Below are 68,540 nucleotides of genomic sequence, written 5' to 3' on the forward strand. Positions count from 1 at the left end.
TCACAGGAGATTGCTGGGGAAATAGGCCTCCAGGGAGAAAATGCACATTTAAGAGCAGGGCTTGTCCTGAAGCAGGGATCCTGGCAGGCGGAAGCAGCACGCCGGAGCAGGGCTTTTCCTGCAGATTGCCTCCCACCACCAAAGGTTACACAAGCAGCTGGACACATATATTTAGCTGGAGGAAACCAGAGGGAAACCTTAAGAGCTGACCTAGAGAATAAGTATCAAGAGGTGCTGCAGTCTTTTATTTCGCTGCCACTGTTCTCTACCCCAGCAACTTAGTATACTATTTTTGTAACAGACGTCTGCTGCCAGTACCCATCCAAGCTGTGTGCAGCTGGTGCTGCTGCCCAAAGGGACCCGTAGGGAAGGGAAAGCCACTGGGACACGGTCCTCGGCCAGTTCCCAGGGCTCCCTGAGGAGGCAGGGTCCGAATCCAGAGACTGGATGTTCATCCAGAGATGAGCAACGCTTTTCTTTTAGCACTCTGGGCACCAACACAGAGAGGCAGTTGGGACTCGTCCTCCAAAACCGAATGAGGGATGCTGCTGCCTCTGTTTGGCACAGGTTATTTATCAGTTTCCCGAACACAATCCTTTTTACAGGATACAATATCTGCCCTTGGAGCTTACACAGACATAAAAGGGGAGGCTAAAAAAAGCACCCTGACACTGACAGGCTGATAGCACAGGTTAGAGGGGAAAGTTAAGCGAGCCTGATAAACTGGATCATCAAATCGGTCACAAAAACTGCGTAATATTGGATCCCATTAATTCTTAAACTTGTGTGTAGCAGGGTTATTGTCATTCCAAATTGAGCCACAGCCACACAGCACTTTCATCTGCCTCTCCTCATCCCAAGCATCCTTCCAGCGGCTGCCCAGCCCCTTTTGATGGAGCACCCTCACCGTTCCCATCCCGGCCTGCCCCTGGTCTCGGTGGATGCCGTCGAGCTTTCCCGCTGGTTGCAGAGCTGGCGGGTCTCGCCACAGCCGTGCGTTTCCCCCAGTCCTCCAGCCCTCGACGGGCAGCTGGGGTGGCAATGCAGACAAAGATGATGCTTAGGACAGGATCCTGGGAATGCTGCAGATGCTGCTGAAGCTTCATGCTATGGTATCAAATCAGAGATTTATTGTCTAGTTACATCTAGTCTGGCGATGCCCGAGCCCTGTTGAGGAGCAATGGCACACGTGAGAGGCAGATCTCTTGGCAAAACTGCCAAACTTCATACCTTGCACTCTGATCGTAACTTTTCCAGTATCACTCTGTCCCCTCTGCTTTACTGTAAAATGGCTTATTTTGCATTCCTGAAGGCAAACGTGCATTTCAAAAACTTTCCTGACCTTTGCTGGACCTCCCACAAGTGGTCACCTCTATAATTTCCAAGAAGGCGTCAAAGAGATTGGTCTGCAAGGGGAGTGGAGAGGGGTAGATGGGGGAGGCGCTTGTGGTCCCAGCCCCACGGCCCCACGGCCCCCCATCCTCCCACCCCTCCGCACCCGCCTCCCCTCACCCTGCCTTCAGGACTGCTCCGGCATCCTGCACTTCATTGACCTCCCCCTGGAGATTCACCACGTCTTCAGTGCTTTGAGAGTCAGGCCACGGTCTCGTTGATTTCTCCCAGTGCTTTTTGTCCTCCCACAATGTAAATTAGTGTGGGATATGCCCTGGCCTCTCTCCTGCTACCTTCCTTTGGGAGTATTAAGGAAAAGAGTTATTTTATTTTTTTTCCATTTACCATTGGCCAACTCACATCAATAAATTAACCTTACCATGTCTTGCAAGTAAATTTGTTGTCTCTTCCTGAGACCTTTTCCCTTGCATATCTAAAGAATTTCTTATTTACCTTAACCTCTTGCATAATATTTCTTTCATTCTTTATTTTCATTTTTGCGTGTTTGTCTCTGTGTGTGCACACGTGCGTGTTACTTCTTGCACTGCCTGCCCTGTACCCTGTAACACCTCCCTCCCTCCTCTGGGGTGACATTTTACACTTCACGTGTCTCTCTCTCTTATCCTTGATTATTTTCTGTGCTTCCATACTCATCCATGGTGCCCTGTTTTAACTCCTGCAGTATTTATTACTGTGTGGCGTATAAAACCGGTGGATGGGCCATGATTTACGTGTCAGTGCTTTTCATCTCCTACCAGCCCACTTCATGTCCTATCTCCCCTTTACCTTGCATCACTCAGACTCACCAATAGTTCTTGTTTTCTCCTAAGCAGTTGCACTAGGAGCAGACATCTCTATTCCTCCCTGTTTGGGAACTGCTTCCACCTTTAGGATTTAGTGAAACCATATGCTCTGCCTCTCTCCCGGTGAGCGCTCCAAACACCCCCAACGAGGACTGAAACCCCCCGTCCCTAACCCAACCTTCGTGTCACACAGCCGGGAGAGGTCAGACATTACATTTTGGACATTATTCAAATGACTTTTTGATTCAGGGCAAAGTAGCACCCGACAGCCTGCGCTGTAGATGCCTGGCTGTGGGCTGGCTCAACGCCGCACTGAAGCCGGTGGGATTGGGCGGGCGTAAAAATGAGCGTGGTGGACCAGACCCACCGCAGAGCTCTCCCTGACACCGCGGGAAACCTCACGGTTAAATTGCAAGGGGTGTCGGAGGGGGCTGTGAAAGCAGAGAAACCCAGGAAAGGCCGTGTTTATCTCAGCCATCCCAGCCAGGAGCTTGTTTAAGCCATCCTTTAATCTGTCGCAAGAGCCGGGGTCAGCCTCTGATTTGAATCGCTGTGAACCAGTCCCATATACCATTGTCCTAATGCCTCTTATCTCAGTTATTTCTAAACATTCCTCAGCAGCAATTACACCTTTCCTCTCCAATCTCCCCCAAAGTATCCTTTACTATTTACGCACATTGATTTTTTGCATCCCATTTTATTTATGCCTACTGTGCCCTGAATTATAAAGTGAACGGCAAATTTTCAGACTCTAGCATGCTCCTGATTCCCTCTGTGTGTCTATTCTCATTCCTACCTCTTCCATACACCCCAAATTCCTCTTTTGTTAGTGAAGCTACTTTACAAACTTCCAGAGGGAAGCCTTGAAGAGGAAGATCACATCTTTTTTTTTTTATGTCTGTCACCTTCCTTTTATTTTATCAGTGGGCATATGTGTCCTCTCATACCCTCTTGGGATATTTCTTCCCTCCTTCCTTGCTAAATAAAGAGAAAAATACCTCAGAACATTGAAACATGCTCCTTATCCTATATTTAAAAATCTTCAGGCCTGGCTGTATCTTTCTTGGACAACGCATTTAAATACTGAAATTAATCCCAGGGAAGAGACAACTTGTCTGTTTGAATGCTTATAAAGTCTTATGGGACAAATAGCTTAAAGGCAGGTAGATAGTATTATAACGCAAGCAGTTGTGATATTATTAGACTTCTCCTCAGAGACCGCATCCAGAACATACACTATATGTTGGAAGTGAAAAGAAGTTAATCTGAAATTCACTTTGTGGACAAACTTTACAGAGAAAACACCTGGTGAGGCAGGGTACAGAAATTACGGGTGAACCACAGGAGTCAGAGGTGTCCCAAGCCTCCCAAATAACTTCAGCCAGCAAGCCTGCCTTTCCTATAGCTTATAAAACACCTCACTTGCTTGTAGCTACAGGGAAGCCCTAAACTATGTTAGGTCTGGAGAAGCTTCATCCCAAAACTCATCAAGAGCAGCTGCATTCAGGTGTTGTATCCAGCACAAAAGGGAGCTGCTTTCTTTGGGAGCCGGGCAGGTTTGCGGTGCACGGGTAAATGCTCTCGCCGGCTGCAGCGAGCTGCTGGGGCAGGGAGCAGGTGGTGGTGGTGAGCGTGGGCTCACCGGGGGCTTCGCAGTCACAGGAGGTGCTGGGGTATCAGGTCCTTGTGTCAGCTTCCATGGGATGGCTTTCTGGGACAGCTCGTTAATTTAAGGGCAGGTGATGGGCTAAAAGCAGCCTGTAGACTGGTAACGGTAGATAACAGCTATTGCTGATTGCTTGGTGCATTCAGTAAAGCCTTAATAGATACAAATCTGCTTGTGCCCATCAAAGAACATCTCCTTCTAGACCACAGCTGTAAAGCAAAACATCAACCGGGTCTTTAGGATGGACTTCTTCTGACCAGATGTAAGGTATTGAGTTAGGGACAGCCTGACAGGAGAAATCAGACCTGCAGTGGGAAATGACAGGCTCAAATGACTAGAAAATATAAAAACACTTGAAGAAAAACCTCAGATGTCTATGCCTTTAGTTTGCTTGCTTAAACATGTAGCTTGAATTCTATTTTGTAAGGCCCACATTTCTTTTTCCTTCTTGACAATGATTCTGCCTCTCCTTTCTTTCCCTGGCTGCCATTGCCAAGCGTTGCTGCTAACTGGCACTAGAAAAGCAAGAGCAGAGAGGAACAAAGAAACTACTGTCAAACAAAAGCAGGCATAAATAAATGGAGTTTTCCTGTGGTACTTTTAAAAACTAGACAAAACCTTCTTTCTCTTCCAAAAGAAACCATTTCATAATGAATCATTCATTCCACAGGGCTTATTGTTCAGCTGATGAACATGCGTAATCCTCATTTACATTAGTGCAGGTGCTGTGAGAGGAGGGTATAGCACAGCATATAGAAAAACATGTCAGTTCCGGGATGTTGCACAGATTGAGGCATCTACCCTGCTATGAAATTACTTGCAACTATAGTTTCTATCTTCCCTCTTCAGCAACGGATCTTATTTATTGGTCGTTATGATGCAGGGGTTTACATATCAACGAGCATCTTTCCAATAACTTTCATAGCTCTGAATCAGCCCCCGAGTGTGCGCAGCATGGGTTAATAATAACAAGGGAGCTCTCTCTCTACCAGCTTGAAAATACTCCTGTTGAGGAGGGACAGCATGTTGCTGAACAGAGGTTTGCAAGTCTCCGACGGGATCAAGTCCTGCCTTCTTGGAAATCAGATGGGAGTTTGGCATTTAGGCTGTCAGGCTTTAGGGATGAGCCAGCTCTATCCTATGGGCTTTTCCAGCAGGAGTCCCACCGAAGCCCCGTGGAGGTGAAGGAGGGGCCGTACCTTCAAGGGCAGCTGCTGTGGGCACGGGTGCTGCCGGTTTGCCGGGCAGCATGCTGGCAACTGGCCCCTGTTGGACCTCAGAAGCAAGCCGAAACTGATCGCTAACTGCTAACGTGGGGCTTTCTCCTGCGGGAGGGACGCTGCAGGACAGCCAGCCATCCGAGGTGCCGCTGGCTTTAGCGGTGAGGTGGTAACTCCTTGTGTTGCTGAAGCAGCTCACTGGCCGCTCTGCAAGCTGAGAGCAAGAAGATGACGATGGGCGTGTAGGCTGGAGGGAGCACCCCATCTCCCCCAGCCCATCGCTCTGCACCAGGGCAGGAGCATCCAGGCCAAACTTCTCAGGCAACGGTGGTTTGTCAAGCCTCTCCCAAAGTCCCCCCAAGATGAAGCTTACCCAGCTTCCACCCACAGCCAGTTGTGACCTTCTTGCTGTAGTTTGTACCGTTTCTCACATCAACATCCATGCTGTGGGTTGCACCATGTTTCTTGCACGAACATCTGCTCCCAGCAGCTGGTTGATTGGTGTTATACGCTTTTGGCCCTGAGGAAGAGCCCGTGGTACCAGAACCTGCACAGGCACATTCATACGGTCGGATCCCGGTGATCCCTGGGTGGATGCAGGTATGGGACTACCAGTGGGGGTACCCCGACCCGGGAGTCAGCCCTGCTCTCGAGGAGGTAGAGTCACCGCCATGTGTCTCGCTGCTTGGTCTGTGCTGGCACAGAGGACTCCACCTTCCGCAGGCGTTTCCCTCCTGTGGTACGCCCGTGTCGGCGGTCTTCCAGCCTGATTTGTGGGCAGGCTGTAGGACTCTGGTTTGAGCTCAACCTCCACTCTCCTGCCTACTCAGAGGAAGACATTTTCCCCAGGCCATGAGTTGTTTTTGGAAGTGTATTCTATCCCCCTCCATTTTCTCTGCATCCTTTTAAGAATTGGACATCAGACCCGGACACAGCGTGCTGTATCACTGCCTTTGATTCCTGTACTGCAGGCACAAAATCCACCCCTTTGCTCCTCTCTGTTTATTGCTCTGCACCACACGGCATCCCATTAGCCATGTTCGCAACAGCGCTCTACTGAGAGTTCATCTCGAGCCATTTGCTTTACAATCATTGGATTTATAACAAGCTTGACCAAACCCCAATCTAATTTGAAACTGTGCTAAAGCAATTTTATATTTACTTTAGTAATGAAATAAAATTTCAGTTCTGTTTTTAGAGTGATTTATTTCAGCATCGCTACTGGTACAATATCTCATTTGTGTTTCATAAATTGCCATAGGCAGGAACAAAATACTAAAACTGTTTTCAGCAAATTACTTCTAAAGAGGATGTTTTCCCCTGCACAGTCACACACACAGAGACTTATCTTTTCAAAACTAACCAGTGATTTTGATGCTTAATCTGACATTTATAAAAAGTGCCTGATCTTTAGAAAAGGGTGAATCGCTATCTTCTGACTACTGACCTCTCTCTAGCACATCTTAGACAGGATACCTAAACATAGTGCTAAATTAAATCACTTTTGAAGCTGTGGACAAAAGTTATTTTAGAATAAGATATTCATGTGATCAGAATGTGTTAGTTCAGCTAGTTTGCAGCACAGTAGCAGTGTGAGATGTCCCTGCCAGTCCGTCTTTCTAGCCCTAAGCTGGCCAGCAGGATATGGTCTCCCACTGAGGACCAGGATACGTGAAGAGTTCAAGGCAAGGCATCTCCACGAAGGGGATGGAGAGGGGGCACCTCAATTTTGAAACTCATTTTCCCCTTTGGTCCATCAGCGCCCAGATTTATTAACCTTCCCAACAGGCTGTAAAGCCCATCTATTTCCCTGTTCCAAGCTAAGGCTATTGCTAAGGGTGTGAATTGAGGAGGAGTTATTTATGGATGGCCCTTTGTCTAAGTTTATGCTGTTATTTTTAATTTATGTGGTAGGCGCCCAGCGTACTGCTAAGAAAGATGCCTAGAGATGCATTTTAGAAATTTGAATACATAAATAAATAAAATACTCTGTACTCAACCAGACCTAAATTATGTAGTACGGAGAGAGAAGCGATTCAATAGACATTAGGGAAAGGACCAAAGGAGCACAACAGACCAATGCTATTTGCAGACCCAAGAATCCTTACCCTTGAGCAAGCAATACAGAGGAGCTGTGGCTGGCAGCCCTAATTTTAGGTGGTGTTTCAGTCCCTCATCCAGCCTTTCACTTGAGGGCTGAGTTTGCATCTACAGCAACCCTGAACTCATCAAAGAACAGAGCTCTTCCTAAATAAACTGAGTCGTGTAGATGCGTAACGCCAGCCGTCGACGGTGAAACCCTGGCCCCTGTGAAATGGCCGGGGGGCTTGGCCAGTGGCTCGTAGGGAAACCAGGGTTTCACCGACTGGGTGAATCACTTGTGCAAGCCAGGTCTAACTGCTGGATGAATCCATTGTAAGGCACCCACCACTTAAAAGACAGATGTTTAAAGAATCAAAAGATGTTAAGGAAATAAACATCAGCTGGCCTATCAACAGGATGACTCTGATGATTGATGATGCAAATACTATAGTGCGCAGTAAATATGGCATACATCTATAAATGTACGTAATTAGAGGTAGCATATCATTTGTGAATGTGACGCAACAAGGAGAATATCACAAATGTAGCAAAGAACCAAGCTGGTCTGTGATGTGGTATCTATAAACATATGTAATTATACATAATAGTGCTATAGTATGCTGATAATATAGCATACTTATTGGATATGTAATCCCAGATAGCATCTCCATGTTATGATATGCTTGGCTAAACTATATAAGCGATAAATAGGGAGTAATAAATATATCTATTTTATGTCCTTTCGTTTGTGTATGGTTTTAGCTCGAATTATAAGGACATGCAGGACCAAAGGCAGAACATGTCAGCACCTCTGCACACATCTTGCTGTGGCCCAGGACCACCTGTATCAGAGGCTGCAGCAAGCAGAGGGGGCTCAGGGCCTTTGCTAGACAACATGCAAATGCCACCTCATCGAAAGCTTCGCAACAGCGAAAGCGCTGATGGATAGGCTTCTGGCCTGGGTTTCCCTGAGGCAGGTTTGCACTGCAACCGCAACTAATAAACATTACTGAGCTATCACTTAAGCAAACCAGCTTGGGTAATTTTACCAGTTCAGTGAGCGTGGTGTGGGCTTCAGTGACCACAGGCTTTTGCTCAGGCCGCCGAGAGCCCCTGCAGCCGTCACTGCCGTAGATACTGCGCTCAGGGTCGGTAATTCAAGAGGCAGCAGCGCGGCTGACCTGCTTGGGCTGCGCTGGCATCTCAGGGCTGTGCCGGGGGCTTGGCCTCGGGAAGCAAAGGCAGCAGCTTCCCCTTTAAAACATTTTCTTTTGGGGTTTTCTGTATGCACTTTGCATTTCACCCGGCCCAGGATTCAGGCTGGCATGGGGCACACCTCCTTGAGCATGCTGCCTGTGAGCATCCGAGCGTTTCTGGGGCATCCTCCCCACAACATGCCAAGCTGCAACAGAGTAAACCCATGAGTGAAGGAGGCACCGCACAGGCATAAGCAAAGAAAAAGACTGTGAAATAGGAAAGGCTTTCGTTCCTCACCTACCGCTCCAGCTCACACGGGTCACGAAGAAGCACCTGGCTCCGGCAGCAGACCCCAGCTAGCAGCTCCCACCCCAGGGGTCAGGGACGAGGACATGGACGTGTCCCCCGGTGCGCTGCCCACCCCAGCACAGCCTACTGCTGTCACCACAGCTGGGACGGGTGGCACAGCCCACAGCACCCTGCCAAGCCCCATGCTCCTGCCAGGTTTTTTCCCCCCCTTCGTTCCATCAAGCCCCCACTGCCCAGCTGGAAACGAACACTCACTGTGGCAAGAGGCACTGCCCTCTACTTTCCACCCTCTGGTTCCCGGTGATGGACAACATCAGCTTGAGCAAGAAGGAGGATATATTTGCCATTAGGTGCATGGTCAGAAATACCTGAAAGGGGTGCATGGAAGCTGTAATTGATGGAGGCATTGATCTCATTTGCTGATGTGAAGCAATTGGCATCTTCTGTCTAAGAGAGGATGTCAGAATGCATTGCACAATTCAGAAGTTTTATTCCCTTTGTTTTGAAAGAAGTCATTAAGAACCAGATGGCTCAGGGATTTGGTAATAGAATATGAAACCTCTCATCTCTCCATCGACCATTCAGATATGACCTATTGTATTAGTCACAGAAAATCATCAGATTACTCGCCGGTGTCTTATGCAAAATGAGATAGCCATCCTCTTCTGCAGCCCAGCTCCAGCTGAACAGATTTTCCAGTTGAAATGGTAGGATTTTGTTCCAGCTATTTGGCTTTCAGCTTTTAAAAAATCCATCTTTCTGGACTGTGAGCTGCAATGAGCTCCTTGCTGGGACGGAGTTGAACAGGACTGCCGCTGATCATCCCTGGTGCTGATGCCTGCCAGTGACATGGGGAGGGACAACTCGGAAACATGTCTTCAGGTGTACATACTTGACGAGTGAAAGTACCTTATGCAAGATGCTTGGCCAATGTTCCTCAAGGAGAAGAGCATGTTGGGATGGGTCTGTGGCTTTATCATGACGACTTCTCAGGGAAAACACTACTGAAAGCAGTAGAAGTGGTGAAACTGCAGAAGAAAGATGTGCTTTGGCAGATTAATTTTGAGGAGATACCTCAAATGGATCAACTGTGTGAGCAGTGAGAGGTTTGGGATAGGTTTTTGCTACAGATGGTACTGCCTAGCAGAGAGGAGCAGCTTGCATTAGGTGGTCGGGAGGCAGTGAAGCAATCCTTCAGTGCACAGCACAGCAAGCGTGGGAGTCGCTGCTTCACCGGGACTGAGCAAGTCACCACATTTCAGCTGATCTGGGGTAAAAGCCGGCAAGGAAAGTTCTGTGTAAATGCAAGCGAATCAGAGGCAGACACCAACACCAAAGTATTTTTATCATCTTTTCCACTTAGTGGAGATGCTTTTCAATCTGTGTGCTGCCAGCTGGAATGCAAGGGAGGGGAGTGGTAAGAGAATATCCTTGACTGAGTCCATGGTTGGGTCCATGACCCACACAGTGGCTAAGCAAAATGCCAAACCAAACAAGTGCTCTGTTATGGTGAAAGAAATGGCAATAGCATAGAACAACAGAGGCTTATAAGGAAATAACTTTAAATATACTCTGAAACACAGGAAAAGAGGAATCATAGAATCACAGAATGGTTTGTGTTGAAAGAGACCTCAAAGCCCATCTAGTTCCAACCCCCCTGCCATAGACAGGGACACCCTCCACTAGACCAGGTTGCCCAATGAAACAGGACAGAAAAGCAGAAAGAAATGTGTCTTCAATCTGTTCAGCTTTTCCCACTCATGACAAACCTCTGCTATGTAAGCGCTGGCTCTCATCTTGGGCAGCTGAAGCAATTATGTCTTTAAGGAATATGTGCACTCTCCCCATGTGCCCTCCTGACCTCGAGGACAGGACCAGACTCCCGAGCAGTCATTCAATACTCAGTGGAAGACAGAGCATCTCTGACACTGGAGCATTGCATGCCTAATCTGCTCAGGCACAAATGTCAGCAAACTTGTAAAACTGCTTGCAATCCTTTCAAAAGCGATGAGCAGTCCCATCCATGGCTGCATTATGAGCTCAGGCATGACCCTCGCCCAGGTTCTTGCCAGCCATCACCCTTCTTTGAGGGCTTTGGGCAAGGCAGAGTCAGTCTGTATGCTGGAAGCTGTCCTGAAAGAGATGGAGCAGGCAAATAGCAGCTACTGGCAGCTCAGAGATGCGGTGAGAACAAGTAGCGAAGGCTTGCAAGGCAAAAAAAAATAGCTGAGGATTGCGGCACGTTAAGAAGGATAGAGAGGCTACAGTGGTGTCCTCATCCACAGCAGACGGAGCAAAAGGGAGGCTGCAGCGGCTCAGGCTGTGGAGCTGTAACTGCGGGGAACAGCCAGACTCGGTCTCCCAGATGGATACCAAAATACGTTACAAAACAGAAAAAGCCTGACATGGTTTTAATAGAGACAAAATTTGCTGTCCTGCTCCCCTCCCTGTAAGTCTTAATAACCTAATGTAAAAAAAGGAAAAAAAAAGGGGTATGATCTCATGCTTGGTGCTTTATCTAAAGTGAGTTGCTGATCTCAGTCCAGCTCTTAGCAGGCAGATCCAGGCTCAGTGAGCATCTGCACGCTCCTGACCTGCTGGTGGTTTCAGCGAGAAAGCCGTGGCACTGAGTGCCCAGACCTTCCCTGGGGAAGCCACTGGGGTTTTGCTTTTGATTTCAGGGGCAGCAGAGCTGAAGGGATAGAGACTGAAGTATTTTTTATTTATAGAGGTAGTTCTTCCCAGGTGAGGGATTAGATTTACCGGTGGGGTAGTCTTGCTGTATGGTTTCGTGCCAATGAGGGCTAGAAAGCTCCACACCTGTAGAGGCAATGTATCCCACACATCCAAATTTCACTTTAAAAAAAAAAAAAAAAAAAAGCAAGGGAAGTAAAAATCATAGGAAGTAATGACTAGGAAAGCCAGGAATAGAACAGTTGAAAATACATTTAAATCCACCCCAAAAGGAGTTGTACCCTTAGGACTAGTGGATCCATCACAAGAAGTCTTGCTTGCACTGGCGTGACTGTGCTTCTGTTTCATCCTTTTTGTCTGTTTATCCGCTTTCCATCCCTGAAGCTTTTTGCTAGGAAGGGGAGGAGAGGCAGCCACCTTGATCAGTGGCAGGGCACAGAGAGACAGGAACACGGGACAAGACTGGACGCAGTTTTGTCTCCTGCAGGCAGATGCCCTGCTGGCTGCCACCGTGGGACGGGGACCTCCCTGCCCCTGGAGAGGAGGCCAGCTCCTCACCGCCCTGGCCACGGTGGCAAACATCAATATGGCAAATGTTTCTATCCCTCTGCCATCTTGGCTCTGTGCTGCATATTCATCATCTTTATATTGTCTTTACTTTAATCTGCCCCATTTGCATATACACAGGTCCAAATGATAACAATTACCATAAAACAATCGCGTTGTCGCCCTACCAATAAAAATTGCTCTGTTAATCAGGAGACTTTCAGAGGCACCATGCCTGAAAGACCTCATTTTAAACTGGCAGGCTGAACAGGGCAGCAGATAAATTAGCCTATATATGATTGCATGCTGAAATACATTGATTTAAGATTTTTCCCATTCAGCCTGACAACTTGTCTAAATAGGCTCATGTCTGAAGAAGACAGCTTGCAGACATAATGCAAATGACAGGGCATTGCAAATATAATGCAGCACTGTGCAGAGCGAGGGAGCAAAAACATCACGGAAGGGATTAGCGGGATAAAAGAGAGGGTTAAAAATAAACAGAAGCAGGTACTCTAAACAGCACAGCTCTCAAATTTCATCCCAATTTTCTCGTTCCATTTCTAATTGCTAAGTCACTACAGGGAAAAAGCAATTACTGATCTGCTATCATTCACCATGTCATCTTTAGGTCCTCATTAGCAATTCCATCAACAATCTTAGCATTTAGCTCCCATCCTGCGATTCTGAGTGTCCTAATCACACCATGATGGTTCAGGGTGCCTGAGGAGCAGAGAGCAGAGAGCATGTCTTCCTCAGCGTTTGGAAAAACATGGTACCTTAGGTATGGATCGTCAGAAGTGAGCGACTGAGATGGGCTCTGGTCACTGCTGGTGCTGTGGGCTCTGCCCGTGCCGTTCCCACATACGTTTTCGATCCTGGTCAACACCAGAAACACTTGAGAAGGGCTAATTCTTGTTTTAAAAAAACATCCCATGAGCATCCTGTCAATGAGTCCTATGCCACAAAGGCTTTAACTGTGTGAACTAAACCCTGGTATTTTTCCTTACCAGCAGTGCACAATGCCAGGAGGATGAAGGTGAAAGAGGTGACATTGCTTGCAGCATTATAGTGCTAGATTTGATGTAAAATAATATGCATATTTTGATACACTGTGTAATATCATCTAGGCCCCAGTGGATTATAAATATTCGAGGAAGCCTTGTCCCCAACCTCCCAGCCCACCTTTAGCACTTTTCCTCCCCCTGAGAGGAGCTCGAGGGTCTTTGCGAGGGGCCTCCATTGCACCACAGACAAGGCACAAGGACAGAGCTCAGAGCAGGGTGCTTCTCTCTTTCAGGACATGAGGACACCCAGAACTTCAGCTATGGATGTATCTGTCATTTCTGGAGTTAGTTTTTGAGGTTTGTAGTGATCAACATCAAATATTGCCACTTGGAGGTATGTAATGTGCTACAGAGAAGTCTATGGGTAAAGCCTTGTGTAAAAGAGGTATGTGGTCCTAACGAAGCCCTGGTAACACATGCGATTCCTATGAAGACTGTGGCCTTGGCAATAGAGGAACTGAGAGGAAAGCAGGGGTTTTCCATGTGTACTGAAGCACCAGTGGAAATCCCCTCCCCTTTGCATGCAGACATGCCCCAAGGTGGAGCACGTGCTGCACAGCAGCATGGGACCCTCACCCAAAAACTCACCTGTGCTCCCCCAGCCTGCACACTCAAACTCGGGCCTCTCTTACCAACGATGACCTCGTTCCTTCCTGCATTGGCTCATGACATAACTGGGCCTCCACTGACCAGAGACCATGAACTTTTCATCTTCAACCAACATGCAGTGATGACCAAGGATAGCTAGGAAAAGCGTGTTAAAAAACCAACATGTGCTGTTGAGTCCGCTGATGCTCTAACTCAGTGTTAGTCACGAGAAAGGTTGGGAGCACTGCTGTGATAAGAAGTCCTACCTGTGTCCAGAGGACAAGGAACAGCCACTGTGGGTGGCTGGCTATCAGGAGCATCACATGGGCTTTCAACACCGGCTTCCTGCTTCTGCTTGGTTATTGTGGCGTACTGACATCTGGAGGGGGTGGGGGATCTGGGAATGCCTCTCTGACACTCTAATTATCATTTATTTCGTCGTCCCTTGCCTTAGATGCTTATTAAAGCATTTCAGACATGATGCAGTTTTCTCTAGTGGACCAATAAATTAAGGAGCCATATATTTTTAGAGCAAGAATTTTAGTAAAAAAACAGTCTGGCAAAAAAAAAATAAATCCCAGGGAAGCTGGTATTGGGAAGAAAACAGTCTTTGTGTTCTGATCATTGGAAACTGCTTGTGTCGAACCAGCGGCAAGAATACAGCTGCCTGGAGGGGTGGGCAGGGGTGGGGGCAGAGGGTGCTGCCACGAAGCACCCCGCGATTGCTGGGGGGGAAAGGACAGGGCTGTTGCTGTGAGGGACAACAGTGGGCTGCTCAGAAGTGATCCTCTTCCATTTTCTTTGGAGGTCTAATTACAGCATGGAGACACTGCCCAGTCATCTGGGTTCGGAAAATACCCAGAACCAAGGACTGTGCTCCATGTTCTCAACTCCTGATGGTCAGCACTGCACACCACAAGGCCCTGTAAAGCCTCTCTGCATGAGCTTTCGCAGCTCTTCCTTGGGTTCAGAACATCCATGTCCCCTGGAGGACATCCCTCCAATCCCTCCTTTGTTGCTCTGGCCCAGCATGAACGCATCCTCTTGATGGGACCAGAGGCATGACAGCATTGTAACTCACATGGCGTTTCTGTCTGCAGTTGGATCCTTTCACCCACCACAGTTCATCGGCAACGTTCTTGTGCGTGTCCAGCTTGGGATCCACAGATGCTCCTCTTCCTTCAGATGGCTGGTTCAGTCCTGTCAGCCTGCACTGGTTTTGCTTCTCTGCAGGATTCATTTGAGGTAAGAGCATCCTCCTCTTTCTCTCTGTCCAGGCTATGCAGAGTCCACTGATTCTTGCAAATTCTTCTGCACAGCAATGTAATACATTACATTTTTGCACAACTTTTACCTTCTGGGGGGTTAGTTTATGCTGGCTGTCACAGGCTGTGCCTCTTTACGTGCCATTTTTTACTAGAGCCTGACTTTGAACTTCACATGACCCCTTGCGTCAAGCCTTTACCTGCAGTATCTTAATTTTTTACTTTGTCCCTTCTGTCAAGACACTGTCCTCCTCCTTCCATGATTTATCACTTTCTTGACAAGCTTTCACTCTTTGTCACACATTAATTCTGCGCCTTCCTTTAATCTCTCCCAGAAGGTCTCAGTCCAAACCCTAGTTGTAACATGATCTTATCACAGACTTTGTTCCTAACATCATAAAGGTGTTTCTGCAGCTCGAGATCACTTGCCAACCGTTCCTACCTTGCCTACACATTGCCTATACATGTACGTATATTTCCTTTGTTTCCTGTTGACGCAACACGCACCATGCTGAAGCTCCTGCCGTGCATTTTCACAGCCGATCTGAGTTAACCGCAGATGATTAGGAACGAGCTGCTTACCGCAAGGAGCGGGGGAGCTCTTTTTCTGGCAGCAATTGCTTGCGCACTGTGCTTGGCCGTAGCTGAGCCTCCTCCAGCTGCTCTCCATGTTCGCACCATTTTGGTTCCTGCTGGGAGGGTCTGGCTGCATAAATGGGACACCACCCCCACCCCCCCCCCCCCCCCCGCCTTCTCATTTTAAAGCTGTCTCCTGACTTTGAGGCGAACACAGGTCCTAACTCGGGGTCCCACTGCCAGCGACTCCCCTTCCTGGGGGTGCCCGTGCCTGGCGCGCTGCTGGTCGTCACGCTGCAAGAAAGTCCCTTTGGGGATTGCTCTTACTGGTGCTCCTGAGGCAGCGCCGTGCACCGGCCGCCCCGCCGCTCGGGCGGCCAGCGGGTCCGTCTCTTCTGCATATTCATTAACGGCAATATAAAGAACAGATGGCACCTTCTCCCTTTAGTGCGTTGAAATGAAGTTTGATATAATTCTCTGTTCTTTGTTAGGAGCAGGTTTAAATTACACGGGAGGCTTCGAGATCCGCAATACACGTCATCCCTTATCGTGCAGGGCAGGGAAAATAAACACCGCTGAGCTCGCTACCCAGTGACTCATTCGCAGGAGAAATTTTACGTTGGGGGAATTGGGGCTCGATCAGTGCAAATCCAAGGGCTGGAGCACTCCTTCGCTCTGAAAGATGACTGGAAGGGTTTCAAGCCTGATAGGGTTGACAGGGAATGCCAAGATAACAGAGTTTTTCTTTGGGGAAAGTGTCCCTTATATAGTAGGGGAAAAAAGGGGGGAAAAGACAGCCAGAATCAAGGATATCATTAGTTATTCAGGTATTTGCATTTTCATGTTCAGTCACATAGATAGAGGATTAAATGCACAATAATAATTTAAAAGGCTCAGGATAAATATTTAGTTACATGGAAATGATCTCCAGATTTCTATTCCAAGGCAAAATACTTAAGAGGATGTTGAGAAATGGCCAGTTGCCGATAAATGAGTAAAAGCTAAAGTTCAATTTTACAACAGGATCTGTGCTGTTAACCCCATAATTCCTGTGAATAACTTCTGGCTTCAGTGGATTTTCAGCCTGACCTAAATAGTAATCAGGTTTCTGCTTGCCTTCTGCACAGGAGAACACTTCAGCCTTCATATTCAACAGAGGTATGGAAATTTATTTTTGCTTTTTTGTTTTCGCCTGGAAATTTTGCTTCACCATAAAAGCATCTGCTTCCAGTGAGAATCTCTGGAAACACCCGTAGCACCCCTCCCAGAAATATCGTGTCTGTGCTCCCAATGGTAATAAAGTGCGGTTTGCTCCTATTTGGCTCTCCATATGGCCGTCATTAATTTTGTCTTCATTTCTCGGTGTTCCAAGCACCCAGTTTTCCCAGCCACTTTTATTATCTTAGGAAAAAAATGAGCACTTCACACATAGATAACATATTTCAGCCACTTTGTCCAGCTACTTTAAGTATCACAACACTCCGTGGAGTCGAGCCCATTGATTGAAAAGTGAAGAAAGAAGCTTGTTGACATGCTCCAGGAGTAAGGAGCACGTTAAACAGAGAAGCAGGAATAAAAGCCACTTGTTCCGAGTCCCAGCCCTCTCATCCAGGGCACACACCACCCCTCTGCCTTCACCCGCCCCGGGGTACTGCAGGAGCGGGGAAGTCGGCTGTCACGCTTCTGTATTTTGCTGCATTGCTGACTTCAGCAGTAGGCTCTGCCCAAAACCTGAAGAATTTCACTTTGGAATAAAAAAAAAAAAAAAAAAAAAAAAGCTTTGTCTTTTATCGATATGTAATAAAGGTTTGTGGATGGTTTTTTTTTTTGTTTCCCCACTCCTTGCTCACTGGATTTGAAGTCTCTGTTAATCTGCTTAAACCCAAGTTGATTAAAAATGCAGCTAATGAATAAAACTCAGCAGCCTGTCAGCAGCACACACAGTCTTTCTGGAAAACTCCTGCAAAGTTCCCTCTGAGTTCCAGCCTGCCCTCATGCATTACTGGCAACCCACCATCTATATTGTTATTCATCCAAAAAGCTGAGATTACTTACCCTACAATGGGCAGCGGTTTAAATGCTCCCTTGGTGCCATGTGTAACTCCGGCGAGGAGGTGACAGCCCCCTGCAGTTGTACAGCCACACGCAGGGGGACTTGCCCATGTGAAGTTCCAGGCTGGACTCAGAAAGGGAGAGAAAGCACAGCGCCAGATGACTTTCTTTAAAAGGACTATCTTCCCTCTTTCCAAGGCAAAAAGACCTGCGAAGAAATTTACCTGCCACTCCCAATTTCAGGTCAGTTAGTTAGTCCCCCCACCCAGGGCACCTCCTGCAACCAGGAGGATGCCAGATTTCTCCAGAGAGGTTCTCTGGGTACGGGGACGTGGTCCCCCACCAAAGCATCCTCTGCAAGGACTTCCCTCTCTGTCCCTCCATCAGGAGGAGAAGACTGATTAGACCCTTAGCGCTGTGAAATTCATCAAGCAGCTGATTATCCTGTTCCCAGCCCAAGATCTGCGCGGCCGCGTTCACAGTTTTCCTCCTTTACTGATTTTAATTAAAGGTAAAACTATCACTGGTTGAAAACATGGGTTTGTACTTTTTAATTCATTAGCATCCACACAGCTAGATCTCAGGCTTTTACCGATAGCTCTGTAGCACTCGGTATGCCAGCCGAAGCACCTACTCCTGCAGGTATGTGAGTTTATGAACATTTCCACCTTCTTTTGATCACTTCACTTATTTTTTCCTCTTTGCTTTTAAATAGGTTTGCTTTAACTCTTACCTTAGAGATTTCACAGAATCGCAAAACATTTTTTGTAAAGAAAACACATATTTTTATTAAAAATATTGTAAGAGTTTTCTGACTGGCATTCTCACTAACAGCAGAATAACTCCACCTTGGTCTTGTGAAATGATCTTTGCTTCTAACTGAAAGAGAAAATCTCATGTCTATGTATTAGAAAAGTTAAAAAAACCCTAAATAAAAAGTGGCTGAAAGGAAGTATAGATATTTATGCATCCATCAGAATGCCAAATAATGCCCAAACAAAAGATGAGAATATCAAGACAGTATCTTTTATATACTGATTTATTACATATGATATTGAATATATTTGGCCCATCATAGTAAAGTTATGCCTGTATGTCAGAATTCACCAGCACATTAAAAAAAACACGAAAAAGAGCTAAAAAACCCAAGAAAAACAACTAAGACAATTGCAAGTGTTGGATCCAGTTCTCAAGCTGTGGCCCAAGCCTGCATATCAAGAACACTATTTTTAGCAAGGAGAAAAGTCTGAAAGTGGCCAAACTTCTTAGCTCCCAAGTTTTTAGCTATACTAAACTTTTTCCTTAAAACAAGACAAGCATTCTTCTCAAATCCTTCCTATGTGATCATCTTCAAACATTTTAAAATTCTTTATAGACCAGATAAGCTTGAAAATATAACATAACTGATTTCCAAAGTCCTTTGGAACAACCCACAGTGCAAAGAAAAAGCCCTCCTCCTAGTTTACAGCTAAGCTATGATTATTAAACCAAGCTCAAGACTGGGGAGCTTAGGACTGGAAATACATGGGACTATTTCATGCTATATTACCAATTTCCAGATAATGATTTCTCCTGTGATCCCCACATTCTTGTTTTCTGACTTGTGGTCCTGTGATCAAACCCATAGGTGTTTTCTGCATTTCAAATCTGCTTGTCTTTGCTGAAGCAATTGTTTTTTCCCCTTCGCTGTTAACTCAGCCGTCTCCTAGAGCTGAGCACGTCTTCAAGACTCCCCAGCAGCAGCTCAAACTCCCAGCAGCATATCTGCCGGGCAATGCTCCGGCTCCTTCCTCCTCTCTGTTTTGCAGGACTTCTCAGAGAAAGAATCAGCAGCCTCTGCTTCCCGGCACAAAAATGGGCATTTGCATGTTTTTAGCAGATTTGCGCATTGCTTGGAGTAGCTGTTGCGTTATGGAGCTGAGGACCCAGGTTTGCTCCCTCCTCAGAGGAGGGAGCCCTGTCTTGCAGGTTGAGGCTGGAGAATCCCAAGCAGAAGCCCTGTGCCAAGCACCGATGGCTGCTGCTTGGAGTTCAGCCCTCTTGAAATAAATGAGCTGAATTAAAGTAACACCAAACTAATTAGACCTGAGTCTCCCCCTTCCCCTTGCCCCCCAAGTGACCAGTGGTAGCAGATCTGCTGAGCATCTCTGAGCCTTGAGGGGAGCACGCGGTGCTTTCCCCATCCCCCTGCCCAAATGCTTGCACTCTGGAAAGTTGCTCTAAGTCTTAGTCTAAGTCTCTCCCTGGCTGTACCGCAGCGTATGGACGTTGGACCTCACAAATACCCTAGGTCTGATAGTACAGAGGCATACTACACATGGGCATGACAGATGCTCAGCTCAGCTTCTCTGAGTTTTTCTTCCTTTTTACCATTACTCACTCTGTCTCAGGAGGCCAAACTTATTTCCAGAAGGGATAAATACGTGTCAGGGGGATGCATCTAAAGTATAACGATTAACCATTAAAGATCGAGATGTAAATAGACCTGTCTCCCGGTAGTCTGGGAACGAGCAGCATTAGCATCCACCCCTATTACCTTCCGACAGCAACCAGCCAAGGGGCCGTGCTGGGTGTCAGGCAGGTGGGGACCCTTCCCCACAGCAGGCACCTCGGGGGCTGGGCACGGGAGAGCAGCCTGACGGACCTGAAGCCAGCCTGGTTAAGCTGCTTTAAGTAGGAAATAGATTCTGCAGAGGCAGAGAGGAAGATTCCCAGATGATGAGCTCGTTGCAGCCAAGGAGCCTGCCTCCCCAGCCTCGGAGAAACGCCTCACAGCCGTGCAAGGGATGGCAGGAATTAGGAACGTCTGCACTCAGGTACAGGACCTTTACATGTCTACAGCGCATGATGCGACCGAATGAGTCAGATCAGGCCTGCCGTTCTCTTCATTGAGCTTTTATGGACAAACTAGCACTTGCAGGGCACGGCTCATTTCCTTACGTACCTTTGGTCCCAGCCTGCCGTGCCTATTCCTCTGCCCCGGGCACTCGGAGGAGGGTGAGGATGCCAGCCTGTGCCCAGCTGCTGGCAGCACCCCTGCCTGCACGCCGGCAGCCCCCGTGCACCCCACCACCTCCGCGCTGGGGGATGTAGGCTCTTGGAGATCGCTGGGCTTGCACCCCTCTGCAGAGCGCCGGGGGCCTGGTCCTTGTGGAAGAACATCACGCCCCGTGTTACTAAGAGCAGCCTTCGTTTCACGGTGCGATTGCACAGGCACGCACACGTAGCCTAAAGTGCTTTCTCTTCCATTTTACCTAAGTGTTTTAAAACCGTGCATTGTGAGGGAAGACCAAATTGAAATTGCTTGTACCAAAAATTGTGCAATGCATCAGCAAGCGTTGTGTGTTCTAGGGTGACTGGTATTTACTTCACAAATGTGTAGAATATTAAAATATTTTATAGATAACCATGAGATATAACTAAAAGCTGGAGGTGCCAGTCAGGAGAAACAGGCAGCCAAAGGCATGTGGGATGGAAAGTGTGAATAGGGGCTGAGCAGAGGCAATATTTCCCTTCTCCTCCTGCCCAAATCCTGCCGGATCAGGACTTTAGGAGAGACACACTTCCCCTCCCCTGCTCTCCAAATGTGGCCTGGCAAAAATACAGAAAGGAGTTTGCCAGTCAGCAGAAGGAAGTGCAGCAGCAATCATGGCAGGGACCTTTGGACATCCTGGAGAACTTTTTTGAGAGGACTTAGGCAGGGAGGAGGATTGACCTCTTTTCCTCAGCCCCGTCCCACACCTGGCTTTCTGTTCCCTTCTCCCTGCCCTGTCCCCTCCCCAGCCCTTTCACCTGTGAGGATGCTGAAACAGAGACTTGCTTTATTCCTGAAAAATGCCTGAGAGAGGGGAAAGAACTGAATCAACTCTGCACTCTCCAGACATCAGGTGTTTTTTCCAGCACACCCACCTACTGTGTCCTGGGACCAGAGGCAATGCCGTGTTTGGCACTGGAAACACGGGGACTGAAGCAATCTCTCTGGTTGTCCAGACCAGTCGCACACTGTCAAGAAAAGCCATAACTCCATCAAAAGTTTGCCAAGCTGCTTCTCTGAAGTAGTTAGGATTTTATTTTCTTTTTTCTCCCAAAGTATCGTTTGGTTGTATTTATTTGTCCTGTGTAATGTTATGACAGGCTTTGAAGGCAGCAGCTGAATTTCCAGGGGAAGAAGAAAAGAACAGAGCAGGAAAAAGAAGATGCAGACTGAAATGTGTCGTGAGTGTGAACAGACCTCAGTGGTACCCATCCTCCTGGATTGCTTACACTGCAAATCCACAGGTATGCCCAAAAGCTGCAAATATGTACAGGCTCATCAGCACAGGCACTTTGGGGGGGGGGGGGGGGGATTAATCCAACACCACTAGTCATCTTCTTTTCATCTACCCAACCACGAGTGGAGTGGATGTGAGGAAGCCCATCAAGGACTGCTGATTTTTATGTCCAGAGCACCCAAGGCTGTGGGGCTCGGAGGGAAGTGCCTCGAACCACCCCTTCTCTGCTCACTCCATGCTGAAAATTCATTTCCAGCAGAGCAGAGCTCACATCAGCCCAGCTGGAGCAGATGGAAACCTCAAGGGCTCGGTGAGGCTGAGCTCAGCACCGAGGGAGTTCCCCAAATCATGTTCTGCTCCCTGCACAGGACGTGTGCCGGGCTGCTGCGGCTCGTCCCCTCGCCCCGTCATGCTGCCAGTGCATCGGGCCCGGCTTCCGCGGGTCATGGGTGTGAAGTAAATTTGGATCCTACCTTTAAAAGTCCAAATTTGGACACTTTTGTCCACAGAAGTAAATTTTTTGCAGAGAGTTAGTGTAAGCAAGCTACACTTCAATTTCCTCAGCAAGTCCCATCAGTTTACTTTTCATTGGACTTTTTCCCTCATTAGCATACATTTCAGATTTGGAGGGGTGCAGCCACCTGGCAGGCAGGAACGGACGATTTTGTCCCGTGAGCCGTGCGGAGGCAGGCTGAGGGCAGTCAGTCCAGGGGCTGATGCAACTTTAGCACCGAGGAGGCAAAAGCGAGAGAGATGCCGGCCCGCCCGCCCTCGCCTCTCGCCCCTCGCCCCCGAGCAGCACCTCACCTCCCCGCCTCACCCAGCAAAGCGCTGACCGGGCAGGCGTGTGCCGACCAGGCAGGGTCACTTCACAGCAGGTGCAAGATCTACATTCAGATTATTTTTGGTTGGTTTCCCCCCCCCCCCCGCCCCGGTGTTTCCTAACGCAATGTTTGCAATGTTTTGTCCAATGAGTGTTTGCGGGAGAATCAGGCTTTTGGTACAGATACAAAGAGCAAGCACTGACCCGGGATAAGTGTTTCTTTTATCTGCTGGCTCGCGTGCCCCATCTGTTCCCATGCCCAGCTCCCGAAGGACAGAAATCTGTTGCAATCACTGTCAAGCAGTCCCAGTTCTTTAGTTCAAAGGGACGGAGACTAATTAGCTCCCTTTTGAGATGCCCTGGCCCAACCTTTGGGGTGCTGGATCCCACTTAGCTGACTTTCAGGGTGCCAAGTTCTTAAGCCTCCCGAGATGTGCAGATGGTGCCAGTGTTTGGTCCCCCTTCCCCAGGGAAAATCAGCAGTAGGGAATTATATAGCTGCTACACACACCCCCACAGCCTGCAGAATCCACCCTTCTATGAAAATGCCAGAGAGATTTAAACAGCTTGCATAATTTCAAGAGGAAGTAGCGAGGGTAGAAATAAATAGACATTGTAATTGTGTAACATACCCGGGTCGAATAAAAAAAAAAGAAAAAAGAAAAAAGAAAAAAGAAAAAAGAAAAAAGAAAAAGCTATGTTCACAAAGGTATCCAGATCTGCTGGCAGCTCTCGGAGCCAGATGGAACTGGATCTACAGAAAAGCACGGCGGGGTAAGCACCTGCGATGTGAAGGGAGCGATGCCACCATGCTGCTCTGAGTCCAGCACTACCGGCAGTGGTAATGGCTGCTTCTCCGGTGAGAGCCACCGTGGCTACCCATTGCTCCAGGTGGCTGTTGGCACTTTGGTGGTTTAGCAGAAGTTGCAATGATTGCACGGACAGATAAGCTCAAAAAAATGACTGCTTTGAGATTTTCTGAAACTATTTTGTGTTCTTACCTTGAGGGGAGGTCTGCTTGCTTTGTGTTTTAAACTATCAAATGCTGATACATGTGTATTAGCAAGGGCACGGAAATTTTACGTAATAACTAACATAACTAACACAATAAAAATCTTTTCCAGACAGTTCCAGGGTGAAATAAAGAGCTTTTTCTCTCCTCCTTGGGAGGCTTCATCTCAAGTTACCAGGGGACACGTGGAAACACAGTGCCCTCAATCACTCAGAAACCCTTTCCCCACGAGTTTGCCCATTTGAGAAGAGGCACTTGAGGAGGGAGTTCCCACCCTCCCTGCACACCCAAAATAAGGATGGAGGAAGTACAAGATCCCTGAGGCTGTAAGAGGGAAAGGTTACAATGAAGTCAGGCGGCTGGCATCCCTGCGGCAGCCCGTACCATTCCCCTGGTCTAGGCAGAGGCGAGCCCCATTTCCCCTGCAAACAAAAGGAGCATCAAACCCAGGAGCTTACATGCTGTGATGACATCCATCCCAGCGGGGCTCTGCTCCCAAGGAGAGCAGGAACCAGGAAATTATGTTCAATACATTTAAGTGATTTACAGCTCCGTGCATGCGCAAGCCCGCTGTCAGCTCTAGTTACCTTACAGTCAGTGGCAGCTTCAAACCATTTAAAGATTTCTTTTCCAGCTCGCAATACACATACTAGGCAGAAATGAAGGCTACAAAAATCATGAGTCTGGATTAAAATGAAAATATAATTTCAAAGAAGAAAATGCACATCACCCCATAAGACAGAAGAGTCTTATACGTCCCTTGGAAGGAAATTTCCCACCCTGACCCAGGCGCTGGAGAACTGGGAGAGGGGCTCGCGGGGCACTGGGCAGTGATAGTCCCCTTGAGCCCACGGGAGACATCAGCGAGAGGGGCACGGGTGAAATGGGTACCATCGCCGTGCGGGCACTTCCGTCCAGGATGGAGAGAACCTGCCTGATGTTTCCCTCCCCCTTAGCGTGCGGGTAGCTAAAGGAGAGCCAGTGTTAATATGAATTTATCTGGAGGCAGACAGAAATTCTCAGAAAAGCAATGGCAAGCTGGATGAGACAGACATAGATCCAGGGACAACCAGTCTGTGCAGAAGTCTCGGATTCACACATTTTGCGACAAATGTGGAATCGTTATATGTGTTTCTGTTTCTCATTACGCTGCATCACAGGGAATTACAACACATCTTTTAACATGCAAAAATCTTAGTTAAAGTTAAAAATTAACTTTCCTTCTTTATCTACATCTAAGCTGAGCTCAGACTATCACAATGGGCACCTCTCCAATTTCTGTTTATAATTTTGAATCACCCTTCAGACGTCTCTTTTGCTCTCGTAGCACAGACTGACTTTGAACTTTGTGCATTACCACACGTTCTTCACTGGGACCTATTTCTCTTTAAAAAATCACCCAAACTGAGGCCATTTTACTTTCAATGCATTTAAATTTTAGCCTGCTTAAGCCTGGTGACTGCCTCCCTGAACTTCAATTCAAAGCCCAGGGGAGCAAATGGGATTCTTTCTGTCCATTTCTATCTTCTTCAGGTGAAGTCCTTGTGCATGTGATTGGAGCACTGGGAAGTGTCAGAGTTTACTGCAACTCCTAGAGAAGTTGAACAGAGAACTTCTTTCACATCTCCTACATACATTAGGGTGTATAACTGTATCTCCTTATAGCTACAGTTTCTCCATAGCTAGACTTTCCAGGGGTTTCCCGATCCCTCTCTGACTTTATCAAACTCGCCAGGGAGAATATTTTTATTTTTCAGTTACATTTCTGAGTTTCTTAGAAGTTTTTTTTTCTTCTAGAGTTCACTACGAGGGCATCCAGGGGCTTCTCTCAGAGCCAGGACCCTCTAAATTAATTACTAGACAAGCATGTAGGAAGAGACAATTGCTACCTCATAGCATGTACAACTGGGACATCTTCCCTAAACTTTTGACACACATACACACAGAGAAATAATTAATCCCATCTAAACACAAACCTATGTTCTGGGTCAACTGGAAAATGGCCAAAGACTTTTGCAAAAACCCACTGTTTTGTTTGTAAACTAATCACTCGTTAGAGCTTTGGAAACAGGGTCTAACTGCAGGGGGGATAAAGTATCAGCAAAGACCATGTGATCCCCAGAGACTTGCCTAAAGCCTTCTGGTGAGCGTGTGTCTGTGCATCCCTATCAATGCATATGGAAGACCTCTACATCCCAAGCTCAGAGACCTACATGGGCTCCACAACCCACCCCACAGCAAGCACAAAGCCCTTCTGCCTTCTTGGTCATTGACAACAAAACTAGAGGGAACAAATCTGGTTCCTTCCCACCCCTCCACCTCCACGCAGTTCTCCTGAGCCTCTTCCTCCTGGTGGGGAGTTGGCAATTCAGGAGGCACTGTGTGCTACAGCAAAAGCCAGATGTTTGGTCTTGACAAGCTCAGCATGAAAAGAGATTGAAACGGCATAATAAAGATCACACTTAAGTGAGCCCTGCACACGATTCTTATCTCGTGCAACGCGGGTTTTTTTGAGGTACAGATAAATGTAAGTACTACCTAAACCATTAAGATTGAATTAATGGCATAGAAAATGCACTCTTTGCCATGCACATAAGTAATTAGTCTTGTATTTTGAATATGGAATATTAATAAATAAAACTTAGCATCTATGTTGTGCCTGTGTTTCAAACTGCTTTTCAAATTAATTAATTCTCACCAGCTTGTGTGAGGCAGAAAACCATTATTAGCCTAGTTTTTACACACTGAGGGGGAGAGCTTTCTCCAGCCTGTAAGCTCCTTGTGCAACAACATCCCCTAGCTCTTTAAATAGCACTTTTAACTCCTGGAGCTCAGATTACTTTGCAAAGGAAATTGGTTTCCTTTCCTCGAGATGAAAGGAGCCAGGAGGAGAAGAGAGCTGTCAATTCAGAGGTCTAGACATGTTTCATTTAAACCCCCGGGGCTCCGGGGATGCTTGCTAGTTCCCCTGGCCGGTCCCCCTGGAAGCTGGCAGGATCCAGGGATGCAAGGAGGGTCTCTCCCAGTGCTTGTAGCCTGGAACAAGGCGGGCACTGGGGAGATGCTCCAGGTCCTACGCAGCATCACGTGGGTCTGCCCAGTGGCAGCCTCATCAACAAGCAGGATCCTGAGCTGTCAAGTAACCTTCCACACGAGACCAGCAATTTTAGCAGAAATTGCTGCGCCAGCTTTTCTGGGGTTATTATCTGGTTCCTCTTGGCCAAGATCCTAAAACCTCTGGTCTCAGTCAAGGTGCGGCTTGCAGGTCCTGGAGACGCAGACCTGAGCTGTGACTTGGGATTGGCAAGCCCTGAAGCCCCTTCCTGGGGATGGATGCTCCAGGACTGGAGATGGGACAGGTATCCCCAGCAGCCATGCAGCTCCTCCCCAAGAGGCTGCTTTTTTAGTGCTGAAGACTGTTTTGGGGGCTCCTCTAACCTGCCATGCAGTGATGGGGCAGGTCGAGAGCCCCAGCCACCCTCCCTGGCCATGACCACAGCTCTTGCCCACGCGGCCTGGCTCCAGACAAGCTGCTATGCGCGGAGACACCACGCAGCTGATGATGCGCTTGAAACACTGACTTGTCCTCAGCCAGTATTTAAGATTAAAACATCCACAGAGTTCTCCAGGGCTTAGTAAGGAGCAGGATCCACTGGAGCACATGTGCAGGCACAGACACAAGCCGTCTTTGTAGTGACTCGCCAGAGAGGGGCCAGTTCCCAGAGCCAAACCCGGGGCAAAAGGCACAGTCATTTTGGTTCACTTCTGTTTGCTTAAAGTAATTCAGCAGAAGAAGTAAAATAAAAAGGGCATGTAGAATTGCTGCCAGGTGACAAAGGCCATTTTAAGTAAGGCCCTGGCTTGGTCCGGCCTCACCTTGCCTTGCCGCCAGGTCTTCCCCTCACATCTCTCCCTCCCGCGCCAGCCGTGCCCCCAGCCCTCTCTCCCATTTTCTGGTATACCACTTCCCCCCCCTACACACACACACCTCCCGACCTCGGTGCCATGCCTGCTCTCGCGGACAGTATCTGCTGCGCCCAGAGCAGCACGATCGGCATCTGATAAACCCCACGCGATGAGGGAAGGGGCTAACCTGCCCCCTTTGGTGTTGGTAGCAGGTAAAATGAACTGAGTCCTCCTCTGCAGCAGTATCATCTCAGACTGAGTAAATGGTCAGCGTAAAGCACAGGGGGCTCTATGTGACCGCAAGTTTGATTTAACTTCTGAGTCAGTCTTGCGGGGGAAGGAAAAGTCATCAAAATTATAAATACAGTTTCGGCAGAAGTACGCTATTGTGTCACCGGGACGCAAACACAGCTGTTGCCACCCCGGTCTCTGCAGGAGTGCGGGCAGCAGTCGGATGTTTGGTACTAGAAAATCTGTCAGCCACGTATGGCCCATGCGAGCCAGAAAAGGCCGAGCAAGTTTCTCAGTGTTAGGAGCTGACGAGGGGTCGAAGGACCCCCCAGAGCAGCGGGATGCACACCCCACCCTGCCCACTCTCCCTCCCTGGCCCTGGCACCGACTTGCCCGTCCGCACCTCGTGCAGAGCCGCTGGGCATGAGCGGGAGCAGCACGGAGCCTCTGCCCACGGCTGCTGATCTTCCCGCTGCTGCCCCAGAGAGAGGTTGTGGGCTGCTGCCAGGAGGGGCTTCCCATCCTCGCTGTTCGCAGCAGCGACAGGTGATTTCTCGACAGTGGGCATCTGGGGAGGGACTCACCCATTTACACCTCAGCTGGGAAAAGGCAACAGGCCAGTGGGGGTTCAGATGATGTTGTGATTTTACCCAGCTGGCAGCTAAAACAGCCTTTCGCTCAGTCCTCCTACCCCAGTGGGATGGGGGAGAGAATTGAAAACGAAAAGAAAGGTAAAACTCATGGTTAAGATAAAGACAGTTTAATAGGATGAAAATTAATTAATTAATTAATTAATTAAATAATAGAATATACAAAACAAGTGATGCACAGCACAATTGCTTATCACCCAAAACCAATGCTTAGCTACTTCTCAAGCCGAACAGCCTCCTGGACCGACTCCCAATCATATACTGAGCATGACATCATATGGTATGGAATATCCCTTTGGCCACTTTGGGTCAGCTGTCCTGGCTGTGTCCCCTCCCAGCTTCTTGGGTTGCCCCCGCCTTCTTGTTGGCAGGACAGTATGAGAAGCTGAAAAGTCCCTGACTGCTTGGCAACAACTAAAAACATCAGTGTGTTATCAACATTATTCTCATCCTAAATCCAAAACACAGCACTATACCAGCTGCTAGGAAGAAAATTAACTCTATCTATCTCAGCCAAAACCAGGACAGATGCATTTTTTTCAAAAAGGAAAAGAATAAAACCAAAACAAATAAGCAAAAAAAAGGAGACACCCCACCCCATTTAAAGAAAAGGACAAAGCAAAGGCCCGGAGGACTTTTGGTGGTCTTCCCAGCACCTCCAGCGGCTCTTGGCTCCTGGCAAGCCCTCATAGTGCTTGCACACCACATCTTGACTGACTGGGTCTTGATTTGTGGAAAAACCCCCACCCATGCAGGGCTCCTCTGAGAGCCAAGGCCAGCAGAGCTCATGAGTCTGTCAAGCGGTTCAATCACTGCGTGAGACCAAGGCCAGAGGTTGTTGAGAGACAAGACCTAGGGCCCCCTTTCTTCTGGGCTCTGCTTCACTTAGGTAGCAGGTTTGTTCTTGTTTAACAGCAGCAGCATGTAATAGAGTAGTAGCTGCTCCCTTTTCCAAATGATCATTTAGCTTGGGTTTACCAAGCCATTCATTTTATGCTTATTAACCTTTGGAGTATTGTTTTGTCCAGACTGCCAGACAAATTAACTTTTAAGAGGGGTCTGTATGGATGTCTGCAAACTCCCTTAGCCACAAAGCAACTCTTAAGGAATATTTAATGAAAATACGTAGCAGTCGGTTTATCTATCTATAAACTAACAAACACATCATTCTGGACAACAGTTCATGGGAAGTGCTGTGGGTAATTCTCAGGAAAAAAAAGAAGAATCATCTGAGGAGGCAAGTAGGGAGGAGAGTAGGATGGTCAGAAAACTCCAGAAGATTCATCTGCAGAAGTGCTTATTACTGTGTGGGAAAGATTTACCTAGACGTGGAAGGAGCCACAGCTTACAAGGATCCTCACATGTAGCCCAAGAGCTCACCTCTATCAGCTGCACTCATCAGCCCTCTCCTTCCTGATGATTAACATGTTTAGGAGACTCAGTACCCCTAGCCAGCCCCCTGCCAAATTTCTCTGAAAGGACAACAATATGGAACTTGGATCGATATTGTAAGAAGCAAACCCAAAGTCCACTCTGACCTCTGCTATCACTTTAGAAATGTACGTGGTGCAAAGGGCAGCATTCCCCTTCCGCGCTGTGCCCTGTACCACATGCACAAATATCCCTTGAGGATGTCGTCTCCCAGTCCTGAGAAGCTCACAAGGCAAACTTGGCGTGGCTTCAGGAGCTCCCATAAGTATGATGTTCTATGCAGCTGACACAAATCTTTTTAAAAAGGCTCTAAAACCCCACACCACATCCCTGCACGGTGCACCAAAACCCAAGCATCAGACTGCAGTAAAGGTGGCAGTTTCAGGGGGCTCAGAAGACAGTGCCATCCTAAGTCACTCAGGAGAGGCTCCATGGAAAGCAAATTCCCTGAAAATTGCCTGGAGCCAGAGGTTCTCTCTCACGACGTATTTGCACGCAGACTGGGTCTCCTTCTTAACATACTTTGCCTTTTGTCTTGTTTTTCTGGCTTCCAACAACAACCCAAATGAAACTCTGGAAACAATGAAAGCATTAAAGGAAAATGTCATGCCTATCAATATACGCCTTTGTGGCTGTGGGAGTCGAGAAGGCGTGATGTCACTGGTGGGAATAGCTAAAAATTTTCCATTGAGAAAAGGGATCTGCCTTTAACAGAAGTAGCACGTCCCAAAATATGTACTGTGCCATCCAGTCGTGCAGGAGAGCCCTGAGCTGTGACGCAGCACAGGCCAGGAATCCGATTTAATTCAGAAGTTACAGAAGCAACTTGCACTTATGTACCACAGGGGCATATAGCAGCAATGCGTGCAGGATTTAATTCTGTGAGCAAAGACATTGAGGGTAGCATTGTCCCTATACTGAGAAATAAATACAACCTACCCAGCAAGTTACACGTGAAATGCCGAGGCCAGGTGTGGAGTAACGTAGCTCTGCAGCTGAGCCCTTCGCCGGGCTGTCAAGTTTAGCTGTATGACTTTGCATCGAACCTGGTGAGGAGTAACCACAGAAGTTTGCTTCCTCTCACCTGGCAGCAAGCAATTGGCTGTCTGAGGGAGTCCAGGTGGTGTCCAGGGCATGTCAAAGGGATGAGTCTACTCTCCCGGTGACGGAGATGTTAATTTCCTGGGTTGACTTTGTTCTGAAGTGGACTGGAAACAGCAGCCTGGTCCCTTATGGCTGGGTGGTGGTTCAGAAAGCTGCCCCTCATCACGTCCCAGCCCTTCAGCTGCTCACCTATTTTAAGTGCATCCCTTAACAGCTTTCTGGCTGGTGGCTCGCTGTTGTGACAGGTATACTGGATTGAGATCAGACAAAAAAAAATTGAATTTGAGAAGGGCCAACATTGTGATGGTTAATTTCAGATCCAGGTGTCACACTCCTAAATTCCTGGGCCCATGGGATCTGAAATTCTGGTTTCAGCAGCTACAGAGGTCCAGAGGTGAGGCAGGGGCTTCAGTTCTGGGCTGGGTGAAAGCTGCTGTAAACCGCTTCGCCACCTCTTCGGCTCATTGAAAACCTGAGACTTCCCCACCTGGGGACAAGAGTGAAAAAGCAGAGTATTAGACAACAAAGTCCTGCCAAGTCTTCTGGTTTTCCTCTCTACAGGCACCATTTCTGCTCTTTTAAGGAACAAATCTGGAGGAAATTTAGAGCAGTTTACAACATTACAGCAAACTTTATAATGAGAAAGTACAGGCTCCTACCAATCTGTGTTGGGATATATAGAAATATATGGACTTTCATGCAAACACACAATCTACTGGGCTTTTGTTGTTGCCGTTGATGAAAGGCACCAGCGGGTATGAAACAAGCCAAGCAGCAAGCATGCCTGCCTTTGAGGTCGTCCTCTCTCATCTGCAGCGTGGCAATTGCCTGCTGCCGGAGAGATCTCCAGGTCACAAACAGAGGAAGACAGCTCTGGCTGAAGCGTCAGCAAGTGCTAAGGTACAATTTTGTTCCGGGAGAAACAGTGCTCTGAAAATGTCAGAGCTCAGAGCGTCTGTCTGCGCTGCAGAGAGCAGCACTGCCCCGATCCAGCCGAGCTGGCCCTGGAGGAGCTGCCTGGCACGGGAAGGACACGACCGGCTTTGGTGCACCTCTCTGGCCCACGTCAAGTCTAGTCGATGGAGACCTTGAGCTGGCTGGAGCACTTGTGCAGACAGAGCTGCACCCTGCTGCCCTGCGGCTGTACCCAAACCGTGCGGCAGGTCTGCTCTCTACTTACTGCCATCTCCATCCTTGGAGCAGACTGGCACATCGCACAGCTCCCTGCTTGCCTGCGTACATGGGTTTCCTTGTAAAGTAATCGAGGCCACAGGAGGGACTGCTGTGGATCTGCGTCTTCTCGCGGCATGCAGAAGTGTGCTCAGTTCCCACTGTTTAGGTGCTGCAAATCCTACCAGCCCTGTGAACTCACCCTTTCATCAGGATGGATGGTTTCTGGCTCACCTACCCTAAAAGTCAAGTTGCTACAGCTAGAATCCACTGAATGCTCCTGTTTGTAAAGCAAAGGCCAGCACAGCTCACATTTCCAAAGCATAGATGGATCTGGTTTAGAGAAAGAGCAATGAAGTCATAACAACTTATTCTATCATTAAATTCGGCTGGCCCGGTTTGGGCACACTCAGGAAGCAAAACAGTTGAGGCTGAAGTTAACCAGACCCTTTTCAGGGGAGATTTGTACTGTACAATGCTACAATTCTGGGTTGCTAGGGTTCCTTCACAAGGCTCCCGTGCAATGCTAACAACTGAAGGGTCACACCAAATGTCTACCATATGCTGCACAGGCACAGTTTCCTCTCAAGTTTTTCATTATATTACATTGTGAATTTTTTCCTTTAAGATTTAATTCCCTAGGCTGTTGTTGGAATTAGATGCAGTTGTTTTGATGGAAGGAATTTCACCTGTTCAAATCAAGTTTTGAGGGATCCAGACATAGCTGGGTTTTTTTATATTTCCTATAAGCATTCCACCCCTTGTTCCTCAAAGGTACGGTAGTCATGCTTCTCATACCCTTGCACATAGTACATGGCTAAGCCAACACAAGAACCATCTGCTTACTTAACTGAAGTATGTAAATGAATGTCACTACCACCTCTAATGTCACGCAAAAGTCAACACAGAAAGATAATATTCCACCAAAAGTCTTGGTCTGCAGGTCACCGTCCCCCCTGCCAGCCTCCTCCAGCTATTCCGGGAAAGTCAACAGACCCCAACAGGTCACTTCTTCTGGGTGGGTCAACAAATGATACTGCTGAGTTCATTCAGACTTTTAAAAAGCAGAATTTTTCAAACTGGGAAAATATATACTGAGCAAACTTCATTCTAGCTCCGACACACTTAGCCAAATCACAGTACAAAAGTTTCTCTGTTTGTTATGTTTCTCTATAAAAGCGTTGCAAAAAAGACTAATCCACGTTGTTAACTGTACCAAGCTGGTAACAAAGTACATCAGCAATTCTGTATTTAAGTTTCTAATTTTGAGCTTCTACACATGCTGAAGAAGAAGCTGAGCTTTGTGGGCCACTGTCAAAAACCGTAGCTTTTAAAGGTTTTCTTATGCAGCTCCTGAGTTTTGGGCAGAGTTGCGATTTCAACAGATCTATTCTCACTGAAGTTGTGGATCAAATTTAACAGCCAAATTAATGCAAACAAAAGGCAGCAGATCAGGTAACTTATAAAACAAATGCTTGGAAGCCCACTTACACTACTTTTTACACAGACAACTTTTCTTGGAAGTACCCCCTCTGAACAATTCAAACCCACGTTACTTTTATTATTGTAAGGGAGGCAGAGTTGGGCTCAGAGAGATTCAGGCTGAGGAGAATTAAAAGACTAGTTTTTACATGTATTCTGCTTCCTGGCTAAATTTGTCCTTAGGTCTTACTAAGGACATGTAGGAAGTGTTATAAACTCTCATTTGATGTGTAACATAAAGGTTTGTTCCTGTGTTTAGTTAACAGTATTCTATTGCTGCTCATGGCCATGGTAACTTTGTCTAACTTTTTAAAGACATTTCTGCAGCCATTGGAAAAATGGAAATTTTAATATTCCACTTGCATGTAGTAGAAACGTGAATACCAGAAGTTCTTGAAGCGGAACTCATCCTTCAACTCATGAGTGGAAGCGATAGCTTCCTTGACATCATAGCGTTGTTAAAGAGTCAATAAACTACCACCTCAACCTCTACGTAGTATAGAGAAGGGTGCCAAAAAGGATGAGACACTAATTTCCCTAAACTTTCCCATTTTATGGGACATGTAGTACAGAGCTTGAGAACCATGGCTTCAACTAGACATTTGGGTTGTTCACATCCAGCGAGCACTACACCAGCACTAACTAGGTTAGGAGGATGAAGAAACTATTGAGGAGATTGTGTGGGAGGTATACAGGCACTACCCAGTCAATCATTATATACTTACTGTTTTTAAGACCACTGATCACACTCAAACGAACTCTAAAATAGTGGATAGATTGCTTCAGGACTTCCCTCAGCCCTTAAGAAACTTTTAGGTATTTCTTTTTCCATTACAGCTAATTACAATATGTGACCTGATGCATAAAGACTAGCTTTTTTTTTCCACCCATCTTACTCTTATCTAGCATTGTTTATTTAATGGTGTCTTAATCCAAGCTAATCATGTCCCTAGCAGCGAATTATGTTCTAAATGACAATGAATTATGTTAGCAGAAGGATAATCGGGGGAGAGCCATCCAATCACTTCTACTTTTTCCAGCATACCTTAATCAAAAACAGCAATGAAGAAGACACATTGCAGAGCACTATATGAGAGGAGCAAAGTATTGCTGAACATACCTGAACCTGCAGAAGCAAGAGTGAAGGTAGGGTAGGTCCCTCCCATCAGAGTGGTGCCTTCAGCTTTGCACTGACTTCAGGGCAAGTAACACGTGGCTTGTAGGAAACGGGGGAGAGGGATGGGGAGGGGGTTGGAGGAAGCTGGCTGAAAAGTGTTACCTGGATTTGAAAGCACATTTAGGATCATGAATAAATCATAATTTATTAGTCCAGCACTGGTAGTCTGCACTAGACTCCAGAAAAGTCCTTGATGGGTCAGTACCATGTCGAGCGTGGCTGGGACTGTGCAGGGTTTCCTTTACTGATCTAAAGAGTGGAAAGAAAGAGGGCACAGGCGGCGGAGCGGGATCGGTGGGTTAAGATTTGCAGCATCTCAGCGGATGCCAAGGACAAAGGCATATCGCGTTGCAGAGCTGCACAACCCCTTCTGTCCCCCAAGCTGTTCATCTTCCAGAGAGGCACAGCACTCTGGATACTGGGTATTTGTTAGCCTTTCGAATACCCCGACAGACAGGCCACATGTCAAACACGCTCTTTGCCAGGAAGCACTTTTATTGATTTTTTTTTTTGATAAGAGAGTAAAATATTGGCAAAGGTTCATTTTACTCCTTATCACGAGCATCAACACAGAGCAAATCTCATGCATTAGTCCCGTACTTTTTCAACAATAATGTAAAAAGCCAAATAAATTCATTCATCTCGCAGCAATGTTGTTTCTGGAATAGCTGCTTTGTAGCAGTTATACAAGTGCTGGGAAGTGACAGATCAGCAGCCAAACAGCACAGCCAGTCCTGGCACTCCGAAGGGATTATCTGGGGCTAGAGAGCTGCCCCATGCAGAAGCAGGCGCTAGCAACAACTTGTTAAACTGATATGCCCTGTCCCAGAGTTGAAAAGTACCCAGACGCTGGGACCCTTCCTCCATCCGCCTCTACACGGACGGCTCTCATTTGCTTCGGCCTGAAAGATGCAAAACTGTACTGATGAAAAAAAAGTACATTTTGTCTTCAACAGTTTCACATCTGCCACAAACACCACGGGAAAACAGGGCGAAGCCTTCTCTGCAGTGGGAAAAAACCCTTAACGGACAGCTCTCTTTCAGCAAGCCTTAGGGAAAAAAACATGCTCCTGGAAAAGGGCAGTAAATAAATTGAGATTCAGCATAAAAGAATGCAGGCTGGTATGTTTTGGGGGAGGCAGAGGGAGGAAAGGGAGGAGTACAAACTAAGAGGCACTTAAAGTCATGAAAAAAAGCTTAGAATCAATAAACAGACTGCAGAACAGCGAACAAAATGCGCCAGGATTGAAAACGAAACAAAAAACCCTCCAGCCTTGGGGAATTAGTGCTGCATATATAGCTGCAAAGGCCCAGGAAAAGAAAAATCGAGGCATCTAGAACTGCAGATGGCTGTGGCCAAAACCCCACACGTCTTTATTTCCCAACTTTAAAAAAACCTGAGAGTGTATTTCCTTATGGCAAGCCCTCTAGGACTGGGATCAAACCTTGGAGAGTCAGGGTAGCTGTTTCCTGCTGCTCTGAGGGGCTATACCTGTCGGATGGGGTGGGAAGGGCCACTACAAGAAAAGGAGGCTTAGGAATGTGCTTTGGGAAGTTTGTAACCGTGATTTGTATACACCAAATGCTCTCAGCACCACACCAAGTTTTTAAGAAGCATATGTAATGGAATATATTTATCTGCTTGTATTTCTTTCTTCAAAGTGTGTTGCCATAAACCTACTATGCTTCTTAAAGCTTAGGATCCTGTTTTTGTAAGACCCCCTTTTCCTGTTGGGGATGCTCTTTAAGCTCTGGGCTGAGCACAGGGAGCTCAGGCAGTGAAGCTATATACACCACTCCCATCGATGCCTGCTATGATGCTGAGGAGAAAAATAAGATAATCTCACCAGACCTTGCTCGCGTCACAAAAATGCATAGGCAAGAAGACAGAGCACATGGAAAAGCGCCTCATCTCAGCACAAACATCTCCCTCGTTATGGCAGGTTTCCTTCCACAGAGATATCAGCTGCGTTGCGGGTCTGTGGGTTGGGTAGTGTTTCTCACGTTAACAGCCCAGCTGTGGCTGTCTGAGCAGGTCTGGCTCACTCCAGCGGCAGTTTCCCCCGTGGGACTCCGTGTATGACTGCAGCGAGTGGGAGCCAGCGCCTTCACACTTGAGTGTATTGATCTCATCTTGGAGAAACACCGGAGCAAGACCAGCGGGCTGCCCCCAGGCACGGGTCTTGCTTACGCGTCGGAGCGAGTCTTGCCTCACCCCAACTCACTCATGGTGGGGACCTCACCCAGCTCGCAGCAGGCAGGTCTCAGCACCCGCCCCAGAGGCATTCAGGCAGTCGACCCTGGTGTACCACAAACCCCTCTGAGGTTTGGGACCTGCTTTCTCCCAGGTGTAGGCATGGGACCAGCACCCCACACAGCTCATGCAGCTCGCTCTCCCTTGACAGGCAGCCCGTTGCTGTCTTCTCTCTCCAGAAAGGATGCCTGATAAACAGCCTTGCTTTAAGCCTGGTTTCCAGGGAAAAAAAAAGTCCACGTGATTTTGCTCTGTGCACGCATGAACATCTGGATCTCCCTTACCAAGTTTTGAATCGATCAGCCCACTTCATCCATGTTTGACAAAGGAGTTGATATTTCCAACTGCACTTACCTGCTGGGCTAGGCGACCTTGGAGCTGGCACGTGCCAGGGTACCCGGTGGAGCGTGCCGCACGCCCCACGTGCACGTTTCCCTTCTCTGGAAACCAGAGCCTGGGGCTGGAGGGGACGGGGCACTGACATTTGGCTGCGTTTTGCCCCCGCACGGGGTGAGACTAAGGCCGTGGGACCCAGGAACACGGAGGATCGTGGGGTTTTGCAGGCCAGATGCAGCCAGAGATACCCGGCTTCTGCAGGTTTTGTGGGAACAGGCAGCTGGGTGTTTGTGCTCTCCCTGGGGTGAAGACTAAAGCACAAGGTCACACTTTGCTGGCAGGGAGCCCACATGCCATAAAAACACAATGGAGACAGACCTCATAATGCCCCAGCTTCAGGAAGAGCTTCAGTTGAAGCTTTCATTTCCTTGGACATCAATCAAACCATGACACAGACCCGTAGCAAGCTATGTGGTCATTAGCTCTTTTGCTTGCTACTCCTCATCTTTCCTATCCGGTCCCCCAACACACTCTACCAGCCTACTCCAGTTCTGAGGTATAAAGCTTAAGAGGAAAGTGAAGTCACATCTAATCTGCATAAAATCATACATTTTCTAGTTTGTAATTATTTTCTCCCCTGCACATCTTCACATGTGCCATGGGCTTTTCTCAAGGCCTCAGCTCCACAGCCAGGACTCTCATATCCCCTTGGATGACAATCTGAAATCACAAAACGTTCTCATACATTTTTCTTTGCTCTGGTTTCAATCTCCCTTCCCTTTTCCAGTGTATTTCCTATGTATAAAGCATGCTTCCCTGTGTTCATTTTCAACATTTTTTCTTCTCTATTTCCATCTTAGCATATTCCTTCTCCTTGCTCTTTCTTTTTGCCTACCTTTTGTCTACCAGTCCTCCTTTCCTCCTTCTGTCCTATTTCAAAACCTCCCTATGAGCCAAGCCTACTACCTTCTAAAGCGTAATGCTGTCAGCTTTAATAGGAGCTGGATTAACTTCCACGGCTTTCATCTTCCCATCTGGGTTTTTTTTTTGTTTTGGCTGTTGGTTTTTTTTTTGGTTGTTGTTTTTAATGCATCCTCCCCATCGCAGTTCCTGTTTCCGTCTCCTTCTCTGCACCTTGCTTGAATTTTTCTTTCCCTTGCTCCCCTCACACCCTTCTGCTCCAGCCCCTCCTCGGGTCTTTCCTGCTCTTTTCCATCTATCCATCTCAAGGAAAACAATCTGCCTAATCTACCATCTAGCCAGCTACTGAGCTTTCCAGTCCACACCCACCACTGTTGTATGTGAGCACCTAATATATATTAAGATTAGGATCTCTCTTGTTCCCTCCCCCTTCCTTTCCAAACTATGTTGAAAAGGCTGGTGTGTGGTTTTTTTCAGTAGTTCTGCCTCTTCTCTCCATGCCCCTCCCCATCGGTACTGGAGAAACATAGGGCCAGGGATAGGGGTTACAGAAATTGTACTTAGTACTCACCCTGTTAAATACAAGAGAGCTTTACTGTCTCTCTCTCTCTCCCCCAAAAGAGGACATGAGGCCTGATGTAATGTCATCCAAGTAATGGAAAGACTGAGATTAAACTCCCTAGGAGCAGGAGCAGACCCCTGGGAGAAGAGAGATTGACAGGGGATGCATGAAAAAAAAGAAAAAGAAATGGATGTGAGAGAGGACTGTAGAAGATACAGGAATAAAATGGGGCATTAGAGGAAGCCCATGTTACCTGAAACATGATCCTCTCCTATGTAACCAGGATCTCCCTTGAAATTTCACTAAAACAAATCGGCACTCCTCATATTCTAGGATGTTGACCTAGAAAGTAGCATAAAGGAGGATCCACCCATCATGATCTCAGCTATTTCCTTCTCGTAGTTCATAAGAAAGTAGTTTTCCCACAGCCACTGCTTCTCCCAAACATCTGTGTTATTCTGGGAAATAAAGCAGAAAGGGGCAACTTGTGCTTCACCCAAACCAGCTCACAGGAGAGGTACAAGCAGGTTTGGAAGGGATTCAGTAGCCCTGACAATAGCAAAAAGGAGTGGATCCTGCTCCACTCTGTCCCCAAAACCAGGAGGAGAGGACAAAGAGGGACCCTTACCGGAGTCCTTAGTCTTTCCGTGGGGCCAGGAGGGAAAGGAAACAAAAAAATCAACAAGAAGGGTGGAGAGATATGAACGCCTCCTATCCTCTTCCTAGATGCGAGAGAGAAGAGGAGATGGGCAGCGAGGATGAAAGTCTCTTCTAGGTCTCTTCATGGGCTGTGAAGCATCCATCTGGGAAAACCAGTAACATTTCGGGTATGGTGCTGGGGCCAACATGGGAAGCAGAGGACTGAACATAGTGCCGTGGCCTAGACTTTTCTTCAACTCCACCATGGAAGAGGGACAAAGCTGGAAGAAATCTACATATGTGTTTTAGAAAGCATACTTCCAACCCTGGAAGGCTGGCTAAGCTGCTGCAGGCAAACACTTCTCCAAAACACAGGGGCTACATGCAAAAAATGCAGATGGGAAAACCACCCCAAATTGCCAACCAGCCTCATTAAGAAGGAAAAGGAAAAAGAGAGGAAGAAAGACTATGTAGAAGGAGAAAGAAAGAAAGAAAGAAAGAACGAACGAACGAACGAGCAGGGTCATAGAAAATTTAACTCATAATCTCTTAATTCACCAAAATTCAAATCAGCTATGTTCTGTTAAATAAATTGCACTACTAAGTTAGAACTGCCTTGACTTGCCTTATCTAGCCACCACAGCTCCTTAAGTGCATCAGCAGTAAATTATGTGTATTTGCCATGATGTTCTTGCAGTCAGAATTAGGTTTCTGCACGTTTCAGTTCTCTTCCTTTCCTACAGCAGGGGATGCGATGGAAATGATGAACAACTCTACTCATACGCTACTCATAGTTTCCTCTCTCTTGATTACTCAAACTTTCTACTCCAGGCAGTGTAGTTAGCAACTCTTTCTGCCATGTTAAGGCTTTGCAGCAGGTACAACATGACACCAGCTGCGTGTCCTAATCTCAGTCCATAATGCTGAATTAATAAATATAGTGTGCTTTTCCACAGACTTCCATAAATTCAGAGATATATCTGCAGGAAGGAAAAGACAATAATTCTATGTCCATTCAGATGAATTACAACCCAAAAATAATAGCTGGAAACTTGTTTGCAAAAATCAGTAGACTTCAAAAACAGCAATGTGTAGTTTGGGAAGAAAGAGAATCACAAGAAGGAAAAGGATTGCAGTATAAATAATGCAAGGGGGAAGGAAGAAAGGACAGACAAAAAGAACATATTATTGGTAAAAATCAATAACAATCATCATATAGTTTTTATGAGAACCTAACCGTGAATAGGTGGATGCAAAGGAGTGTACCTCAGTAGTCTAAAAATCAGAATGTTAAAGAGAAGTAAAGCAGACCATGTTTTTACCACTTGTCAAATAAAAATGCAACATATTTCTGAGTATCTAAGGCAGCATGTCTGCTGGCAAAGTAGCAGTGTATAATACTGTCATCTGTATATTGGGGGAACTCAGATCTGCAAATACAGAGAAAGTGTGGCTTCCTAGAAATTAGTAATTCCATCTGATTAGCAATGAAAGGAGTTTTTTTTCTCTTCCCTGAAAGAATGTCTCCCCTTTTTGGGTCAATTTCTTAGGGATCGTCTCCACACAGTTCTGGAGACAGGCTGCATCAGAGAGCACAGTTTAGGAGGCATCCTCAGAAAAGCCCTTATCTAATAAATGCCTCAAGTGGCACAGAGACTAGCTTTTCCCTAGCACCCACAAACTGCGTTCGCTGCTGCAGTGCACTGAAGGGGCCCAGCAGAAGTGACAGATCATGCCCTGTGTTCTCGGTGCACCTCAGGGTGCTTTTCTTCCCCTCTGTAAGAGCATCTTGATTTCCTAGTGGAAACTGAAGGATACTTATGTATCTTCATATATCCTTGCTACTCACCAAAAAAGACTTTTAAAATGCATTTGTGTTTCCTCTGCAGAGAAAACTGAGAGGACTGAGGTCAAAGACAACTCACCATCTCTGTGACACTAGTCAATGTGTGGCATCTGTACTTAGCTTTGCTCCACGTCCTTTTGTATTCTCGCTCCTAACCACTTATGTTTGCTACCTTGAGGCTGGAACAAAGGTGGCCCACTCTTGTTCCTTTAAAAACAATTTAGAAAAGGGAAACAAAGAAAAGTGAAGATATTGCTCTACAACAGAAAGGATGACTTGGGAGTAGATGCTCAGACAGCATGAGTCATTCTGCTTTTGTAGGAAGGGCCTCTTACCACGCACTGGAGATGGACCGCATTACCCTTTTTTAACTCAAAATACTGCCACATAAACCACACACTGACCCAGCACATGACATTCAGGGTGACTGAATGGAAGGAAGAGAGCGTATAGCTTAGCCAACAGAGGCTGAATGATCAAGCACTAAAGGTAGTCACATTGTGTTCCCCACAATATGCTCTGACAGTCCACAGACAGCTGGTTGGTCATATGGTGCCAGTCTCTCTTCCCTGCTTCTAGCTGCTACACGATACTAAAAGGAGCAGGAAGGAAGGGAAATCCTTTCTTAAAATCATGTATACAAACAATAGTTGCACGAATGCAGATGGAAGGGGATCCTGTCCAAAACACGCAGTCAGAAGCAGTAACTGCTTCAGAGTCTGACAGCAAGTCTCGACTGAGCCTGGCTTTCACAGACAAAGTGGTCGCACCCGGAGGTGTCCCCTGGCCGCGGAGTAGGGAGGAGGGAGCCAGCGTGGTAGCCCCTGAAGCCCAGCCCTTGCTGCAGAGGGCAGGCTCCCACCGCCATTAACATCATCATCACCAACATCCTCACCCTGCGTGACTGCTCGGCTCAGCCCACGGGTCAGGGCCCTTAGCTGTGTATCTGATGGGAACTTTTCCCCGGGATTTTCTGGGTAAGTCGTTACGTACATGCAGACCAAAAGGGCACTGTGGACATCATCTTCCTCATCCTATGTGCTGACTCCAGGTCAGATGAGGGCCTGGTGAACAACATCCTCCCCTGCCTCCCACTTTCCATACGAAGGAAGGCTGGGCAGGGCAGCTGGCCAGGGTCACAGAGTCCTCCGCAGCAGCTCCCTGGCCTGTGCAACAGCTCCAGGAGACTGCCAGGCACATCAGGGCTCACAGCATCCATCCAGAACCTGCCCCAGGTCTGACATCTGGTAAAGGATGCAAAGGCAGAACAAAACCATTTAATTTCAGAAGATAAAGCTTTTTGCGTCATTCTCTTCAGCCACCAAGCCATGACATTGCAAAAGAACATAGCTATCCTGCTTTCACACCAAAGCTCTCAGCTCTCCAAAATGTTGTTTACAGCCTGACAAAAGCACCTTATTCTTGCAAGCACTGAAGTGCTCGGCATCTCTTTCAGAAATAGTTCACATACCAGGCGAGGCTGACTTCGGGACCTGCAAAAGATAAATCAGGTTGGAAGAACACTGTGGATTAGCACCCTTGTTACCACTACAGCAGCTTCCTTTCTGCTCTGGTCTCCCATGAAGGCAGCATCCCCTGGCAAACTCAACAGGCAATCCCTCCTCCTCTTTCCTGACGGTACAGGCTCCTGCCTGCACCCTCCCGTGTTTTCCAGGCCGCTGCTCTAAGAGCAGGGAAGGAAAAGAGGAGGAGAGATGGAGCGGAGCATGGCAAGACTCTGGTGCCACAGGGAGGGGAAGAGAGAGAGGCTGGCAGGGAAAGCTGTCCCCGTGCAGTGCTGCCTGCCCAGCAGAGAGAATCAGGCAAATTTTGCTGGGAGAAGCTGCCTCCCTCAGCTCTCCACCCGTGCCGGTTACAGCAGCAGCAACAGAAAACTTTGCCTTACACAGTGATGTGGAACCAAGAGAAGAAGCCTGGTTGATCTTGTAGCACAGCCAGATCCTACCTCCTGCAGAAAGTGAGCTGAGCCAGAGGAGAGAACCGTGCCAAAATCTGCAGCTGTATAAATCAGAACCCCCAAGAAAAATGGTTTCAGCCTTGTCTGTGGTCTTGGAGCATGTCTGCTGAGAAGGGCTCCCCACAAAATACTCTGCCCAGTAGCAACTTTGAGGGCTAGCAGAGATCTTATTTTCAATCCTCCGAGTGGCTTCAAGTTCAACTCCTGAAGTTCCTTGGAGAGTGGTTCCAGTCCCTTCAGGAGCAACCTGCTCTCCTGGCTCTCAGCCCTCCGGTCGCAGCCTTATTTTGCATGGCATCCTTTAATTAGAGATCAAGAGAGACCTTGTGCTCAGGGCGCTCTCAGGCTCCCGTCCCTGCATCAAGGCCCAGGACTTGGCGTGCGTCGGTGCCTGCACACAGGATGAACCCAGTGTTCCTGTGGTTCTTTTCTCTTTGCCTCCCACGCACTCCATAAATATTAAAGCCTTCCCTACCAAGCAAAATTGCTACCATGGTGTACTCAGCATCACTGTCCCATAACACCTTCTGGGTGCTCTCCAGGGAGCTGGGACACAGCACTTCACACTGGCCTCCCCTCGCTGGGAAGCATCCGGCAGCTGGGGCAGAGTGGCAGCATTGCTGTCGGCTGTGCTCCGAAGGAGCCGAGTATCTTGCTCTTAAAGACCACATGGAAGCATGTCCCCCTGGTGATGGCCACCGTGAGGGGACGGAGGCATTCAAGCGCCAGAGAGCTGAGGTGTAACCAGCCCTGTCTCCTCAGTGCTTGCACCAAGCAGTTTGTGATGCCTCGCTGAGTCCCACTCCCAGCTGCGCCGGAGGACAGCATGGGGAGCCTGCGCTGCCTCCTTAGGACTGCTGGCTGTGGCGTGAGGGGCGAGGTGGCACACCAGTGCACGCTGTCGTGCCCAAATCCCACACCAGTGCACGCTGCCGTGCCCAACTCCCACATCAGCGCACGCTGCCGTGCCCAAGTCCCACTCAGGATCTCAGCCTGAGCAGCCGCCAGTTTCAGCGACACTCAAACTCATCAGCATACAAATCTCTTTTGAAGCTGGGACTCAGACGACACTTTCACAACCCACTTGATGCGATCTGCGTGAAAGTGGTTGCTAACGGGGGAGGGCCCTCTCTGCCTCCTGGCAGCGTGTTCCCAACCCTTCCTCCACACGGGCCCTGCAGCTAATGCAGCTGCACCTTCTGCTGAATGAGGGAATTAGTACAGCCAAAAGCTTTTTTCCTCTGCTAGTTTTCAGCTCGATCGGCTCCTTGGTCTGGTAACTCCGTCGCTGCATGAGCGCTGGTGCCAGCACGATGGGAACAGAGAGTTCACGGGGCCAGGGCTGGGGGACGGGGGACAGGACTTGGCCCCACATAGGCTTAAGCCAGTCAAGAAATAGCCACCTCTGGGTCTTAAAATACGTAGCCCTTTGAAAATATTGCATGTTCTTAATTCAGTTTTAAAAGTAAGACTTACTTGACTGCATTAACCTAGATGAGGAATTATTTTAGTCTTTGCTAAATATTGTACTAACTATACCAGTGAAAGCTGAAAGAAACCCACCGTCTGTTTCGTTAAAGCCAGACTTCTCAACTTCTTTAAATGAGGCATTTTTTGCATTACGCTGAACTTGAATACAAAAGCCAGCATCATAAATGCGAAGGCCATGATCTGCCAGCTCCCTTGCTTTGCCTTGTCGCTGTACAGGCTCGCTACAGGCTCTATTTTTCCTCTCAGTGTGAGTGTGACACTACAATTAATACTAATGACAATTATTAGGGCACATCAAAAGATGAGCACAGCACACATTAGCGACAGAAACCAGCTTTCTGCTTTGTTGGCTCTGCCTTCAGCACAGCTATTTAGGCACTTGGATATTTCTCAAAGTATAGATTGGTGATCAGCCATCACTGTTAAAACATTTTCAAAAAAGCAGTGCCTCCACATGAAAAATAACAGGTTAATAAAAGATGTAACGATTAATTACATGATTCAAACAAGGAAATACCATGAAATCACCTAATATGCTGTTATTACCAATTACAGTTCAGTTTGAAACTGAGACCTGTCTGGGTGATGAAATGAGATTGGTTTACCAGGAATTTCGGGGAGGAAACGCCTCAGAGAGATGGGAAAGGGAATTGGGAAGGACACAGGGACAAGTCCATAGGAGAAACGGCCTTCAGGGAAAGAAGAGTATGTGAGGAGAAGGGGACGGACGGCACATGTGGGACAGCAAGAAGCAAGGCTTGAACCATCTTGAGTATTACCCACCGGTGGGTACTCCGATAAAAATTCTGTGTGAAGTCGACAGATGTTTGGCTCAAAGAAAGGCTGTGGCATTTTCCTCACGTGGGCTGTTCACAACTGCAGGAGCAGACTCCTCTGCGGTTAGCAAGCTTGATAACCATATTGAGTTGGTGGCTTGGTCGGCTTCTAGCTTCAGCGCTCTAAATGGACAATTTTGTAAATAGCCCTGCAAAAATGCCAAATACCACTAGACCTGTCAGTATAACTAGTGCATATCTGCATAGCTGTTAGTGGCATACAATCAGGCTCAAGAAGTATGCACCACGAGAAGTACAGGCATTCCCATTTCCAAATGGTCTGATAATAAGGATGAAATGCCAACTAACTCGGTGCAGAGTGCAGGAAGTTCTGTAGGTTGCTTATCCCACCTGAAAATTGAAGCGAACCAGATTTCAGTTCCAGACTTCCAGGGAAGGACGCTCATTCCCCTCTTTGTGATGACAAGTCTGGGGAAAACATTTCAAATGTGAGTGAGATGAAATACAGTATCTCAGAAGCACAGATATTAAAACCTGAAAAAAATGCTTTTGTTGAGGTACATCTAATTGAGACCTTGTGTCTCCTTGGATCTGCATTTAGACTGTCCACCTGCAAAAGAGACGAGAGGAGCAGAATGTTACACTGAATTATTTGAGAACCAAAACTATTTCTTTGCATACAAAAAAAAATCACTCTCGGATTCCAGTAAAATCTCCTCCGAGTGTGGTATAAGTGAAAGCAGCTGACTGGTCAGGCTTCCTACAGACCCATAAAAAAAGCGGGAAGGGTGTAGTCTATCTAACGTATCTAATCTCTGCGTTGATACAGCCTCCATCCATACATCTGCTTGTTGGCAGATGAGTGCTGACTCGGCAAGTCTTTAATCTGTCAACTCCCAGGTGTTTTGATAAACCATGAAAGCTGTCAACTTGGACCTCAAATAAACCTTCTCTGCCCCGAGTGTGGTGGAAAGCCTTTGTGTACGGGCACCAGCCCTCCCGCTCAGGAGGGCTGAAAGGATGCTCCATCATTTCCCTTCCTTTGCTCCCAGGGAAATCCCACGTTGGTTATGGGGTGAGAAACCTCCCCGTTGCCTTTCTCCCTCCGCACCACAGCACGATCTGGAGGAAATCCCTGAAGGAAAGCTCCACCTTGCATCCCTCTCCCCGCTCCAGTTGACCAAAGAGCACTCCCACAGCAAGGGGGTTGCCGTGCTGCTGCGCTGTGCTCTGAATCACGGCTTTAGGCACTCTGCCCGGCTTCTCAGTTCAAATACAGATGAAAAGGGAGCTTTAAAAGGCTCAGCCAGTCTTAAGTGGTGCGTCTGTGCCTGTGGGACATCCACCCTGTTGTTCGTAACCCAAATTTGCTAAGGTAAAACAGGCCAGAACAAAAAGAAAGAATTACATTAGAATCAGACGTATGTAGGTAAACGTGATAAAAAGATGAAACGCTTTAATTGATACTGTGACAAACCTTACAAACATAACCAAGCAAGCTCATTTACTGCTTGGTGATTTAGCACAGAGGAGGCACCTGTTTTCTAAGCTCTCCAAGCATTTTCTGTGCCATCTCTTCCAGAACAAAATTCAAAAGCACAAAGACTAAAAGGTATTTTCCTCATTCTGTCACTGCAGGTCAAGTAAGTATGAGTGTGTTTGAACGGGGAAGGAATATTACTTTTTATAAAGAGTGTTGATTCTGGCAGTTGGCTACCAACAAAAAGATATACAATTACCGCACTCCTATTTGCAAATTGCCTGTTGGAAAGGAGTTTATAACTTCATTCCTTAAAATTAATTTTGACCCAAACTTGTCATGCAAGTCTGTGGTCTGGAAGGAAAATTATTTTGCAACATTAGAACTAATGCGTTCAGGTATTTCTGCCTGTTGAGAAGGTGACAACAACAAATAACTGAAAAGCGCATGCAAAGCTGGAACTGCTTTTGCAATGCTCACCTTGCTTGCACTCCCCTCAGATTTTACGGCACGTTATAACCCATCATGCTTTTCTTTTTTTCCCTGTGTGTATTATCACCTAAGATCTTTGTGCTCTTTGGAATATAGTACCTAGCACACTGTTAGCTAGATATAAATAATCAAAAGATACAATGTTTAAAGATATAAATAAAAAAAAAAGCAGTACTTCCAGACAACCCCCTCCCATGCTCAGTGCTTCAGGGAAATAAGTCTGCGGGAGAAAAGCACTGCAGACTTTTCCACAAAGAAATAAACCGCACACCAAACCCATAGACACAAAGAGGAGAAGCTTGCTTTTTCTTTTTTCTTTTTTTTTTTTTTCCCTGGTAGAACAGGGTGCAGAGCTTACCTCCATAATAACGAGAACCTCATATAACCTTTATCTGGCCACTAACGGTAGTGCATCTTCCGTGGAAGCCGAGCTAGTCATGACTCATGAGTTTTGGTGCAAGAGCGGGGGGGGGGGGCAACCAAACCACAAAACGCAGATATCTTGATCTATTTAAAACCTTCTGCAAGAAAAAGCTTTCAGAGGGAAAGTAGGAAGATGACAGCCTAGCCTGACTCAGCCTCATCTGCCCCTTCCTTCTGCCAAGCCCTGACCAGAGCGTGCCCTTTGCAGCAGTGGAAGGGGTTGGTGCGCTGGGAGAAAGCCAAGGAGAAACGCATCCCACCCGGCAGAAGGGACTGCAGCGGGTGGGTCTAGTCCATGTGGGTATCAAAAAACTGATTTCAGACTTTTAATCTGCTCCTGGACAGAAAGGGATATGACGGTCCACTTCTGGAGGGGAATGGAGAAAACCTTGTGGTGCGAGAGGCAGATACAATTCCTGGAATGCACACAGAATCCGGCACAGACCTGCCATCCATCCAGGACAGCAGCCAGCCGTCAAAGCAGCCTTTGAAAGGCTGTTCTTCCCATGGGACTCATGCCCATCCCCAGCGTCTTTATTTTTAAACATATATATATATACATATATACATGCCTTGAGACAAAAGCTTGGCCTTCCCCCCATTTGGCCTCCTCTTCTTTTGTATACACCAAAATAAGAGTTGACTCATAAACTATAATGACACATACGAGGCACTTTTATATATTAACTGATGTATCCCATGAGCAATGTCCTTGAGGCTCCTTGGCTGTAACATACCTTCTGCTGTAATCAATTTGTAAGTGCAAACTGTTCTGAATCTCATTATTTATTACTCTTCTAACGTCTGCCTTACTGTATATTGAGTCTATTTCATTTAAGCGAGCTAAAAATGGTAACTGCTTCTCACAGTGCACATGTATATTCCCCTGGTTTGTGCATGGTTACCGCAGTTTGGCGAGTTGTCTTTTTGTTTGTGTCTGGCTTGGAGATAAAGCCACTTATCAAAATACGTGACATCATAATGATAGTTTTACGTTAGACTGATGTCATTTGTCATTATCACTTACAGGTATCAGAATTACTTTACCGGAGCAGACTAAAGGTTTGCTGAACTCAGTATTCAATCAGGAGCATTTAAAATGGTCCAGTCCTTCAAAAGAAAACCTAACTCCTAATAATAAAACTAATTGCATTATATAGCGCCGCTCACGGAAATGTTTCCCAATTCAGCATCTAACGTACAAAATCTGAGTGTTAGGACTCTGCAATCTCATCTTTGCTTGCTGCAACGTCAGGTGCCAGCATGTCCGTAATTGCCTGAGACCACCCCAACTTTTAGGCCAAGTTGGTCTCCACAGCAGCCAGCAGCGAAGTCCCGTCCCTCGTCCTTCGCATGAGAAATACATCCTTGGTTTTTATCCGTTCATTTTTTCTCCCCTCTGCGTCATGAGATCGCTTTCTTAATCCCAAGAGCCTCGATCTTCTCCCACGACCTTGAAAAAGGGGAGCTCTACAGCAGCTCCCAGGCGGGAGGCGACGGTGTCTCTTCCGCTGGTGTGAGCCTGGGTAGTTTTTGCTGCGGGTGAGCTGGGATTCCCCGGGCCGCGGCCAGCCGTGGGGCCAGGTCCCCGCATGGGAGCCACGTGCAGTTCAGCAACTGCGAGTCAGTCACTCCTGCAAGGCAAACCAAACCCCTTGAGTCACAGTATCATCCTACCTCCTCCGTTACCCACAGCTTTACTCGTAAGGAAACGCCACCTTTGCTGCCAAACAGCGCTAGTTTTTAGCTGCTCTCTCACCGAAACTTTTCTCTGGTCTTTAGGATGCAAAGGGAATGGATGCAATGTTCATTGTGATACTGCACCAACGTAATACTATTCTTCTGGTGTTACTCATCATCTAAACCAGCACCACACTGTCTCTTGTGCAACACTGAAACAGTATCGTCTAAATCTGTACCAGGACAAGTTACTGGGAGTTCAAAAGGAGCGCTGTGGAAACTGCCTTGGCTGCTTTTGTCTGAGGATTTCCCAGCGCTCCCGAGCGGAGGGTGTAATGTGGTTTTCAGCCGGCTGAGCGCAAGGCAGGAGGGAGCCATGCAGCACAACAGGTTCTCCCGCTCACCGTCGCCTGCAGGAGAGCAACACTTTACCGTCCGGCATAAGGCACCACATCTTTTGCATTATATTAGTTAGACTGGGGCAAGACATCTTAGGAAACCAGGGCAACCCCTCTCCTTGTTCCTGACTTTTTTCCTGGCATCTTCCCAAGAGGGGAGGGGAAGAGGAGTTAAAAACATTATGAAAGAACAAGCATCACCAAGCTAAAACTCATCCGGCCTTACAAAGTTCTTCTTTACCCTAGAAGGGAAAAACCCTTCTAAAATATGTGTTTTTAAACATACATGTAGACTGATTGTTTGAACTATACAAACATCTGCCAGCTAGCACCGTGTCTGGAGTGCTCATGCTTCAGTACAATGTTCTAACAGTTGGGACTGAAAAACAAATTGCTAGGGAATATCTGAATTTAAACAAAAATATCCTTAAAGCTGAGAGAAAAACTATCCTCTCATATTTCTAACAGGGGGAAAAAAAAAATACAACCACCAAACAAGCCCTGAATTTGATGGCAATAATACAAAGTGAAATTTCAGCATAAGATGCCTATAAACTTGGCATTTCACTGCCTGGGAAGAAAACTTAATACGCTATGGAAGGACATACATATTTATTTAAATAGTCATCTTCTGTGATATGCACACATTGTATTGTAATCAGTAAGTATACACTTTTAATATTAGAAGGCGATATAGGCACCCAATTCCGAGGCACATTACTGCAGCAAATGAAAAAAAAGTAATGCAGAGAGAAATGAAATCAATACAATTTAGATAACACAAATCAAATTAATTCCTAGTATCCAAGGAGGGTTACAGAGGAAAGCAAGCAACACAAGAGATGGGGGAAGCAAGTATCCCAGACCTATTCGGAAGCAGAGAAAAAGAGCTCCACACAGTACATTAAGATACTTCCCGAAAAAAGCAAGAGTCATTCCTAGGCTTTGCTCCAACCTCCATGAATCGCTGCCCTGCAAAGTAACCATGACTCGATCTTCTTGGATTTTGTTAAAGCGGCACAGACCTTCAGGCCAGCATTCTCGCAGAGCAACCGGACTGTCTGGTTGGGAACAGCTTACCAAAACTCAGGCCATGTATGGTGCAGTTAATACGGTCATTCATCCACTTCAGATATGCTGAGTTATCATCACTACCTAATCGCTCCCTTCTGGGGGAGGGGGGAAAAAAAGGCCACAAAACCCCCTCTCTTGTACATGCAGAGATTTCTGTGTCTAGTAAGGCACCTCTGGAAATAACTTAGAAGAACAACGTAAGAATTCCAGATGTTAAAAATATCATTTAATTAAAGAAACATAAATCATACCAAAAAGTTTTAAGTCACTTTTAGTTAATACATTTGCATTTATTTTAGAATATACTCTACATCTGAATAAAAAAGTTTTAAATAAACTCCAGTACATGTACAACCGTGGGACTCGCCATCCGTCCCGCGACAGAGGGATGCTCGTTAGCCCACTGGGTTCCCTCCCCGGTAACAGAAGCAATTTTAAGCCAGTTTTGTTATGTTCATCGGCTTGCGTTGAGCCTCCTATCTGCCAGCTACACCATCACCTCGTACACGTACGGGTTCGGCCTCCCCGCCTGGGGAGGCACTGCAACCGCTCGCCCCAGACCGTACAATAAAAAAAAATAATAATAAAGGAGGAGCGGCGGGGGGTGGGGAATAATTAATAAACTAGTATGGATTAATTTACATCTCTCTCTCGCTTGTGCGTTGGTAGAAAACCGGCTGCAGTCCTGGGGGGCGAAGGGAAGCCTCAGCTCCGGGGCGCTGCCCTCCACCGCCGCCGCGGCAGCAGCGCCGGGCGGGGACGCGCCGCTCCCGCTTCCCGCCGCCGGGCCGGGCGCCCCCTTCCCCCGCTTCCCCCCACCACCCCCCCCACACACACCCCCCCCCGGCGCTCACTGCCCCCAGCTGCTGAAACCGATCTCCTGCTTGTATCTGTTGGTGAGGACGTTGGCCTTGCGGGTGAGCTTGGAGAGGACCGAGTGCAGTCCGCTGAGGTGGTAGTGGAACTGCTTCTCCAGGTCCTCCTCCCCATCGCCCTCCTCGGCGGGCCCGCCGCCCAGCTTGTCCTTCTTGCGGGCCGCCTCCTCGCCCGCCGGCGGCTGCACCACGCCCCACTCGATGTCGTTGCGGATGGATTTGAGCAGCATGTAGTGGCTGTACATGTCCCTGCGGGAGAAATAGGCGCCGGGGTCGCCGGGCGGCAGGGCGGCGTCCCGCTGCGGGCAGACGGCGCCGGCCGCGTCCAGCTCTTCCAGCAGCAGCGGCACGTCGCGCAGCAGGCTGGGCACCATCACCGTCTGGTCCATGTTATTGACGGCGCCGATGAAGCGGTTCATGGCGTTGAAGAGGGAATACTTCTGGCTGTACGAGTCGCAGATCTGCATCATGCCGGCGGGAAGGCGGGCGAGCTCAGCGAGGCGGTTCCGACCGCGGGGCTCCTCCGGCGGCGACCTCCTCCTCCTCCTCGCTACCGGCACCGGCCGCCCTCCGCCGCGGGCTGGGCTCGGCTCGGCGGCTGCTCTCGAGTAGAGTCCTGCTGGGAGGCGGTGGCGGCAGGCGCCGGGTTAGGGGCTGCTCTCCCTCCCTCCTTCCAGCCCGCCTTCCCGTCCCGTCCCCTCCCGCCGGCGCCTTCTCCTCCTCCCCCACCGCCGCCTTTATCCTCAGCCCCATCTCCTTTTTTAGGCTTCCCCTCCCCATCCCTTCGCCCTTCCGCACCCCCCCCCCCCCCCACCGGCCGGCCGGCCTCCCGGGGTGCCCGGCGCATCCGCTGGGGCTTGCTGCTGCACACAAAAAAGAGGCAAACCGCAGAAAAACCCACCCCAAAACCCGCAACTCCTCCCGGGAGCCACGCGTGGCGCGGCGCTGAAGGGCGGCCGAGGGGAAAACAGCCACGCCGGTAAATTAAAATTCGAGCGGCCCCCAGCCGGCGTGACCCGGCCGAGGCACCGAGCCGCCGCGGGGGAGGCACCCACCGTGGTCCGGAGCCGCTCACCGCCGCGCCGTCAGCCCGCCGCCGCCCGTGGCTGCGCTCCCATCCCCGGCGCAGTATTTATAGCGCGTATCTTAAAACAAGGTGTTCCCCAGTGCCAGCCCCCCCGCGCCGGCACTCCAGATAAAGGCGGCGGGCGGCGGCCGCACCGCTCCGGCTCCGCCTCTCGCCCCGCACCGGGGGAGGGCACCGCGACGGGGAGGGCGCCGGCCGGGACCGGCCGAGCCGGGCCGGGCCGGCGGCACAGAGCGCTCCGCGGGCATCCCGCTCCCCGAGTGGGACCCGGCGGCGCGGGCTTAGCGTTCGCGGTGGAAACCGCGGGGCTGGGGAGCCGGGCTCCCACCTGCCCGCCGCCGCCGACGGCAGCGCCGCCGCGCCCCCACCCCCACAGAAGGGACCGGCGGCTGCAGACCCTCCCCCCCGCCTCAGCCCTCCCGAGCGCCGGTAACGTCCTTCCCGCCGCCCCGGGCGGGGACGCCAGCGAGGGGCACGGCGCCGTGATCGAGAAGTGCTTCAATACCGCCCCCCCCCCCCCCTCAGCGCCAGGGCAGGCAGCTCCCAGGCGGGGGGTCGCTGGCTGCCCCCGCTGCCCGCCCGGGGGAAGGCGGGGAACGGGAGGCGCGGCCACGGTGGCCCGGAGTGGGGGAAGAGTGATTGACAGGGCAGGCGGCGGGGACACGCGGGCCCCGCGTGCTATCCGCGTTCGCCCAGGCCGCCCATTGGCTGCCGGGCGCGCGGCGAGCGTGACGGCCGCGTCGCCCGCTCCCCCCGCTTCGCGTGCCCCAGCGGCAATTAGATCGGGCGGGCGGGCAGGCAGGGAGGGCGCCGGTGCGGTGGATCCCGCCGGCGCTCGGCCAGGCTCGCGTCGTCACCTCCCAGCAGCCCGCCGAGGAGCCGCGGCTCCCCGCTGCCCTGCTTCGCCGTGCCAGCCCGGAGGCGAGGGGGGGGGGGGCGGGAAGGGGGCGCGCTCCTTCCCGGGCGGCCTTTGTCTGTCGGCCAGAGCTGCGGAGAGCCGCCTGGCAGCGGCCGCAAGGCGGCCGGCATCACCCCACAGCCTCACCTCCGGGCCCAGCCAATCGGCGGGCCGTCCAGCGGCCCTGCTCCGCCGCCCCCTTGCCAATCAGCGAGCCTCGGCAGCAGCCAATCGGAAACAAGAACCCCCTCCCACACATTCCCCCCCCTCCGCCAGCTCGCGCAGCCCTGGTAACAGGCGAGTTGGCTGGAAGAGCCGCCGTGGGTCACGTGGGGCAGAGCGGCCTGGGGAGGGGGGAGCCGCGCACGGGAAAGGGGGGCGTTGGGGGGGGGGGTGTTGAGCGCGTTGCCGTGGCAACGGACCAACCAACAGCCGGGGGCGGGGCCCCCGCGGCTGCCGCCCCTCTCCTGCCGCCGGGGCCTACGCAGCGCCGGGGAAAGCCCGCGGCCGCGGCCCGGAAGGGCGAGGGTAGGCGGCAGGGCCTCGGGGCTGCGCGGGGCGTTCCGGAGCTCGGCCGCGGCGGCGGAGACGGGCCGTGCAGACAGAAGAAAGCGGACAAACGGGCCGGCCCCAGCGGCGGCGGAGCCCCTGCCCGCCACGCCGCTCCGTTCCGCCTGCGCTGCAGCGGCGGCCCGGCCTGCCGTCCCTGCCGTGCCGGGGGCCTGTGCGCTCCCCGCAAGGCTCTGTGTGACTGAAATAACCCGACTTGAACCTGCGAACAGGGAAGGTGCGTGCTCGTAGCAAAAGCACCAGCCGAGGAAGCGCCGCGTCCTCGGTGCGATGGTAGTGTGCAAACGGTGTCCTGAGCACAAAGTAATCTGCCGCCGCCCGCCCGCTTTGTTTCCCGAAACGTATAGCCACTGTAGGTGTTACCCCGTTTCAGCGCGGCGCTGATGCGGCGCTGTAGCCTGTGGGGGCACGTGTCTGACCCATTATCCCCTGATAGATCATGCTCGAGTCGAACTTCACAGCGTAAGGCAATTGGCTTTTTTTAATTTTAACTTCCTTATGTTCCGATCGATTTTGATATGCAGTGTAAATGTCTCGGGTATGTATAACGTATATCATTAGCACAAGCCTGAGTAGGTTTGATTGCTCTTTGGTTAGAATGAAATAAAGGAGCACGTATTTCTAACTCCAGTGGTGTGTAATTGCGATGGCTCTGCACACAAGGGAAAAAGAAACGGCACTTTTTCCCCTCCTGTTAAGAAAAGATGATCCCATTTCTGACACAAACTTTTTTATGCAAGAGGCATTTCTTTAAAATACTTCCTCTTCAGAATGACCCAGTTATCATGGCCGTGCGGTGCCCGGAAGGGGAATTGGCTGGAAACCCCTTATCTCGTGTCCTGACGCAGAAGCTTGCACGTTTGCTATCTGGCAGTCCAAGAAGGTGTAAATGCTTACTTTCTGCCCAGCACAGGGTCCTGGATAAGGAAACCAAAATGACAACATGCAACAGGAGTCTTGATCCAGCACCTCAACTGTATGGAGTGTACAAGCCCAGCAGTGTGGGGGTGAAAACGCCTTTCCACTGGAATAGATTTGGTACTGCTATTCAGGAAGGAAGGAGTCATGTATAAGTTACTGTATTAGCTAAAAACCTTTAATTTTCCCTGAAGTGAATGAGACCTGGTAGGGTTCAGCCCTTTCTGGACGAGGACCTTCTTTCTGTGTCTGACTCCTGAAGAAGAACAGGGATGAACTCTCACTATTACTGCTTAGCTACTACCGTTACCGAGCTATTACTAGTATTAACTAGTTAACCTAGCTGTACATCAGCATTTAGGCACAATAGCACTAAGGTTAGTGCTCTAAAGGCTTGCTATAGGAACAACGTCGCAGTGGCCCTCTCCTCCGGCAACATTAGCAGCTGCACAGTGTTTTTCAAGAAAAGACAGATGATTCTGTCAACTTGCGTGGGTTTTCGTACCATTTGCAAAGCCTATCTAAATTCTCTCTTCAGTGGCAACAGGATAACAAACCGTCTTTGTTAACAGTTTTCCTAGGATGCATGCTGGCACGAAATAGGTGCCGCTGGCACATTGCAGACCAGCGATGGCTACACTTTGGCAGTTAGGAAGTTGTTCTGCTGCACAGTGTTTGCAAAATAAGATGAGATCTTGTGTGGGCGAAAAGTGATAAATATGTGCAAATATTTAGTGTTGCATTCTGCAGCCTGGGAACACCATTTGGGCCAGCCTTGTAAGAGCTACATCTCTTGGGAATTTCACTTCCTCTTGTAATTTGTTGTCCATGTGAGATGGCAGATTAGAGTTCAGCCTCAGAACCTGTGAGTCGTTTCGTTCTTTTCCTATTTGACATACATTTTTCTCAAACTTGTGAACTGCTTCCGTCATTTTGGGTGGCAGTACAGATGCACCCGTTTAACACTTCTCTGTTCTCCTTTCTCTTTCTAAAACCGAGTCCAGTTGTACCAAACTCTGAACTGAGGAAACCCGTCATTTCTCATCCAGAAGGAATGTATGTAAATTTATCATCTTAATTGATGCCTCTCCATGAGTTTCATATAATCAGCCCTTGTAGCTTAGTGTGCTAATGAACAGGGTAAGTAGAAATCTAATATGTTAAAGGAATGCAGGCCAATTTGTCTGAGTCCTGCTGAGACCTGCGGTATAACTTTTGCAAAGATTTACTCATCTCTCTTCTATCTTTCACTTAGCCACCTTTTACTCGTGTTTCTGTCAGTCCTTCGCGAGCAGAGCGATTCTCCAAAGTGGTCAGAAACCTCTGGGAAGGCGTGTGGAGGGTTCGGGAAGAGGACATTTGGAGAAGGGAACGGCGATCGTAAATCCCCTTTTCCCTCTGGCACACATGCAAATCTGAGTGAGACTGCACGCTGCCAGCGGCAGCACAACAAGGGCTCCGCCGCGTCGCGTCGGCGCAGAGGAGCAGCGTTTCATGTGCATGGTGAAAAGCCTGGGAGTCCAACGGGAACTCTGCTGGGAGCAGGAGCAGGGAGCAGTGCTGGGCAGGGAGGCGGCTGTCTCGAGCGACTCCTGTGAAACCCCTCCGAGTCGCCTGGCTTTGCACGTTGCACCGGGGTCTCTCCAGGCCCGCAAAGCCTCAGAAGTGTTCCTGGAAATCATCTCAAGTTCAGCTTCAATCCGTTCGCCAGCCACTTGTGTATTTTCAGGGCCTGGGATCCCTCCCAAGCGGTGTGCTCAGCTTGCACTGGAGGTCAAAACATGCTGGAAACCCCCCCATAAAGGAACTGATGGGATAAATGCTGCCACAGCAGCCTTGTTCGCACAGCAGTTGTGTTGCATCCCTCTCTCCTACCTTTTGCCAGCCTCGTCCGTTTCCCCTGGAAGCTGGTTGGAACAGGCACTGTGGTGTGCAGTGCCCAGGACAATGGTGGCCCTTTTCAAATGGCTCCTTAGCACTGCCATAATAAGCCTGATAAATAAAACATGGCTCGCAGGCACGATTTACTGGAGAGGGCTAAGGGGGCTGTAGCTCCCTCATTAGTATCTCCCGGTGCAGTGTGTGTGCTCCTCATTATGTGGCACAGTGGCGGTTGTCTAGCCATCCATGGTGAGGCTCCAGCCACTCCAAGGATGTGCCAGGGATCTTTTTTCTTTTTTTCTCTCCTGTGTAATAATAGGAATTTACGGGGGAAAAAGAAAACCCCACAAAACTCCTTGAATATGAAGAGGATGAAAGGGGAAAGATTGGAACTGAGTCTAATTTTCTCTCCCTTGCGTCTCTGTAAGTCAGCAGCAAATGCAGAGAAGGCCATATAGCCGTGCTAATACAGAATTGGCATGAGTAGGATCAAGACCTCTGGACTGCACAAACTCTTATTTTGGGAAGCTTTGTTTCCCTTCAGTCTAAAATGCTGCTTGTAAACTTGTGGCCCAAGTATAAACTTCATCCTCTCCCTCCCGTTTTTCTCCTTCTCTTCAAGGGAAAAGAATCAATTTGGCCTATTTCAAGTCCCTCAAAGCCGGAGACTCGGGAATCTGGGTTAATCTGAACAGGGTTTGTGGAGGTTTGATCCAGCTTTTCTTTCCGGCCATCATTTAAATCCCTCCAACTTCCCGCATACAAGCTGCAACTGCATCATCGTAGTAACCCTGTGACCGAGAAGCATGAGAGTCTCCTCTGAGACTGTAATCTCACTCTAAACAGCTCTCTGGCGGGTGCTCGTGAGTGGCGATACATCATGCAATTTTCTCCTTTAGAGGCTTGCGGTGTCATCTCCACCGTGATCCCTGCCCTGCCTGGCCAGTGCTGCTAAGCCGGAGGCCGGGCTGGCCCAGGAGCGGGTTCCCGGCACAGCACCACACGCCTGGGCCACGTGCGGGGTCATCAACGGCGTGAGCAAAACCTGCCCCTTCCTCTTTGCAACCCTGCCCGCGCTCTGGCAGAAAAGATACCTGTTTCGGCTGGCAGGAGACTTTATTGTTGTAGCAAAATAATTCTCAATAAACTCGTGACTTTCTGTAATGGTATTTAATATGCAGATAGCCAAACGAATGCCATCGTGATATATTTTTATGGACAAATATTATATATTAAGCCCTGATTTATACATTTGAGCGTAATACCTGGGGCTCTGAGGAGAGTCTTTAATCTCTGTCAGCGAGGCAGCACGCATGCTAAAATGCCGAGTAAATCTGCACGGAAGCGGTGAACCGAGCGCAGCATATATCACGGTTCTTCCGCCTGATAAAATTAAATACACAAGACCACCTTTCTGTGACATTAACGGTTTGATACACAGGGGCTGACATCAGGAAATACCGATCTACGCTTCCCACTCCGACCGTAACCTGCGGCAGCGTCCCTGCTGCTTCTGCTGTCCCCGTCCCAACAGGCGGGGAGGCAGGACAGGTGCCACCTCAAGCTCCCGGGAGAAGCTCCCAGGTGAAGGACGGTCTCTGCCCGCAGCTTGGCCCCTCTCCTCCCATCGCCCTGCAGCAGCTCGCCTTCAGTGTTGACCTGGGTGCAGCTGGGGGAAGGTGCTGGCACCCTGCTTCCCTTTTGTCAGCACACGTAGTAAGGTGAGCGTCATCTCAGCACGGGGTTCTGCATTTAATAATCTCACCAGCTCAACTGTTTTTATCTGAATCTCCCTTCTGAACTGATAAATCTAAATTGCACATTTTCTAAACCGCTTAGCTTAGGGGTAAATCTTGCAGGTATCCTCAAATGACTAGCTGGTCTCTTCTGCACCTGTCTAGCACCATCTACTGTGGCTTTTTTATACTGTTTCCCTTCCCGTCTGCAGGCTTACGATTCCTGCCTTCGTCCCCAGGAGTTTGTGGAAGAACGGCAGCTCTGGTTTCGTTTGGAAAGCCCGGGGCTGGGACGATGGTGAAACAAACACAGTACACATCCGTCCTATAGCTCGTGTTTCCTCGTTTGAAACCGGTGACCCTATTTTCAGCACGTAGCTTGCTGTTGATAAATTTTCCGCTCTTCTAAGTGCTCAGAAAGAGAAAGAGATGGAGTCGAACAAAGGTGGCCCACTTTGACCAAAGCTTTCCACGCTAGCTGGTGGAGAAAGAGAGGGGGGCATGGCAGGGCGAGGGGCTGGAGCAGAGCTGTGTGTGGGGAGAGGAGGGCCTGCGTGGGAACAAATCTTCCGCTCGCTGCCGGAAGATGCCAAGGGGAGGCATCAGCTTGGATTGCTACCATCTTGGTGGGGAGTTACGGGGTGGGACTAGAAGCAGCAGGATTTTCCTGTGAAAGTCCTATCTCTTCCTGTTACATTCCGTATTAAAAGGGAAGCTGCTCTGAAAGGAATATCCTACTTTTCCTAGCTCGGCAGTTCCGAGCTGGCACGGAGGCGTTACGTGTCCTTGTTAGACGCACTCCTGTTACAATGTGGTTTTGGCTGGAGGCCAAATGGTTAAAGACAACTGTTACAACCAAAAACAGAACCAGAGCTTTCCGACTGCTATGACTGTTACGGATTTGTATGATTAATATTTAGTTGCTTTACAAAAAGCACCGAAAGCTGGAAGTCAGAGTCAGAACAAAGTCGCTAAGGATTGCATATGGCTTTTTTTTTTTTTTTTTTTAATAAATCTGTTCATAATGAGTATTTCTGTAGGTGATAGATGAACATAAAAATACTGCCAATCTGTTCCAGGATTGTAAAACACAAAACAAGGTACATCATACTTTTTTTTTGTCTGTTTGTTATTGAAACCCAAATTATCTGTTCGAAACTAACTCATTTCAATGGCAAAAAACATCTTTTTCCACAGTCCTTGTGAGAAGCGGAAATGAGGTAGATTTGGCAGCTTAGCCTATAAAGTTCTGTGGCAAATTTGCAGACCGAAAGGCCACAGGGTTTTGTCCTGGCTTTGTTCCTTGATGAAGTTCTGAAAAGAGCTAAATTAAATCCATGCTGTAGCCATATGTGTAATTTTGTTCTACTGGAATAGCTTCTAGCTGTCAGTGAATTTCTCCATACTCCCAGCACTGTGCAAGGGATGATACAAGAGCCTGAAGATTACTCTCTCCAGTAGTACCATACGTTTGCGAGCTTAAAGTTATTACGACAGCATTTTTTCATTTGCATGGTTGGAGAGAATCTGTTTTTGCAGTAAATTTGTATTTCAAAGCAGATTTCTGTGTCCGTCATTATTGGTGGTTTACAAGATTTCTCTTTTTCTTCCCCCCCCCATTTGGGGATATGGGAGCAAATGAAATAAACCCATCATAAAAAATAATTTTATCCAGGTGGAACATAAATCAGCCAAAAAAATATTATTCTACATGGCAAATAAAAAGCATATGCTGTATTATTTAAAGCACAGCCTCCATATTCACATACAAAATTAATGCTACAGTGGGAGGTAAAACTGATGGAGGCAGACAATGAAAATATTAGGACTAAAACATGATGCCAGGAACAATTCAAGCAGAGCCACTTGCAGGGTCATGGTCATACTCCATTTCAAATGGGCATGGAAATACACTGTGGGTTATTCTTCTCCAGAGATGCACAGATAATAAGCACCTGCTCCCCATGTCTACTCTTCCCTTTTAAGTGTTGATTTATTGGATGTTTCTGAAAGCTGTGGTCAGGCTCGTGAGGGATATATAACGTGGTGCCTGCAGGAAGAAATGGGACCGGGCAGGCGAGCTGCCACGCTCCCCGTCACTACCGTGGGTGAAGGGCTGAGCAGGGTGCAGGACAAAAGCCGGCTCCTCCTCAGCTTCCGAGCGAAAGGACGCTGATGAAGGGTAAATCAGCGGTCTCCCTGTACTTGTCGTGCCTGGGTTGCACCTAGGAAGGTCAGCAAAAATCCTAAACTACGTTTCTCGCCTCAAACTAGCATCAACGGTGGGTTCGGAGGACACACATACAGCGTTCAGCAGTCTGAGGCACCAAAAGGGATCTTTTCCATCACCAGGTATTTGACTTCCACAGCATCAAGGAAACTACCGGAATATATATCTCTATATCTGTAAAACATATCCTTGCATGTGTTTTAAGGTCATTTCCAGAATAGCATGAGAAATCCATGTGTGAGAAGGTACATACTGCATACTACCTTGGGCACAGTACTACCAGCAAATTTTTTATACTCATCCTAGTTCTCCCAGGGTTGGGGGAGGGTTTCACTCCATTCCTCCCCTAAACCTACAAACAACCTCACTGAACAAGGGATGAACATAATCTTCAGATAATGTTGAAGCTGGATCACTACGAAGAGACTTTGAATTGATGTTTTTCCATGTAATTTAATAAAAAAAACAATTGCACAGAGAGCTTGCTTGGTGTAAGTTACGCTCTTTCACTGCTCTCTGATATTTTCTTCTCCACAGCAAGAGTGGAGCTTAGCAGCTACGAGGTCTTGAGATGTTCCAGTCATGGAGGTCCGGGAGATTTAAATGACGCTGCATGCCCATTTAGAAACAAAAGAAAGAAAATGCTGTTTAATTAAAAATGTGAATCTGGAAATGTAGGGCTGTTGAGAATCATTCTGAGCTACACATTTTACATACACGGCGAAGAAAAAGGTCCACTGTAGCAACTGGAGTAATGCGTGGTGCAGTTCTCCTATGATGGTAAGCAGTTTATTAACCTAGAACTACAAAATCATTCAAAATGACATTTGGCGATGCTGAACTTCTGACACAAATCCCCCGATGTAAGGAAATGGAGAGCGCTGCCTCTGAGCCCTCACAGCCCTGCTGTATCTTTAAACGGCAGCAGGAGAGGTGCACCGGGAGCCGGGATCGGAAAGATGAGAGAGCAGTGTGGGAGCAAGAAACTTTTGCATTTTAACCCTGGCTCTGACTCCTGCTGTAGTCCTGAGCTGGTCACCTTGGGCCAGAGACTCACGTGTCAAGCAGTCACAGTGGAGGGCAGGCTTTAAACAGAGCTCCCCGTGCTCATTCCTGAGCCCCTTGGACCTGACTTATGCACCCAAAAGAGCACCGAGGTGTTTAAAAATCGAGCCCTGATGGTGCACGCCGGGGTCTTTTGAAATAGGATCCTTATCGTCTGATCTTGCAAGTTCACGATGGAGTTGTGAGCACGCCCCACTTACAGCTCTACTCGTGCTACCTCAGTAGCAAGGCAAGGCAAGGACCAACTCCTTATTTATTCTTGACTGCAAGGGAACACAACCTTGGCCATTTGCTTCAAAGACCTGTTGGGGCCTTCTTGCAGGAGCAGGACCCGCAGGACCCATCTCCGTGGTTGGACTCGGCATGCCTCTGTAATGGGGAGCAGCAACTTGACCGCTTTTGGGATGCAAGCTCGCATCTCTGCAACTTTACACACTGCGTTGCACTACATGGCTCAGGGGTGCCAGCTCGCCTGGGACTAGATTGGGGACCTCTGCACCGTGTTCCATCCCGTGCTGTCGGTGCGCCCTCTCTCCATTTGATATCTCGTGGTTTTTCAAAATGAATTTACAAAGAGTTTCAGGGAGTACACCTGACTGTGAGGCCTCCCAGTACCTTTTACAGCCCAAAATTTGTATTTCGTTTTGCATAAAGCTCTATCTCCTCTCTTTCTCAGTGCCTTGTGCAATCTATCCTTGACCATCACGAACCGAAGATCAGGTTTTTCACCTCTGCATGTACCAACCTTAACCAAAGGTTTAGTCTGCATGACACAAAACTACTCATGTGCACAGCGAGGCAGAAAAAGATCATCTCTTCCCGCACAGGCTTCCCGACTCGGGTCCAGATTCATCAGCACTCGCATTGTCAGTCCCCCAGAGACAAACCTGCCCCATGTAACGTGACTGGAGGGCAGCGCTGTCCTCCTCTGCCACCAGTGCTTGCGGCAGGTTGCCGCAGGGCTGGTAGCCAGAGCTCCTCAGCGGATTTCCAGGTGGGCTGCTGGGCAGAAAGGAAAATCAGGCCGACCTTATCACATGCCTGGCAGGGTGGTTCCCGGTCATCAGAGGATTTTTAACTCCATGTAAAGTTGAACATGGAGTTTTTCTTTGACAGACCAGTTTCAAGGAAAATGTGTTTCCCAGCCTGACCTGTGCGCGTGCATCATGTCTGCTCTACCACGTAACTGGAAAGGAGATTTGGGGCACAGGTCTGGTGGAAAGCACTGCCAAAAAAACAAAGTAAAAACACGTCCCAAAGTGGGGGGAAGTAAACTTACTCTCTGATGTCTTTCAGCTCTAGTAATCTCAACCGGTCCAGTAATCTCAATTGTTATAAATGACACTGCAAATGTTCTCCAGCAGAAGCGTTATCTTTCAGCTGACGGCATCCCTTTAAGCACTAAGACACCGTTGTGCTGAGTTTTTGCTGTAGCCGAACGGGCCTAGATTGAAATCAATAACCCCATTTCGCCTGTCACTTACTTAAGCTTGATTTGAACCCATGTTTGTAAAGCTGAAAGGCTTTTTCAGTCCATCGTTATTGTGTTTCCCACAGCCAGCCCACCTGTGAGAATTTCACATACCTACATTTTAAAAGGAAATATGATGGACAATGAAAATAAATGTTTATTTTGTTTTAATATGTTTAATTCAACACTTTTTCTGTTATTAAGGCTGGGCTAAAATGAGACTGCTTGGAAAAGAGACACATCTGCTCAGAGCAGAGACTTTCATAACTCATTCAGAGTCATTGGTCTTACCCACAATATTAGTGATAAAAATTGATTATCCATTCCCACTTGCTTCACGATCCATAGCTTTTTTTTTCTTTTTCATTCAGATTATAAGTTGGTTTATACAGAGTGAGATGCGTTATTTAAATAGCCAAAGATGAGCATAATACATCTTACTTGCTAAAAGCCCACAGGAGCAGAAAGCAGGATTTTTTTCATGTTAGCCCTGCCCTGTCCTGAAGGTAGAAATAATCTGGACTTGGCAACTGTCACGGCTTCTTTCAGCTCTGAAAATACCCTTTGGTTAGTGTATGTGCGCTGCCCACTCAGACTTACTGCTGCCTTTTTATCCCCAAGTGCAAAGTTTGGGACTCGACAGGGCCCCATCGTTTGGTGAACAGTTACACTTAACTTCCGAGGGAAAGGTCATTTTGGGACTGTCATTGGCACCTCATAGAAGGCAGGGGAGAGGGGGAAGGACTCAATATTGCGAGGATGGACAGAAAAATGAAAGGGACAGACAGAGCTCAAAGATTCTGCAAAACTCGCAGAGTGAAAGCTCTGTTTTGTAAGTCACACTTCAGCAATACGGGCTCACCTGCTCCCAAGGAAGGGGACCACACGTAAGACATCTCCGGGGGGGTCACATCGTGACCATCAGCATCCAGAGCCTTACACACTCTCTCGCAGCCGTAGGGGAGAGGAGCAGCGTTCCTGCCGTCGTCTCTCTGCACTCCCAAGCATTAAAAGGGCAGTGTAGTTTGGATATCGCTTTCAGATGAAACTGTAAAAGTTGCAATCTCTAACATCAATTGATTCTTTGAGTCCAACAGGTAGATACGGTGTGGGAACAGAGGTTGTTCCTAAAATGGGGTAAGGTGTAGTGCTGCAGATGTGATGAGGGGTTTATTGACCTGACCATAACCTTAACTCCCTTACAAAAAATAGAAAGGTAACTTACTGGCCTGCCCAGAGATCAGTGTTTTTGACTTAGTGCTAAAAGATTTTGGTTATTTGATCCAAAACTGGGTCCAGGAGATTCCACATTTCCCTCTGTAACTCCTTTTAGCATAAACAGGTATTATCGGCACGCAAAAAAACGGGAGAACAGACTCCTAATAAAAATACCTCGCAGCTTAACTGCATAGGTGGTAGTTTCCCTCACATAGTAAAACAGCCAATGCACAGACTGACATAAAATTGAATGGAGAGGTGTTTCCCTGTGGGACTATCAAATGTAAATCTCTTTTTGTTCAATAAGGAGATGAGACAAGTATTTCCACCCAGTTGCTGGGTAGTCTCTTTTGGAGTGAGGACTGCTTGTCTTGCACAGGATCTAGAGCTCCTGAGGGCAACTGGAGAGCAAACAACTAATGCCAACAACAGCTGTAAGAAAAATAGCCACCTGTACATCCATGCTGGCCTTTATGGTCTCCTCACCTACGGTATTTAAGAGCTGCATCTGATCTTTCTGCGGTCGCAGGTTACCCCTGTGGTTTGAAGGTGGGAGGGAGGTGAGGTGCCCGGGCAGGGGGATGCACAGCCTACCCTCCGCGGGATGCCCACGGGCAGGCTGTACCCACAGCTACCCGCTTTTGGGGGGCCTGTGGGGGCCCGGAGCAGCAGCCCGGGCTGCGCTGCCAAAACTGACGCTGTTTTGCCATCTAGTGCCGCGGGTCCAGATTGCAAGAGCCCATCGCTGCCCGCCCCGCACGGCCAGGCTCGCAAAGAAACCCAATTTTACGGCCCAGCTAGAATTACAGGAACTTCAGCTTCTTTTTTTTTACATTAATTTGCATCAATATTTTATGTGCTGTAATGGCTGGATAACCCCGGCTCAAAGAGGCGGTATTTAGTGTTGTCGATAGCAATGGGAAGGGGATAAATTGCCGCTGGCCACACGAGCTATCTGTGGCTCGCTGGGAAACCCTTCCCTTGACGATTAGTGATCACCTAAAAGTAGATATTTAGTGTCATTCAGATCTCCTGATTTAAGGTGGAAACCGTGACGGAGCCGAAGCCATTAGCCGAGCACCGCTGCCGCTGCTCAACTTGTTTGGCAAATGAGGCTCCTTCGGGTTGCGAGGGACGTGGTTTACACGGGGGGGCTTGGGAGCAGAGCCAGGTGAATCGCTTTCGGTGACAGTGAGTAATGAATTTGATCAATTTTGCGGGCCCTCTCCCTCCTCTGGTAATCGCCCATGAGTAGGTCACAATTTTCTCACGTTTATTCATTCTTCTAAATTACACGGTGAATAATTTCGGTGAACGCAGGGGCGTCCTCGAAGGATGTGCAGGCAGTTTATTGGGGGAGCCCTGGAGTCAAAGGGATTTGAGCTGGTTGTCTGGAAGCACAGAAATGCTGCACTGAGCCTTCTGGTCAAGACACACAGGTTACTCATGTGTGTGAATTTATGATTTAGTTTTTGAAATCATTCTCCCCTGTCCATTTAGAGTGTGCTGTGTCTACAAACTTTGGGGCCGTGACATTTTTAAGGCTATGACTAGATAAGAAAAAATGCCTGCAGTACAGTCCGACCTAATTTCCTATAAAATACAAATTAGTATTTGCTGTACCTTTTAGTTTTAGTTTTAATTTCAGCAAATTCTAGTTACCTCCAAAATGGAGAGGGCAGAGATAAATGAGTGTGGCTGCCCCACAGTTGGTTCCCAGCCCGTAGCACTAAAAAGTCTCAGGCTTCATGAACTTAAGTTAGCGGGGGGGGGGGGAAGGGAGAGAGTTGGACTTTGAATACTATTCCCTCAGAAAAAAAGCTCTTTCTGGGTAACCATTTTCCAGAGAAGCTTTAGAAAGAATTTCTGGTTTTGTTATGTAAAACTTCCTGCTGCAGTTGGATCCACACGTACATCTTCACAGGCGCAAGAACTTGTCATAGGGGAGAGTCGGCTCTGCTTGGGTAAAGGACAAGAACGTAAACCACGTGCCAAGCACGTTAAAAAGCAGATGATGATGGGACAAAGCAAAAAGAAACTGAGCTGAGCTGGGGACTGAGAGGTAGTCAGAAAGAGTAGAGACAACAATAATGAACTAACGAGGTGTATTCCTCTGCTGCTGCACAGGAAAAGAGGGCAACAGCCGTACCACCATGAGGAAAACTTGGCAGCTTTCAAGCAAAGCCGTACCACACCCTGTAGGCTTGGTGAGCTGTGAATAATACCAGGGTTTGATTTCACATGCTAGCACAGGCTATATTGTCATCTACAATTCAAATCTTTACTTGGGAGGTTATTGGGTTTGCTATCAAGAGACAATAACAAAGAAGTGTTTGAAGACGAGATCCAGTGAGACCTGGTTTTCTACAGATTCATGGCTCAAGGCTGAGCACCTAAGAGGACTTTGTTCTGCGTAATAGCAGTTATGCTCACACTGTACCCTTTCCCTCCGCTGGGAACATTGATCAGGTCTCTTCCATCCACCTTCCTGCTTTCATGCAACCCACAGGAAATTTGTATATCATCTTGGACATCTTTGGCCCTCTGTCACATTTGGTTAAACTGGCTGGTGAATTTAAAAAATGTTGAGGTTACCTGGATTGAAACTCAACCAATGGATTGAAATAGCTTTGCTTCCTTAGCAAACTCAAAGTTAATCAACACAGAGTTAGAGGGATGAAGACTTCAGCCTTCAAAATGGGATTGAATCGCAGCAGAAAGGATGACCTTTTTGAAGCCAGGCAAGCATTTTCATCATTATCAACAATAATGACTAATAAAGCAATAACAATAACAGCCTACCTTTTACGTAATAGCTTACATCTCAGAGTGCTTTTCAAGCTTCTTTTTTCCACTTCCAGAGTAATTTTCTCAAAATGCATTACATTTTTGTAGCGTTGCTGAAGTCCAGACCTCCACAGATAGGACAAAGGCAATTGCATGGATTGCAGCACACTTCATATCAGTGGAGGGAGAGGAGGTTTTAGACAAAGACATTCAGATAGATTCCTGCTCCTACATAAAATGTCAGGGTTGCTTTCACATTAAAGCAAGGAAGCCAGGACTTACTTAAACGGTAGATGTCTTATTCAGTGTTTTCTTGGCTAGACTAGGCAAACCGTGAGCATTATTGCAGACAAGACACCCCAAAGCCAATCTCCCATCAATACAAGGAGCAGAGCTCGGATCGGAGTTGTGCTGTGAATGTATAAGCACAGCGGAGTTGATGTTATGAGATGTGCAGTGTCGTGCAATTGCACAGATTCTAAAAGACACAGCGCATGCACCAGATAATGCCTCAGACCCGAACTTGTAAATGCCCCTCTTCCAAGGACTTGAGTGCCAAAGACGTGTTCAAAGGCAGAGAAGCGGCCATCGGAAGGCCTTTGAAAGTATTGCTGCTGAGTTGCAGTTCAGTTTAACTTTTGGGGCAGGATGGGTTATATTTGTTTGTATTCTTACAGAAATGTTAGCTATGGAGTCTCTGCATGTATGGGGATATATAC

The 68,540-nt window shown here is 48.2% G+C and overlaps 1 protein-coding gene and 1 long non-coding RNA gene across 4 annotated transcripts; one reads left to right on the forward strand and one right to left on the reverse strand.

The window, feature by feature from the left end:
• Nucleotides 1–51,283: 51,283 nt before the first annotated feature.
• On the reverse strand, nt 51,284–53,429 carry MID1IP1 (MID1 interacting protein 1). Of its 2 annotated transcripts, none has more exons than XM_075774263.1 (2): nt 53,016–53,429; nt 51,284–52,579 (listed from the first exon to the last, which is right to left on the reverse strand). In XM_075774263.1, exon 2 carries the CDS (start codon nt 52,428–52,430, stop codon nt 51,936–51,938), a length of 495 nt encoding a protein of 164 aa, XP_075630378.1. In that variant the 5' UTR covers nt 52,431–52,579; nt 53,016–53,429; the 3' UTR covers nt 51,284–51,935. The 2 variants fall into 2 exon arrangements, with proteins under 2 accessions (XP_075630378.1, XP_075630367.1); XM_075774252.1 differs by having other exon boundaries at nt 51,284–52,576; nt 53,016–53,428.
• An 846-nt stretch (nt 53,430–54,275) lies between these two features.
• Nucleotides 54,276–60,609, forward strand: LOC142604855 (uncharacterized). 2 transcript variants are annotated; one of them, XR_012838702.1, is made up of 2 exons: nt 54,276–54,732; nt 55,424–60,609. It is a non-coding gene; the product is annotated as an uncharacterized LOC142604855 (long non-coding RNA). The 2 variants fall into 2 exon arrangements; XR_012838701.1 differs by having other exon boundaries at nt 54,362–54,732; nt 55,429–60,609.
• Nucleotides 60,610–68,540: the final 7,931 nt, after the last annotated feature.

The sequence above is a fragment of the Balearica regulorum genome, chromosome 1 (assembly GCF_011004875.1).
Source record: "Balearica regulorum gibbericeps isolate bBalReg1 chromosome 1, bBalReg1.pri, whole genome shotgun sequence".
In the NCBI taxonomy this organism is placed as follows: domain Eukaryota; kingdom Metazoa; phylum Chordata; class Aves; order Gruiformes; family Gruidae; genus Balearica; species Balearica regulorum.

Coding starts and splice junctions, on each gene's coding strand:
- MID1IP1 (XM_075774263.1), bottom strand. CDS start 52,430: ATGATGCAGATCTGCGACTCGTACAGCCAGAAGTATTCCCTCTTCAAC.